At 41.6% G+C, this 72,089-nt stretch overlaps 1 protein-coding gene across 1 annotated transcript; it reads right to left on the bottom strand.

Moving 5' to 3' along the window:
- Positions 1-5,409: 5,409 nt before the first annotated feature.
- On the bottom strand, positions 5,410-34,736 carry SYNM (synemin). The gene is made up of 4 exons (XM_063448855.1): positions 33,814-34,736; positions 15,867-15,991; positions 11,141-11,214; positions 5,410-9,706 (listed from the first exon to the last, which is right to left on the bottom strand). The coding sequence occupies exons 1-4, from the start codon at positions 34,603-34,605 to the stop codon at positions 5,424-5,426; spliced, it is 5,274 nt and encodes a 1,757-aa protein (XP_063304925.1). The 5' UTR covers positions 34,606-34,736; the 3' UTR covers positions 5,410-5,423.
- Positions 34,737-72,089: the final 37,353 nt, after the last annotated feature.

Here is a 72,089-nt window from a genome sequence, read left to right on the forward strand (position 1 = left end):
TGTATACATGTATGTGTGTCTGTGTGTGTGTCTGCGTGTGTATCTGTTTGTCTGCATGTGTGGGGGGGCGTGGACGTATGGGGTGGGGGTAGATGCATGGGGGGCAGGGACGTATGGGGTGTGGGAAGACGTATGGGGGGAGTGGATTTATGCACCGGGGCACTGTGGTTTCTATTTACGCCTCTGTGTACAGCGCTGCATAATTTCTTGATAAATGCCAGTAAAAAATATAACTACTTGTGTTGACCTTAATAAATTTAAATACCAGACTGCACACAAATCAATGCTTGCCACAACCTGCTAGAATATTATTGGTTTATTTTTGCCATTTTGCACTGATATTAGAAAGACAAAGCTGGTTAGCAGACCTAGATTATACATCATAGAACATTAGATTGATTACGAAATGATAGCCCCTTCGTTTTTGGAAATATAGACTTAGTAATGGCCAAAAGCTGGCAGTCAGCTGCTGTAGACCCAAAGGGACACACTACTGCCCAAATAAATAAAAAATCACTGATTAGTAAATATACCCACAATGAAAGCATGCATGCATTTAATTATGACGATATATCTAAAGAGAGACTTCAAAAGCTGCAGATCTCTTGTTTAAAATCCGCTGCAAGCCCTCCCCTTTTAACCTATTCCAGATTTCTTGGGACAAAAAACATATACATAGGCTCCGCTACACGTGAGTGGCCTGGTTACATTGTTATATATTGCAATACCATTACCTTCTGCACTATATTTAGTATTCTCTTTTTTTCTTTTTATGTACTGAATTATTTCTGTAAATGTCAATATAAATGTGGGGTAAGTCATTCCCCTTATTTTTGCACTTCAGCGCTCCACTATAGGTACAAGTATACCTTGTACCGTTAGAAGGCGTATATATATTGTGTTGTGTGGGGAAGAGGGTATCCCAGAATAGTGTGTAGAGCTGCTATTTTATATGTAAAGCACTTTTGTGATATAACACACTTTCTCCGTAGAGGAGTTTTTTTTTCTGGTTATACTATGGGAACCAGGACTGCTCTGCACGTTAGATTTTTTCATATTCAGATTAAATATTTTTGACAATAATTAGGAACATTTTAATTTAAAGCAGGTATCCTAGCTTTCTTGTAACCACATATTTTGATAATTGCTAACAAATAATTGAAAAAGCTATGCATCACTTTTTATTCTGTAAAAATTTGTAGCAAGAAGCATTTTCTCATTAACACCTAAATTGGATTACTGCAATCAGAAACCATACAGATTTTCCATTATAAATAAGACCAGCGTCTAGACACTAGTTAAAGGAACACTAACGGCACCATAACCACTACAGGACGCTGTAGTAGTTAAGTAGTTATGGTGCTATAAGTGTCCTGGCACCCCCTCATATAAGTGGCTAAAACGGTTTTGAAGCTGACCCTGCATATCAGGGGCTAGTTCCAGAGAACTTATGGAAGCTCCATGAAGGAACTTCCAGCTCTGAATCGAGTAAGTGACCAATGCCCTGCGAAGGACAATTTATCAAATAGTTTGACTACTAACACTGGGAGGGTGCCAGTGCACTCCTTGCACCATAACTACTACAGTGGAGTTTTCCTTTAAAGTATCTAGCTGTTTCAACAATGAGATGAAAAAATAACCACAAGGTCAAAAAAGCATGCAAAATATAACAATATTCAATAGAGGTCTACTTACAAAACAGCAAGTTCTTGTGACTATTGCCTGAAAACCACATTTCTAAATTTATCTGAAATATATGAGTTGGAAGAAAAATCAGATTTAGCATTATTGGATGCCTGTGTCCCACACTACTGCCGAGTCAAGCCAACCTTGTTCACAGATTACATAACTGCTGTAAGTATTCATACATACCATAACATCAATTTAAACAAGAATTGTTTTTTATTGTTCAATAGTGACAGAAAAAGTGCAAACACAAAAACAGTACGCCAAAATGTAAAGAACACAGTACAAAGTCAGCGCTGAAACATGCAGTTTCGTCATTTCAGATGATTGCTTTTAATGTGTTTAACCAATTATCATGTTTTACAATTAGAATATTCACCGCATCCCCCCAGGGACAGGAACATTGTTCAATGTACAAAAATAAATGGCATATTGTTATACAATAGATATTTTACTTAAGAAAAAACAAACAAAAAAACACTCCAGAGTTTCTATAACATTTGTAAGAAATGCCTAAGGCTGTCACAAATCAGAAGAGCAATATTTTCCTTTCCTTTGAAAAGACACAACAGATTTATTCTTCCATAAAGTAATATATCAAACCTGCTGCACAGAAATAAACACAACCCTTTGTTACAATCATTCATATTAATGGAGGTTAAATGTGTAGTGAAGAGCCTTTGTGAGCACCCTATTCCAGGGGCTGGTAGCAGAGCATGTTTTACCAGTGGATCATCAGTTCTCATTAATTCTTCTTTGTATCCCTATTCTCTGCATCCCAAGTTTTATCCCCCTAGGATCCACTCAGTTGCTCCATAGAAGCAGAGCAGCACTATGAAAGACATGCCCCTCATTCTCATGCACTGTACAAGAGCCTACATGCCTCACACAAGACAGTTCTGCCAAACAGCAGCCTGAGAAGATGGGTGTGGGAGGGACTATCAGCCTTCAAGGTACTGTCAAACAGATGCTTTGCTTTACTTTGGATTCATTTAAATAGGGATTAGTCCAATGCAGACCTCAAGTGTTTTAAACTACATTTCCCATAATACTCCATAAATCACTTAAAGGACCACTATAGTGCCAGGAAAACATACTCGGGCTGGATGGAGAGGAAGGGGTTAAACTTACCTCTTTCTTCAGCGCCGGGCAGGGAGCTCTCCTCCTTCTCTCCGCTTCCTCTCCTCCTCTTTGGCTGAATGCGCATGCACGGCAAGACACTCCAGAGGACACTCCATCTCTATGAGGAAAATTCAGCGTCTCCATGCAGAGCGCTGCTTTTTCAGCAGCACTGACCCAGGAAGCACCTCCAGTGGCCATCTAAGGAGTGGCCACTTGGAGGTGTCTCTAGAGGCAATGTAACACTGCCTTTTCTCTGAAAAGCCACTGTTTGCATGAAAAACTCTGAAGGGAGCTATTATACTCATCAGACCAACTACAATAAGCTGTAGTTGTTCTGGTGACTATAGTGTCCCTTTAAAATATACTTTTCACACCATGGCTTGAGTACTTTTTTGTCCAGCTGGCAGCCTGCGCTAAGAGCTAATCTCTGCATGGTGTTTTATGTCTAGTACTAAGCTTTCAAACAAATAAATCCCTGCATTCGTCTTGTAGGTTGACTTATTTCAGTAATTTCACTCAGATGCCTAAATTAATTGAAGCAGCATAAAAGATTAAAAGAATGTAGTGTAATAAAAACAAACACATTACGCAAGTGTGTACCACAACGGCAACAGTGGGATTAGTGAACACCAGATTACAGCTACTAGAAAAAAAATCAGCACAGCGGGAGAGATGTACTAAAGGGTGATAAGTGGTTAGGTTTTAACCATAGTGAAAAATGCCTCTCCAGTTCTCAAGTTATCTAATACGGCCTAAGTACTGAGTACACAATGCTGCCCTCCAGTTAATGAGCTAAAACCTTTACATATAATTATTGCCTTCATTTATTTGGAATATAGTCCACTGTTTTTCATGAGAGAGCCGAAGTTAAGAGAGTGCCACAAATTAACACTGCTTATTTCTCATTTTCAAGATGTTTTAGTGCAATTATTGAAGCATTCCAATCGTATTGTTTTGGGGGATCAGTGCTAATAAGATTGAATATATTTTGATCAGTATATATTATTTTGTGTTTTCGTTAAATATACTTCAGTTGCCTGTGTATAATGCATTCTGGTGCCAGGAGGATAGGTGCCTGAAACAGTGTAATCCCTTAAGGTAAGACACTGCCCAGGACCTCCAGGCACCATAACAACTTCACAAAAATAAAATCATTATGGTGAGCGGAGTGGTTCTTTAAAAAATGTGACATACGTGTGCCTTCTGTTTGCTAAAAGGAGGATATATAAAACTGTAGAGGGTCTCAACCTACAAAACGCAGGTGTCTGAGCCTGTTTTACCCTGCTGGGTTTCTAATAATGTTTTGATAAGCAGTGACGCCTTTAAGATATCTCTCTGTTTCTCCATGGGTGCCAGTTCTTCAATGTCTCACTGCTAAAAACAACAAATTGTAAAAAAGATAACATTCTAAATCAGTTAAATCAGGTGACAATTCCAATCTGATTCTAAACTATTCTTCATCTTGTGTTATTGTTGTTTGTCTGTCACTTGTGTTATTATTCTTCATCTGCGTCTCTCTTACAGTATAAAAATATATATTACAGCTCTGAAAAGGTCCACAGCAATTTGATTATGTTCAAAGGCTGCCAAGATTTGGAGTTGCCAGTACGTTAGATGCTCAGAGAAAGCAACATCACAAGGGGATTATCCACTAAACAAAATAGTCTCCAAGTACTGGAGAAGCACAGGATTTAGCTGCCCTTAATCTTCGAAGCCTTGTGCATGCAATCAAAGCACTGTTGACTCTTCCATCATTGCTAAACTGACACAGGGATGCTGGTTCAAATTGGTGTCCATAAAAGGGCAATGGATGCCCTAATATTTCTGGACAAATGCTTAGGATGTAAAAAAAAAAAAAACATATTTCATGTCAGGCAGAATGGGTAGAGTTGTGGTTCTAAAGAAACATGTGGTTTCTGTCAAATCACTTGAAAACAGGGTGCTTATATGCTGCAGGTGATATTAATATTTGCATTCGCTATGCACTGCATCTCCGTCATAGTTTTAGAATAACAGATACACAATATCTTATATTCTAGATCATTTTCCTATTTATTTGTCCTATTACAATATTTTCATATATGTGACGGGAATTTGTTGTGACACTAGCGAAAGAAATTTGTGTACGGTAAAATTTCATCCAAGGGACCATTATATTATTGACCTACTGAGATATTTTCAATGTACTTGGGATAATTATGAAAGCTGATGTTTTAAAAATGTATACATCGTATCCAAGTAAATGATTGCAGGTCTGGAAATAGCTTTTGCTCTCTATTTAGATCCAGGAACTGCCCTGTAATAATTTAATTTAAACATGTTTATTATTGACTGGGAGACCATCTGCCTCCTCTTATTCTAAAAACAGACACACTAATCTCAGCGTGAGTACAGTGATAAGTAAGTATATTGCTCACTAAATTCTACAGGTGTTGGTGTAAAGCCTCTTTAAATGCCAGATTGACTTACTGAAAGTAGATACGAGGTGAGGTACTACGTTTTAAACTGGTGGCAAGCCCTGTGTGTGCAGATATGACAAAAATGGTCTGTTAAATATGGACTACAACCTAAATTCTCAGTGAAACTGCTTTTTATTAAATGCAGTAAACTTAATTTTAAAATGAACGCCGTAAGTAATCTTGATCCGGTTCTTCTTCCTCTTCAAGGTAAACAACAGCAACTTTGTTCTCGTCAGAAATTCCAGAGCTTTGATGGACTATTCTGTGGACTTGAACAGTTTTATCAAATTCGGAGGTATCAATGATGCCTTGGGATTGAGGATTGATTTCAACCTCATAAGGGTATTGAAAGATACCAGCGATTTCTTCTTCACCATATCCACTTTCAGCCACCTCCAGATCATCTGTCAGTCCCCTGTATGACTCACTTTTCATTGGCTGCCTGTCAATACTGCTGGAAGCAAACATTGTTTCACTTTCTTTAACTGCACCTTCATCTTCATATTTTGTAGAAACTTTGGTAATGTCCATCTGAAAAGTAAATGATTTTTCTGTTGGACCAAGTTTAATATGTTTAATTGATCTCTCACTCTCCGTGGAATCCCCAGAGGGGGATGAAACAAGGAAGTCTGATGATTCATACGATTCTGTAATTGGTCCTTCAAATACAACATGTTCAGAAGATGGCATTTCCTTGCCACCCAGATGGATATGTGCAATAGACCTGTTTGAGTCTTTCGAATAGGAGCTATCCTTTCCACCATCAAAGGCTAAATTTATAGAATGAGGGCCTTCAAATATAATTTGCTGTTCTTTGTTTGGGCTTAATTTGATGTGATGGACAGACGTATTGACGTTTGACTGGCCTTCTACTGCAGCAAAGCCCTCTGGATCTCCCATTTTTTTAGGTTCAGAAATGAAGCCTTGATATTTTATTTGTTTTGCAGTGTGAATCTTCTGAGTACCAAGACTGTGTTCAACAGGCATGTTATTGTCTTCTGGTGTACTAGCTTCTTGGCCATCAGTTTTGATATGTGTTAGAATGTTAGGGATTGAACCCTCAAAAATGATTTCTCGTGTCATATGTGCTTCACCTGAATTCGTTTTAAAATGAGTAACTGTATTATTTGTACCTGTTGCACCTTCTGATTGAATAATATTTTGGTCCCAATTCACTTTTGCGCCTCTCTGTTGTCCCTCAAAGTGTAAACTGATATCTTTTGTACTTGGATTGACCTTGTCTCTATACTGTTCATTTCTGACAGTATCACTGCCAACTGCCTCTGATTTGAAGATGGGCCCCTGAAATATAATATGCTCTGTAGGATGCAATTCTGTAGGACTTATTGTGATATGACGTATTGACCGGTTTTGATCTGAGGAATTTTCTGTATTGTTTTCTATATCCAGTTTGAGGGTTTGAGGGATTGAACCTTCAAAGATTATCTGTTCTTTAGAGTATATTTCCCTAGGTCCTAATTTAATATGGTGAGTTGATCTATTCATTTCCACAGATTGCTCTTCAACTAAACTTTGCTTTTCTGAGTCAGTTATCTGTCCCCCTTGTGAGAAACCATCATCTTGGTCACCCACTGGTATATGTTTTATGAGTCTGCTCTTATCAGTGATGACTTGTGATCGAGATATGTCTCCTTCTGGACTTTTAGTGTCCTGATATCGACTGTAGGACTCAGCACCTTTATTTGTTCTCATTGTAATTGAACTATAAGATTCATTATTTATTCCAGATTCGGTGTTAAATGACCATTTATGACCTTCTGTTTTGTCTAGAAATATTGCTTTCTCTTCAGAGGTTTCCATAGCAGAGTATGGTGTTGGTGCATCTCCACCCTTAGCCTTCTCAATTAAATGCAGTGTTTCAAGATCATCGGCATCCACTGTCTGTGACACATTTATTTCTGCTACAATCGTAACCAAACCACTTTCTCTAGTTTGGTCAACTTTTTTGATATCCACTGCTAAACTGCTGGCTTGAGTTTTATCTGCATCAGCCAAGGTTGCCAATTCCACAGCTAGGTCTTGTGGAAGACTGCCCTGGAGACAGTCCAATGCACCTTTCAACTGTTGCTGAGGGTCTTTGTTTTCTTTAGACAACAGATCCATGATTGATGACTGGAATTCATGAGGGATTTTAATTTCTTTTTCTATCACGACAGTCTCAAAATGTGACTCTGTTTCTTTTGGAATTTGTGTTTCTAAACCCTCATGATGAGTTGTGTCTGGTTCATTACTGCTAGCATATTTTACAAACTCACTTAACATTTTCCGACCCTGTGAACTTTGCAAGAATTCATCTTGCCAGGAATATTTAACTTGGGATTCCTCCTCTATGTGAATTTGCCCTTTTATTGTCTCCTCATCTTCGTCTTCTAAAATGGGAATGTCATCTGGAATTGAAACAAAATAATTTGTCTCTTCATCTATATCTTCCCCCTCTGCTACTTCCTGAACATTGGTGGGCCCTTCAATGGGTTGTTCTTTGTCTTCTTGTTTTTTGGTGGATAAATTAAGTTCTTCATCAGCACTTACCACGTGTTTTTCATGATAACTATCCTCTGCTTCCTCAACATGAAATGGGGTGGAAAATTCAGTTCTTCCAAATGTTCCAATGGACTCCTCAATTATTTCAACCTTAACAGACAATCCTGGTTTCCCTTTTAGACCGGTGTGAATTATATCTTCTATCCAATCTTTTGCTTCTGCACCTTTTGTTTCTCCAAATATTGTTTTTGTAAACTCTCCTTGCTGTTGGTTGTATACTAAGCCTTTTTTATCTCCTGTCTCAGTGTGTTGGACTTCTTCGTATGTTTTTCTGTTCCATAGATCAACAAGATCAGGTTCATCGAAAAGGTCCACATCCTCCTCTGTCTTTGACTGTACAGTAAACTCAGTTTTTACTGATCCATCACTGCCCACTTGTTTTCTTTCTATAAAGGTCACGCTGGGATCATCCAATGCAGATGGTTGACCAAAGTGTTTAAGAATATCTGTTACCATTTCTTTTTCTCTCAAGTTCTGAGATGAAGTTATGAATACCTCTGATTCCTTGGTAGTGGAGGTGTTTACTCCTTTATTTTGTGAATGGCCTTCTTCATTTCCTAGAAAACTCATTTTTTCATCAGTATACATTTCTTCTAAGTTTCTAACTAGACTTTCCTCAGATTTAACATGTGCTCTATTGTTCCGTGCTTCTACAATGTCATGTTCATCAAAAAAGTCATATTTTTTCTCCATCTCAGACTGCACAGTAATGTCAGTTTTGACAGATCCATCACTGGCAAATAATTTCTTCTTTACAGAAGCCTCACTATCATCCCATGCAGATGGTTGGCCAAAGTGTTCAGATGAGGTTATTACCACCTCCGTTTCTTTAGTCGGTTTGCTTTTGCTACCTTCTATTTCTTTATTTTGTGTACGTGCTTCTACATCTTTTAGAAAAGTATTTTGTTCATTGGTTTGTTTTGAACTTCTGGTTATTTGAATCTCCCTGACATTTTCTACATGAATTTTCTGTGAACTATCCTCATTCTTGCTTATTTCAAATTGTATTGGTATGTTTGTAAACACTTGCTCTTCTCCTGGCTTTTCTCCAAGTGTAATAGACTTGGCTGACTCATTTTCTGTAAACTTGTCTCTTGTCATAAAAGTTATTTCACTTGATTCTACTTTCTCCAGTTCCTCTCTCTTCTTCTTAGCTTGTTCTCTTTTCTTCCTTTCCTTTTTGACTGGTAGTTCCTGTACTTTAGGTTCTGTTATTGTATTTTCCTCTTCTCTCTGTGTTACACTTACTGTATCTTCTTTTCTAATTTCCTCCTCATTTAGGCTACTTTTTCTGTGTTCCAAATCATGCGTCTGATCCTCAGTGCCCTTAGTTATCACATTCATTTCCTCCACTACCTTAGATTCAAAGTGCTTTGTCACATTTGTTTCCTTTATTTTATCATCTACCCTGGTTTCTCTTTGAGCGTTACTGACCACATCAGGCTGTGACTTAATGATGACACTTGATTTTGTATTACTCACCTGTTCTTGTTTTGCCTTGTGAGTGTATGGTGTAGAAAGTCTTGATGAATATGGTTGTGACACAATACGAGACACTGTTTCATTCACATTTTGGCGAAGGTGTCTGTTTTTCAGTAAATCATGTTTTTGGAGGAAGCTTGTGCCAAACCTATCATCCTTTTTTTGTGTAGACATCTCACGAACATGAGACACATTTGAGCTATTTAGCCTTCCTAAGTCTGTAGACAATGGTCTAATGTGTATTTCTGGCACTGTTCTTGACTGGAATCTGTGGATATCTGAAGTTCTTTTTGCCACTGCTTCTTGGCTTCTGAATCCTGGAAAGTCCCTTCTCTCAGCTTCCCTCTTGACCCCAGAATATCTTGATGACTGTTGAAAACTTGAAATTACACGACCTATGATTGATACAAATATAAAAAGACATAGAAATCAATAACACACCAAATGCAGAACCTACTGTTGCTCATAAATTCACACTTGTACTAGAGGATATTAAATAAATTATGAATTTACTAATACATGACAGGAATCATATTGTTAACTTGGGCAACAGTAGGTGAAAAAAAGAAAAAAAAGTCACAGGCATTTTAATGAAAAATTAGAATGTAAATCTATTTCTCATTTATAGATGAAACGTAGAGGTTTTTCTCAATTCAATTTACATAGGTTCTCCACTAATCCTCTCTCATCCTCTCCACTTGCATAATCTTCATCAATGTTCCACTGGTGAAATTATCTCATGGGCCTATTGACAAACAACCGATGAATGTGCAAATGTAGGTGGTGCCAAAACAACAAAGGTGTAAGAGTTCTACAAGATTTTACTATCTTTAACCCCTTAAGGACCAAACTTCTGGAATAAAATGGAATCATGACGTGTCAGACATGTCATGTGTCCTTAAGGGGTTAAAGGGACACTATAGTCACCAAAACAACGTTAGCTTAATGGAGCCGTTTGGATGTATAGATCATGCCTCTGTCGTTTTAATGCTCAATTCACTGCCATTTAGGAGTTGTCACCTTTGTTTCTGTTTATGCAGCCCTAGCCAATGTAATGTCAATCCAATGTAACTAACTTTAAATGTTTTTATCATCTCCTGCTTTTGTAAATTGAACTTTAATTACATACATGCTATTAACAGAGCAGTTTAAAAAGTAAAACAGAATTTAAAATAAAGTATAAACATTAGATGACTCCTTACAGGAAGTATTTTTTTTAGGAAGGCTGTGCAAGTCACATGCAGGAAGGTGTGACTAGGATTGTATAAACAAAGTGATTTAACTCCTAAATGGCAGGGAATTGAGCAGGGAGACTGCATGGCTATGATCTATACACCAAAACTGATTCATTAAGATAATGTTGTTCTTCTGACTATAGTGTCCCTTTAATGTCCCGATGGGAGACAAAACCTGACTTTAGTTCATGTAGCATTGTTGCTTTCTCTGGACCTAACCACTACATAAAAGTCCCATGCATCTAAAAACTGAACTAAATTGAATCTTTTTATATTGTGCTTTTTATCATATATTTTGTATTCTAATATACTGTATATTTTAGTGTAGACAGATACATTTCCCAGACCTCGTAAATTATTTTCATATCTTGCACTTTCTGAAATCTTTATCATTATGCCACTAGTTATATATGGTGAAATATCCTTAACTGAACATGCGATATTTGCCATGGAAACTTCATTTTCACTTGCAATACAAACAGTAAAAGTTTTAAATAAAATATTAACAAAGTGAATTAATCATATGTAATAATGATATTGTCATTGTGTTACATGCAATTTAATTGACATCTTCATGTTTATTAATTGTTCCACCTGTAGGTCTTTCTTTCACTGTGCGATCTGTCCATATTACTGTGCCCTTTTGGCTTTCTCCTTCTAGAAGAGCCCTGTTAGGAATGAAAGACAGAAAAAGGTGGGAAGAGAATCATTATGTAGAAATTTGAACATATACCACATTTTTTTTTAGCTGAGTAGACCTACAGTTGACGTATAATCCTGAAAAATATCTGCAGCCATATAATCTGTTATTTCTGTGACTACTTATTCCTGACTAGAACAAGAACGAGTTTGCAAAACACCCTCTAAGCAAGTTTGTAATGGCATTCCAGACTTGAGGTGAAGATCACTCCCCAACATCTGGCAGTAGATTACTCATCATTGGTTGATGTTGCATTGACCTTCAGAACATTCTTAACTATGTTTTTGTTGTTACATGCTGATAACCCATCATATCTAACATCTTGGCTATGTCAATACTTTTCTCCAATTCCCTGGCTCCATTCTGTACTTCAAGGTGCTGGTCCATGCTCTTGTTCTCTCTTGCCTGGACTATTGCAATACTCCTCTCAGGGTTCTTACGTGTTTCCATATTGCACCGTTGCAATCTATAATGAATGCAGCGGCAAGGATAATTTTCCTGTCCGCTTGCACCTCCCACGCCTCCCCGCTCTGTCAGTCCCTGCATTGGCTTCCAGTTAGATATATGGCTCAATTTTAAATTCTGGTGCTTGCTTACAAGTCCCTACATAATGCTGCTCCAACCTACCTATCCTCCTTAATACACAAGTATGTCCCGTTGAGGCCCCTATGCTCTGCCAAAGACCTACGTATATCCTCTGTCCGTACTCCCACCTCTAACGCTGCACCTCTTCTGTGGAACTCCCTTCCTGTCTCCGTAAGATTTTCACCCAGTCTCCACTCATTCAAAAAATTAATTAAAAACTCTCTTCTTCAAGAAAGCATATCAATTAAACTGTTAGCAGTTTTTTATCCCCCACCCCCATGACTCCTATCCTGCAACTGTCAAAAATTACCTACTAAGCCCTCAATAAATACTTTTCTAACAACCTACCTCGTACCCCTACTTTTACCCTTTGTGTCACTATACCCCACTCCCTCTAGAATGCAAGCTCATTGAGCAGGGCCCTCCACCTCTCTGTTCCAGTACGTCCAGTTGTCTGGTTACAATTACATGTCTGTTAGTCCACCCATTGTACAGCGCTACGGAATCTGATGGCGCTATATAAATAATAAAACAATAATAATAATAAGAATAAATTTCAAAATGCAAGCTTCCACCTAAACTGCCATGGAGAGGATTATTAACTAAGTGATTACTTTGTGGTAGCAGATTTAGAAAAGCTATTGGCATAGATTGGCATCTGCTATATTCTAAACTGATCAAACTAATGTTTAACTCTTCTGAAAGTGTCTAAATCTGAATTTACCAATATTAGACCATGTATAGAGATGGGGGTTAGTTCAAATAACTCAGCAATTACTCGGAAATTAATTCCCAAACTGAAAGTCTGGCTATTCAATCAGGCCACAGACAGTAAACAAACCGGAAGTAACTCCAACCTTTAAATTGCTATGTTACAAGAAAATAGGATTAAGTGATTCTTTTAATATGTATATTATTCTAATGCTTTAGTGTCCCTGTGCCATAAAATATGTGTGCCATATGAATAATTAAATAAAGAATCTTACCACCTTTTTTTCTAAGCCGAGGATCCCTCAGCACTGCTTATTTCTCCTTCTCCTGAGACGTAATGGAGGAGGCATGGCATCCTCTGCAATGGTCTAATCCAATGCTCCTGATAGAGGAGTAGTGAGGACATGATGGGCATGTACACCAAGTGCTGTACCCACATCCAAGCTTTAAATCAATACTTTCCTAAGGAGGCTGCAACATCTGACTGAATGCAGTGGAAGCCACTAGCGCCTCCAGTGGCTGTTAGTATGACAGGTAGTTGACATGGCTGTTGCAGTGGAAGAGCCTCCATTGATTGTCAGTATGACAGCCACTGGAGGTGTATCTAACTCTTTAAAGTAAACATGGCTGTTTCTGAAAAACTGACATTTTTTTTTTTACCATTAATGGTTAAAATGACAAGACCAAAGCACCCTGGACAATCATGTCTTCGCCCATTCCTTGCTGTGGAATGGGGGATGATTCAACTAATGCAAGGGTCTCCAGAGCTCTATTAACCTACTAATTTGTTAACTCCTTAGCCACATCCGGTGAACAGCCAGTTGTAGATTAGTGAAATATTGTTTGTGGGCTTTTATGAGCTCACTGCCAAAGCCTGGCTGGACATCTCCTTATATTTAATTTAAAGGTGAGGTGGTACATATATTTAGGAGGATTAGAACATTGTCGCACACAAGCCCATTAGTAGTTTAGAAGATAATCACATACAAGTCCATTTGCTTCATGTATCTTGCAATTGGAAGGATCCCAGGGCAGGTTTTTATTGAGTTATTTAAAGATGTATATTTAAATCCGAGTCTGCTTATACAGTCAGAAGCTCAATTATAAATATGGGACTTGAGTTAGGCAGGAATAAAATAAGCAATTTGAAATCCCTCAATTTGGATGTAATACGATGCTTTATAAGTATCCAATGTCATCTACTTTGAAAAGACTTTACACTTACTTATTTGCAGACACCAAATTGCTGTGAAATGAGACTGCACTTTCAAGGCCAATCTCAAAATGTGGCATTTAATGGATTTAGTAAACATCCAAATTTGAATATCAGGTCCTTTTAGGATATTTACAAATTTTAGCTATTAAATATTCATTTGGTGACTAATAGATAACTCCACAATCTTCCCATCCTACTGTTACCCAAGTCTCATTATTTTCTTAGTATCTGTATATTCTTGATTGTTGATGTAAACAATTCATCACTATGTAGGGGAACTGTTTCTGCAAATTCCTGTGGATTATAGAATTGAAATGTACTTTCTTAGATAGACTCACATTTTCTCCAGTTTAATTTATTGTGTGCGATCACGCAAGGTGTTACTAATAGCCAATACAGGCAAGACATCAGAAATTACCTAGTAACTGGGCAGATAGCTCAGAATATCTGGCTCTTGTTGTCACTTGTGTTTCTAAAGCAATTGAAAACACTACACATAATATCAAATAGCACACACATAGAGCAGCTGAGCAACGGGAGCCGGATTAATCGAGTACTATAACTCATGACAACGGAGGACAACCAAAATAAAAGCAAAATTAATACTGTACCCCACCCTGCGAGGTGCCAGGAAACTGACTCACTGCCTCATTCCTCTTGTAGAATAATTTATTTTCAGTATGTTAGGTTAGGATATAAATGATGTGCTAGATTAACGAACGTGCCCGACAGGAAAATGAGCTATAATGTAGAAATGTGACCACGCAAAATACATGTAACAGGTGGACGCAGAGATGGCATCTATCTGGCTTAACAGATCACTTTCTGTGTCACTAACGGTAATTTCATTTATTCCAAACCAGAAGAAAAAAATCCAGAAACTAAAAGATAAAAAAGTATTCATCAAATAAATGGTAGAATCAAATTACAGAGCTACTTAAAGATTCAACTTTTGCTTCTATCTTTAGAACTAAATGTTATATTAAAAATGCATTTTTAATTTTGAAATAATGTGCATCAATTGAGATTATTAATGTAATAAAGAATTTTTTTTAGTAATGATCCATCAAGTAAGTTTTTTATTTTTTTATTTGCTACTCCTTTATAGTAATAATATAAACTAGATTCAGTTTGACCAAAATCATAAAACGTCCAAAGAACTTTGCAAAGTTAAAGTAGCTTAGAACTGGAATGGATGGAAATGGCAAAATGTATGACCAAAATAAAAAAATATTGTCTCTACTAAAATATAAATTAGCTTGTTATTAAAGGAACACTATAGTATCTGAAGTAAAAACATGTATTCCTGACACTATACATTACAAAAAAGAGAATAAAGTGATTTTTAAATTTATTTATTTATTTATTATTATTACTGGTATTTAGATAGCATATTCCGTAGCGCTTTACAACATTACAATATTATAGGTCAGCTGTTTAAGACTTTAGGTCTAAATAGCTGTTTAGTCCTCCCTTGTCCACCCTTGTCCACGGTTAAAAGGGTTATTTACTTTTTAACCGCCTCTTTGGCTGAGATCATCAAACTTGGGCATAGGAAAGCATTGGGAGACTATCGCGCATGCGTGGCGAAATGCCGCTCTGCACCAATCAGCTTCTCCTCATTGAGATACATTCACTCAAGCCATCTCTACATGGAAAGTTCAGTGCCTCCGTGAAGTGTGGAGACGCTGAACGTCAGTGCGGCAAATTATACAGCACTGACCCAAGGAGCACCTCTAGTGGCTGACTGAGTTACTGCTACTATGGGTGTTAAAAGTCAGTAATATACACATTACCTTTTCTCTGAAAAGGCAGTGATTACTTTAAAATGCCAGCAGGGACATGCTATACACACGAGAACCACTACATAAAGATGTAGTTGTTCTGGTGACTATAGTGTCCCTTTAAGTTTGTTAAAATAGTCAGTCATCAAAACCATATTCAGGTCACATGTTTTTTCTAATCTAATTTATGCAAAAGTTTCTGGTTTGTAGACAACCATTGGAAAGCATTTCTTGCTGCAGAAGCAGGGATGATCTTTCACAGATGTAATACAACTGGCCTGTATCTGCTGTCATTGTACAGGTGTCATGCACTGAATATCTTACCTGTAAGCTGCCACTTCCAGGCTGAGTCCAGTCTTGACTTGCATCAGTTCATGATACTCTTTAAGGCGTTCAGTAATGGTTATAGTTATATCATTTCTCTCAACCTCTAACTCTTCTATTATGATCTGTGGGGAATAAAAGAGACAGTCAAAACAATGTGCCATAAGAATGTGTAATGTCAAAATAATATGACTAATAAACTACTGCTGAACTGCTCCATACATGGTCCTAATATTCGCAGCTTGAGTGTGTCCAGATGTGGGACACCAAGAAATTAAAGCGGGTCGGCAGACAGCACCCCAAAATTGGGACTGTCCTTCCAAAAGCAGGACAGATGGGAGGCATGTGATATTATATGCTATACACATTACATTATATCAATGGATTTAAAGGAGCACTATAGGGTTAGGAACACAAACATGTATTCCTGACCCTGTAGTGTTAAAACCACTATCTAGCCCCCTTGGCTCCCTGAAAATAGTAAAATCTTACTTGTATTCAAGTCTGAAGCTGCTGCATCTGCCTGACCTTTGATAAACTTCCACTGACCTCAGAAGTGGTGGCCTGATACAATCACAATGCTTCCCCATAGGATTGGCTGAGACTGACAAAGAGGCAGATCAGGGGCAGAGCCAGTATGATTCAAACACAGCCCTGGCCAATCAGCATCTCCTCATAGAGATGAATTGAATCAATTAATCTTTACGAGGATAGTTCAGTGTCTGCATACAGTGGGAGGAGACAATGAATGTTTGGATGCATTTTAGGCAGCCATGACCCAGGAAGGATCTCTAACAGCCATCTGAGGAGTGGCCAGTGAAGTTATCACTAGGCTGTAATGTAAACACTGCATTTTCTCTGAAGGCAATGAAGGTAATGATTCTACTCACCTGAACAAATTCAATAAGCTGTTGTTGTTCTGGTGACTATAGTGTCCCTTTAAAGGGACACTATAGTCACCAAAACAACTGGCTTAATGAAGCAGTTTTGGTGTATAGATCATGTCACTGCAGTCTCACTGCTCAATTCTCTGTCATAAAGGAGTTAAAACACTTTGTTTATGCAGCCACAGTCACATCTCCCTGCATGTGACCTACACAGCCTTCCTAAACACTTCCTGTAAAGATTCATCTAATGTTTAAACTTCCTTTATTGCCAATTCTGTCGAATTTATTACTTTTTGCCAAAAACAACAGCCATGTTTGCCAGGTGCCTCCTGTATGTACTTAAAGTTCAATTGAAAGAACAGGAGATAAAACTTTTAAAGTAAGTAGTGTCTGATTGAAAATAGAACCATTTAGTTTGCATGCAGGCTCTGTCAATCATAGCCAGGGGAGGTGTGACTAGGGCTGCATAAACAGAAACAAAAGTGATTTAACTCCTAAATGGCAGTGAATTGAGCTGTGAGACTTCATAGGCATGATCTATACACCAAAACTGCTTCATTAAGCTAAAGTTGTGTGACTGTAGTGTCCCTTTAAGTCCTTGTAGTGCACTTCTTCATGTAATAATTTCCAAAAAAAACACCTGTATAACTGCACACTATGTGACAAAATGCAATATATGGCTGATATAAAAAAAATCCAGGGCTGCTTTTTATTCTCAGTCCAACCTCGATAGGAGATTGGTGCGGTACACAAGGGCCATGACTTCTGATACTGATCAAGCAAATTAGAGTGGAAGAAAAAAAGAGAAGTGAAATGGAACATGTTTCCAACGCAACAGAGATATTGATAAATCTGTTGTGTTAGAAAGGTGATCTACTTACCTTTTTCCAGTGCAGTGCAGTGCTCCTCATGTCTGGCCCGTCCCCAATCCGTCTCCTTTGCTAACATTGTTAGAATTGATGATCTCATCCCATAGGAAAAACCTCTTTCTTCAATTAAGGTAAGCAAACAGAAGTGAAAGCTTTCTCCCTGACTTCTAGAATTGAGGTTATCATTGAGGTTATCGGCCTTCAAAAACAACAGCCATGTTCGTGTAGTGGTATTACTGGTATTTCTTTTTCACAAAACATGGCAACTTTGCCTGAGACTTAATTAAGTTGCTGGCACATAGCCGAACTTTTCGGCTGCAATGGGCAGAGTTCCACATTCCCCACTTAAACCGGTTGTCAGCTTGGAAGGATCCCCCTAGTTTTTCAAAACCACTGTAGTCATATAATACCTAGCATGACATATCCGTCTAAGTGTATCTCAGTGATAGATATTGAGATATGAATATTTGCAATGGATTGTCATATGCCAATACAGAGAAATGTGCAAAATTATATTAAAGGGAAATTGCAGATAAATTGCAAAATTGGGCTTTACAAAACTCTTTTCCTGAACAGTTTTCTTAAAGATGAAAAGCACCACTCATCTTATATTAATTAAAGGGTTACTCCAAGCATTATAACCGCTGGAGCCCGCTGTAGTGGTTATGATACCAGGATTAGCTCGGCTCCATTTCCCATTTACGTGGCAAATGGTTTTGCAACGGATTGCCTTCTTACCTGGATCCCAGCGGATCAACCAGTGACAACGTTCGGTTTCTGCAGATATGCAGATGCTGTACGTTGATCCTGCTGACCATTCACTGGCTGAGAGTGTCAGCTGGCTCATGAATGCCAATGAATGCAATTATTTATATAGAAATATGCACATATTTGACATTAGCCAGCTTGGAACTCTTGTTCTGGGATAGGTACTGATATCTCAATAATGAAGTGCCTATAGTCCCTGAAATAATTTTGTTGTCTGGAGTAGCCCATTAAGTTTTTAATATAAATCAATGATATGAATTACATTTTTAGCAAACTGCAGTCAAGGTAACTGCGGCTAAGAAAGTTAAATCATTCAGGAGAGAGCGGAGGGTCTTATGATAGTCTGAGATAAATAAACAATCAACTGGACTACACATAAAATGATAGTAGCCACTGCTGCTATATTTTTTTGAAGCAATTACACTTTTCCTACTACTTAATTTAAAAATGTATATATATATATATATATATATATATATATATATATATATTTCCACAAATTTAATAGTTCACGTTGATCTTTGTCAAAAAATATTATAGAGATTACACACCTCTTTTTTATTTTTTTAACACAAGATCGGAAATAATAGAACATAAGCAGAAATGCATTACAGTATACGTAACAAAAACAAAAACAAATAAAAACGCTAAACAAAAGACTAAAATGGTCATACAACTTGTATATGTACGTAATGTATGGTCCATATGCAGCAAGTGCAATTTTAACAGATGTCTATTCTAGCCCCCCATCCACCCAGTTACTACTAAATTGCAGCCATTTGTCCTTCAAAACTTGCTGTAGACTATGAAATGACAAGTGGTTGTTTATGTCCCTCTGCAGAGATACAGAGGAGCAGAATTTGGCAAAGGATATGTTTCTCTTAGCGAGGGCCGAGGGGGGAAGGTAAATTAGGCTTTCTAGGCTACATTTTGCAGTCCTGTACTATGCAAAATAAAAGTTAGCCCAAGCATGCATGGTTTTGGGTGAACGCAGTTAATTAGATATAATGGATTTTTTTTAGAACTGGCTCTTGCTAACAAATAGAATAGTAACATTGTGTGTAGGCACTGTGAATATGCTCAATGGCCTGGCTGAGGAGGAACATGTATGTACATGAGGATTAAGTTGTGTCATATGAGAGTGGCAGGGTAAGTCCCATGCCAATTGTGAACTAAGGACTCATGTCCAATGTTGTAACAGCTGAAATTTGGGGCCCAAAAAATATTGACTAGTATCCAACTCCTATATTTTGCAGCCTTCCACAATTAATCTCTCCACCCCCTGCTAATACTGTCTGTGTTTTCGCATTCAGCTATTAGTCCCCCAAATGTAAAACACTAAAAGTTGCACTTTCTAAGTCATCATGATATCCACCATAACTGGGTGGTAAGGGCTGTGGAATAGTTGGCACCATATAAATGCTATTAATAATAAACCGGTGATCCTGTGCATATTAGTTGCTTGTCTTTTTGACACAGCACTTTTGTATAAATAATATAATATAACGTAACATTTAACGTTAACAACCAGTTATGGAAGTATACAAAGTAATTTGGGCATAACTTATTTGGATATAATTTTTTTTTTTTATAAACACAAAGTACATGATACAATGTTTTCTAGTTGGATTACTCAAACACCCTCCATCCCCACCCCAGTAGAGTCCACACCCCCTGTAAACAAGGATGGACAATGTCCAAGTACATTGGCACTTTCAGAAGTTACACAATTTCCTAAGCTTAACATTCTAAACTTGGAGTATGATGAAATGGGTATGGCATTGAATGTGTCATAATCCCGCTCAGTACACGATATGAATATTCTTTATATAGGACTTGCTGTCTGAGTCATTGAAGAGCTGCCTTTGCACTGCCTTTGGCTGCGATTTTTCAGCAGCTCTTAAACACTAATGCTTAATCAATTACCAATAATAAATCTAAATGGATTCTAAAGTTGTTCTATGACCCAGAAAGAGAAATACTTATTACTGACACTTAAAGAAATACCACCAAAAGGATTTAGAATGTTAGCTGTAAGACAGACAGGGAGATTGGTAGTGGTAGATACATGCCTCCCAACTCTCCCATTTTTGGTGGTACAGTCTCAATTTTAGGGTCATGATTTCCAGCATGCAGTGTGAACAGATGACAAATGTCATTTTTGCACAGAATTTATAAAGGGCAGTCTGGAACAGACTTCTTATGTCACGCTGGTGCACCTAGCCCCTGGCACAATAGTGAAGATATCTTAGTATGTGCAGTGTGGCAACTGGCAAGCAGAAACACTGCACATACAGTTTCCTACCACTATGCCCACTTCTAAAAGCAAAAATGGTCATGGTGGTTAGAGTAACACTTTCATACATTGGAACTAAAAACTGCTAAGTCTTATCATCAGAAACATTCCATTGATTCACGACAGTGCCCTCTACCTTTTGTATTAGTCGGTTTATATTGTATTGTCTTTTTCCAAATTGTACAGTGCCGTGGATCTCAATGAAGTGGTCTGGGTGCCATGCCCCTTATGTTTTAACTTTGCAACTAAAAACATTGCCACTTTGATGAAACAGCGATGTTTTGATTGCTGGGTTAACCTATTGATCCGAAAAAGTCTGGGAGGTAGGAAGGAGAAAGGCACGGCGAGGGCTGAGAAGTAAGTATATCTCACCTTTCAAACTCTCACATGACGGAGGACACCTTAATAGGTATTTAATAACTGCAACGTTAGGGAATTCATGTCTGTGTTCCTAGTGCTATAGTGTTCCTTTAACCTTTTATTTGACAGGGCCCTAAAAAATGTACATGGCATTAACTTAGTAACCCATTATTCAATTAGAAAATTAACTCAATTACTCATTTTACAAGTGTAATAAAGTTAACTTATTCCCATTATCAAAGCGGTCCCTTCTGGATGGAGAATAATATAGAATGCATTAAAAAATATGCAAAAGGTCACTTGACACATTCTGACGCAGCTCCTTAATAGCAAGGCTAGTCTCTCTTACAGTGACATTTTTTTAAATGCAATCCTCATGTACTCACTACTGATTATTGGTGGACATCCTCTAACACATTTTGACTACTTATGGTGAGCTCAAAACAGCCACTGTTTACAAAGCTGGATAAATAAAAAAGAAGAGTCTGATTACTCAGAGTAGCATGCCCAGTGTCAATCACAGAAACACACTGCAGTGAATGATTGGACCAGGAAGCACAGAAAGTAAATCTATCTGGCCATGGTTTTTTTCCAACCCAGAGGGTCTTCTTCACATCTGTGGAGTATCCAGTTACATCATTGGTGAATCATTGTGGAAGTTCATCCATGGACATTTAAAGGGCTTTGTATAGTGCTTCTTTTTACCTAATTAGTAAGTATGTGGTCACTCATTTTGGCCCTAACTGGGAAACGGGTTCTACTGGTGCAAATTAAGTAATTATTTAATCATGGTACTTTTGTGCTCAGGAGACCATGATGAAAGAGCTCCGTTACTTAGATAGTAAAAGGTTACATCTGTCACTTTGCAACAAATTCATTTTTTTTCTTGAGAAATAAAGAGCTATATGCTAACTAGGTCAGCAGAATAGAGAAAGGGTTAAGAATATATTGGCATAACATTTGTTTATCAAGAAAAAAAAAATGTGTGAATGCAGGTCACATGACCAGCTGGAACAGGTTTCTGTGACAGATAAGAAATGTAATAAAAATACTTGATGCTATAAATTGGGCAGAAGTTGTAAAGCTGCAGATATTGGGTAAAATACAAACATTGTCAGCTCTTGCAATATATTAATTAGCAGTATAAATGATAACTCTTTGTTTTGTTAGATTATAACTTTTTATTGTGTTAGATTATAGGCAGGTCCCTCTGTGTGTATGTCTCTGTATTTCAGTTATTGAATGTATGGGGCTCTGTGGAATATGTTAGTGTTCTATTACTGAATTATCACAAATAAATATATAATATGGTGTTCTACAATATGAGAACTCCTAAATCATCATTTTAGCATTTGTCAATAAAAGGGTAAATATATATATATAGTTATTTAGGATCCATGTAATAAATATATATATGATCCATTTAATATATATATATATATATATATATATATATATTTATATATATATATATATATATATATATATATATATATATTACAGAAATGGACAGAAATGTCTTTCTTCAAGTATCCTATATGTATACATAACACAACATTAGGGACTCAATTTAATTTGTTTAGATCAGCATCAGAAATTATCACAATCTGTTATAAAAAAAACTCTAGATCAAGGGTTCCCAGTTAATTTTTCCCATGGAACCCTTTGACATAGTGTATCAACATTTGTGTATCTGTGTGTATGTGTATCTGTGTGTCAAGGTGTGTGTATCTGTGTGTCAAGGTGTGTGTATCTGTGTGTCAAAGTGTGTGTATCTGTGTTTGTATGTGCCGGTGTGTCTATGTGTGTTTGTATGTGCCAGTGTGTGTATCTGTGTGTGTGTGTATATGTATCTGACACACAGATTCACACACACTGGCAAAAAATTGTCTTCCTTCAGTGCTGCAGGCTGAGGATGGTGTGCCAGGTCAACAGCTACTCACTCCCCTGCTGTCACTTGCGCCTGACCGGACCCCTGTTTAGCGATATCCATGGGGCAAATCGCTTCAGAACCCCAATTTTGTTCTTGCGGAACACTAATTGGGAAACCGTGCTCTAGATTATTCACTTGGTTTATCTAACAGATTGTGACCATTTATAATGCTAAGTTAAATGAAATATATCAAAGCATAAGTATTAATAAATTGTTAAAAAGGGAAAAATGGTAACAATGTATACACATCAAATGCACTTCTCTACTCACAAGAGCCCTATTAGACAAGATCAAAATAAATCATACATTTGAGAAGAGTCTCTGAAAGTAGTCTAAGTAGTACATATTGCAGTTAGCATGTTTATCTGCCATGTTACGATTAGAGCAGGGCCCATTCATATCGGGAAATTAGTCACAATAAACATATAACAATTCTCATTCCTACTGAACTGCATGACCTTCCACAGTCTGAATTCTATTTTTCCAAGCAGCTGCTTCGCTATGTCCTGGCCCACCTCACCACTCAAATGCAGTAACCAGCCATTGAAATACAGAAGATCCTAGATATCTCAGGACACCATTTCCATTTTGTACCCCTCCATGATTGACATTTTATTTGAGCTTTGCCAGCCTATACCACTAAATAGAAGCCTGACCTAGGCAACACTTAGTAGGGACTACTGGACTGATATCTTCACTTCTGTCTATTTTGTGGTGACACATGTAATGATTAAAATAAACCGGTATTGTAGAATAAGTAGGCATGTGGTATCATATTATTGTACAGCAACACCTCATGTACCTGATGGTTTTGTACTAGAGTTTGTTCCAAAATTGGTACATAGTGATAGTGATGTCCCGAACAGTTCGCCGGGATGTTCGGTCCGCCCCCTATTCGTCATCATTGAGTAAACTTTGACCCTGTACCTCACAGTCAGCAGACACATTCCAGCCAATCAGCAGCAGACCCTCCCTCCCAGACCCTCCCACCTCCATGACGAATAGAGGGCGGACTGAACATCGCGCGTGTTCGCCGGTGAACGGTTCCTGGCGAACTGTTCGGGACATCACTACATAGTGACATATATGGTGGTTTTTAAAATGTCGAGGAATTGGTGAGAATCTAAATATTAATAGGTCACCGTAACTCACCAATTCAACCACCTAAAAAATGAATTAGTCTTTTGGGTCGGCAAGGCAGCTAAGACAGTAATTGGAAAACTTTCAAAACACCCACAAATGCATGGGCCAAGGCAACGTCTGGTTTCGTATCTCTAGAAGGTTACTGCTGCCATTAGTGTCAAGATTAAGTATTTTCTTAAAGTTTAGGCTCCACGGCTGGAGGAGAATTAGTCAAATTAATCCACCACCTCTCTGCTCACTGAGCATTGGCTCTTTCTTACCCGACCCACGGTTCTGGTGGTTTTGAGCCCTTGCGTATTTTTCTCTATTGTTCCAGTCCTCCCCTTTCTCTCACCTTCATTACTCCTTCTCTTCAGTTTTACCTCTTCCCTTGCACCGAACCTTATATAAAGATTTTATTGCTCCACATGCATTACTGCTTCTTGACAGATTCCAGCTACTTTCCAAATTCATAGTGACACTAATTGAGTCATTTTTGTTTTTATAAAAGTAGCTGACCCTGCATTAGGTGTTATCTCACAAAAAATGGGATACTTCATTGCCACATATGATGTAAAAACAACACTCTGACTTTTCAATTTATGGTAAAGTTACTGAAACTGGAGAGGATATAATCTGTTTTCTTCATTTTCCATCCTCCTCTAAATGTTCCACATGACATCGGCTCACCAATTATTTATGTGGATTATCTTATTCCCTATGGAAATTATGTCACTAAAACTCACAAAGCACGGCAAGAAAATTAGAATTTTTAATCAGGTATCATCTCAAAAATGCTTGCTGGGAAAAATTTAGAGAATTTGTTACTTCCAGAAACACACTCGTGAATTCTGAAAGTTAACATCTGGACAAATGCAGGATAGAGGAATCTGGAGCCAAACCAAACATTTTTGCTACTGACTGAGAACTCTGTGTCATAAACTCAGTTAATTGCTTTTAAAATATATGATGCTTATTAACTAAAAAGTGTAGAAGCTGAGCTGCAAGGCAGACACATTCTGCAGGGGTCTCTTTCATATCTTGGAGAAATCCTACAGCGTCTATTCACTAACCGGAATGCTTTCATTTAGCTCAACAGAGCTAAACTTTGAAAGTCAGCTGTGAATTTTTCAAACTTATATTGGTCTTTATCCGCTGTACCAAATTCACTTTCTGTAGTGTCACCTCTCTGGTGGACAGAAGCAATTACAATGATCACTTCTTCATGTCCCGGCAGGTTCTTGTGTCTAAAGATTTCCTGCACACCTTTGAAGGAACAGTCCAGCTACTGTTACCACTAGAGTCCTCTACTGTGGTTATGGTGTCAGGAATGACCTGTGCCCTCCTCTGTAAGCAGTCAAATGTTTTGAGAACTTACCTGGGGTCTGCAAAGAGCCAGTCACTGCCTGCTCTAGAGCTCTCTTGCAAAGAGCTTCTGTAAACTCCACTGAGCTAATCCCTATAGTGCAGTGGTTTCGAACTCAGTCCATTTAGGGACTACCTAGTTGTGTTTAAGGTGTTTTTAGAAAAAGAAAAGAAAAACACTTTAGACACAACAGGGTAATCCCTAAATCCTGGACTGGTAGGGGGTACTTTAGGACTAGGTTGGGAACCCCTGCTACAGTGCATGGCTGACTCATTAGCTTAGAGTGGAAGATAAGATAAATATCCAAGCATACCAGAGGTTTCTTCTAAAAGGCAGTCTTTTATTAGGAACAGCAAGTGGAGACAACATTTCGGCTCCTTTCTGAGCCTTTATCAAGTCTCTTGGCTTAGGCTTTGGCTTTGAGTGTCAGCTGAGTGCTCTCTGCCAATGAGCTCTGTGTAGGAGATTCTGGGACAGAAGACATAGCGGACACATGGTAGACAAGTAATCAAACTGCTCAAACAGTTTGACAATGTACCCTGGGTGAGCATCAAGGCTGTCCTGGAATCAAAACCACTTTGGAATCTTCAGGAGACTGGTAATACTTGCAACAAATACATCACTTCATTCAGGCTGCTTTCTACAAGCAACGAATATAATGGTGAAATTGACAGCTCTGAGCACATTACATAACTTCTTTGCAGGCTGCAAATTTAGGGCTCCTGAGAAAACTCTTAGGGTCTAGTCAACCCAATCTCATGGCAACTTAGAACTGACTGAAATTTAGAATTTACAGCTCATTCAGCCAATTTCACAGGTGTCAATGTCATTGGTGTTCTGCTCATTGACCTGAGCCTCTGACTAAGGTGCAACTGCATATATACTGCACCAAAACGCGCGTCAGGTTCTTTCCTATGGGTCAATTTTATCTTGCACACACATGGGCACTTCACTGCACTGTGTAAAACACGTTTTTGTTATGATTTGAGTTTTTCCTTTCAGTTTTTTTCTTCTATGCCTATTTAGTAAGTTTAACAGGGAGAGAGGCTTTCTCTACTTTACTTTACTTTATCTGTCCTACTTTTGATCATTAGCGCTGCTGATCCTTTAGACAGTAACTTTTCTCCCTTTAGCATTAGCTCTGGAATTAGGGGAAAACTACTAACACCCTGTGCATTAAAAGGCCAGGCCTAATTAAGCCTATATGTATAATGCAGATTTAGGTGTTTAGCAACTTCATCTCCTCACTTACTTAGGCATGGGAGTTTGTTATAGTTTATGATTTAAATTTTTTCTTCTATGCTTATATAGTAAGTCTCACAAGGAGAGAGGCTTTCTTTACTTTATCCATCTGTCTACTTTTGATTATTAGGGCTGCCAATATCTTAGACAGTGACCTTTCTCCCTTTAGCACTTTTTTTTGGTGCTTAGGTACTAAGGGGAGATTTACTAACACCCTATGCATTAAAGGGCCAGGACTAATAAAGCCTATATGAATATTGCAGACTAAGGTGTTTAGTAACTTTATCTCCTCACTTACTTAGGCATGGGAGTAGCCTTATAAGGCTAGTTCGGTATTTATTATTATAATTTGGAGTGACAATTTATTTCTGCGTTGATACTTTTTGTTACTTAAGATATTTAGTGGTCTCCCTCTGGTTACATTGTTCCATACCACTGGATGTTTTGGTGCCTACGTCTTTATCACCAGTCAGCATTATTTTCAGTTTGTGAATTTTTGCTTCTTTGTTTCTGTTGCCAGTATCTAGGGTTAAGCCCTTGGGCATTGCTGGAGTGCCCTCTTGGTGCATGGGATCAGTGTGGAGGTGGTGTTTACACCCACCCATTGTACAGCGCTACGGAATTTGATGGCGCTATATAAATAATAAAATAATAATAATTTTCACACGGATCCCTTTTCTTTCTATTTTTTCTGTGTTCTGCTCTTTCACTCAGTCTTGGCTGCACCCCCTTGAAAACTTAAAAAAAAAAAGAGGACACACTTTTCAAACATAAATCACTTCAGCAAGTTGAAGTACCTTATGGGTCTAGAGTGTCCCTTTAACTTTAAGAAAGACTATTGAAGATGTGTTTGTGCTACTGTTGTATCGTCATAAAGAAACAGAAGTGCTATGCAGGGGACTAAATGTCTGCTCAGTGCAATGTGACACCATGCACATACGTTACTTTGGTCGGGCAGAACAGTAAGAACACTATTAGTGTCAGCGGTAACATTTTATGAGACATGCTGAGACATGTGGTATTCTAAAGGATTGATTTAAAAGGCTAGATTATAAGAAACTAAATCCAGCATAAGACCTATGATCTTTCTGTGTCGACCCATTAAAGACTCCAAATATTTATGTTGTGCAACAAATGATGGGCCTTGACACATCAATGTATGGCATGAAATGACTGCGGTACTTTGCTATTTTGTAGCCAAACAGAGCTAATCCATGTGTTACTGTGTTGTATCTTGATTTATTAAGAATTTGCATTAGGGTGGTATGGGATGTATACATTACTAAACTAAAGGTTCATATACTAAACACTTTAACCTCAAAGGCAAATCTGAGTGCATCTGTCATGGGAGGCATTGTTTTTGATGGACAATTTGCACCAGCCAATAAGGATGGCATACCTCCCAACTGTCCCTTTTTAGAAGGGACAGTCCCCATTTTAGGTAGACATTGCTATTCTATTTTATATTAATGCCCCGCTTTTCTAGAAGCTCAATATTATGGGTGTTTCTGAGTTTATACTAGAGCTCCACAGCAATAATACTCACATTAATGTGTCTTTAAACTACAATACATGTGTTTAGAAGTCAGTCTGTGCAAAAAGGATACATTGTTCCTGCTCTAAATTACATTTTAGTTGCATACATTGTTATTAGTAATTCTCAAAATGTCTTAGGATATCTTCAGCCCTGGACATCACCCACTCACACCAGCTAAAACTAAAGCATCTCCTTTGTACATTTGAAATGTTAAGGGCAGGGCTCGAGTCCTGCAGGAACGCGTGGGAACGGCGTTCCTGCACTTTTTCCACAGCAGGAACGCCGTTCCCATTACTAGTCCTGCAGGACCCAGGGCTGGCACAAGCGGCTGCCAGAGCAGGGGGAGCACAAATCCGAATCCCCTGCCTCTGACTGGGGACTCGGATTTTTAAACTCACCTCTCCCCCTGCAGTCAGTGGAGTCGTCCGGCCTCTCCTGATAATGTCAGTAGGAGGGGGCGTGACTTTCTCTGCTCTTCTCACAGGACCGCTGGGGAGCAGAGGAAGCCACGCCCCCTCCTCCTGACATCATCAGGAGAGGCCGGACGACTCCACTGACTGCAGGCTGCAGGTTCCAGATCCTGTCCCACCCCTCCTGGCCCAAGGTAAGCCTCAGGGAGGGGGGAAGGCACTTTAGGTTTTTTTTGTTTGTTTTTTATCCCTTTCCTCAGGCCCTGCCCCCCTATTTAAGGCCCTGTCCCCCCTCCTCAGTTCCTGCCCCCCTCCTTAGTCCCTTTCCCCAGTCCCTGTCCCCCTCCTCAAGCCCTATCCCCTTACTCAGTCCCTGTCCCCCTCCTCAAGCCCTATCCCTCCTCAGTCCCTGTCCCCCTCCTCAGGCCTGTCCCTTTCCTGAGTCCCTGTCCCCCTATTTAAGGCCCTGTCCCCCTTCCTCAGGCCTGTCCCTGTCCCCCTCCTCAGTCCCTGTCCCCCTCCTCAGTCCCTGTCCCCCCTCCTCAGTCCCTGCCCCCCCTCCTCAGTCCCTGTCCCCCTATTTAAGGCCCTGTCCCCCCTCCTCAGTCCCTGTCTCCCTCCTCAGTTCCTGTCTCCCTCCCCAGTCCCTGCCCCCCTCCTCAGTCCCTGTCTCCCTCCTCAGTCCCTGTCTCCCTCCTCAATTCCTGTCTCCCTCCTAAGTCCCTGTCCTTTTACCGAGTCCCTGTCCCCCTAGTTAAGGCCCTGTCCCCCTCCTCAAGCCCTGTCCCATTACTCAGTCCCTGTCTCCCTTCTCAGTCCCTGTCTCCCTCCTCAGTCCCTGTCTCCCTCCTCAGTCCCTGTCCTCCTCCTTAGTCCCTGTCTCCCTCCTCAGTCCCTGTCTCCCTCCTCAGTCCCTGTCCTCCTCCTCAGTCCCTGTCCTCCTCCTCAGTCCCTGTCCCTTTCCACCTCCCTGCATGTGACTTACACAGCCTTCCATAAACACTTCCTGTAAAGAAAGCCATATTTAGGCTTTCTCTATTGCAAGTTCTGTTTAATTAAGATTTTCTTATCCCCTGCTATGTTAATAGCTTGCTAGACCCTGCAAGAGCCTCCTGTATGTGATTAAAGTTCAATTTAGAGATTGAGATACAATTATTTAAGGTAAATTACATCAGTTTGAAAGTGAAACCAGTTTTTTTTTTCATGCAGGCTCTGTCAATCATAGCCAGGGGAGGTGTGGCTAGGGCTGCATAAACAGAAACAAAGTGATTTAACTCCTAAATGACAGTGAATTGAGCAGTGCAATTGCAAGGGAATGATCTATACACTAAAACTGCTTTATTTAGCTAAAGTAATTAAGGTGACTATAGTGTTCCTTTAACTCTAAAATAGCAGAGAATTGAGCAGTGAGACTACAGGGGCATGAGCTATGCATCAAAACTGCTTCATTAAGCTAAAGTTGTTTTGTGACTATAGTGTCCCTTGAAAGGGTTATTTCAACCACTTCTGCTTTAAGTGGTAGGAGTCTATATGTGCATTATTTCTGCTTGATAAAACTGTAAAAGTTAACAATAACCAAGATGAAACAGGAAATGGTAACATCATTTTTCAGATAAGAAAACTCTGGTAAACATGAACATAGAGGTTAGAAGTTTGAGAAGGAGGGTTAATTCACACTAATTAGGAGATCAATAATTAGGAGATAACCATAGTACTCTGTGTAGATGTGCATAGTGTGAAAGCATGACCCCATATGATAATTGCTCTATCAAATGTTACCAGAGGTGGATTAACTGCCGAATTCTTAGAAAAGTAAACATGGCATGTAAATATAATAATAAACATTCCAAAAAAAACAATAGAGAGCACCATGAAAGACATTGATCTCGGTTTAATGTAGAAGAAGATGGGGAGAAAATGGGTCTTGGGTGAAGATTCAGGGGTTTAATAAAGTGTAGGAAAAGGAAAAGAGGAAGCGGTCAGAATAGGAGTAGAGGAGTCAGGTGACGAGACTATAACACTCTATGGCTAGGTTTGATCTGTTCAGCAATTGATTGTCTTGTGAAAAGTTGCAATTTTGGCAACTAGTTTGTCCTGAGCTCTAGTGAGTTCTTTCTATGGTAGTGCGAGTAGTCAGATACAAGGGATAAGAAGAGGGCAGTGATTGGTATGGATGAAATCAAGTCAACATCTCAGTTCACACTTATCTGTTATTGGCTTAACTGTACTGTTTATCTTCCAATCAGGAATATGTGTTGTGAATATGAGAGTTGTGGCCCTTAAAGGGTTTCTCCAAACTCCAATGCCAGTTCTACGTTAAGAAGGGGTCTCGGTGAAAGCATTCCGTATGTGCAACGTTTCAGCTTGAAACACTGTCTATACAGAGAAATCTGTCTATTTGTGCCACAGTGTAGTTACACATCGAGTACACATGACTTTGTCACCCAGAATTCAGTTCCAGACTGACTCTTGTGAGTTCTGTGCAAAAAACAGTCAGTAATTAGCACACACTGCTTGCTGGCGACAGTCACAATGAGATTCTTCCCTTGTAAGCAGCACGCACAAAGTATTTATAACTGGCTTAATCTAATATTCTCCCCTATCTTCTTTATGCCAGCCCTCGTAGCCTTCCTCTTTCCCTATGTTATATTTTATAGCTTTTCCCCATTACTTGTGCACCTCCCACCACCTTCTGTACATCCCTCGCACCTTGCCCTCCTTGACGAATTGTGCAATAGCAGGTTTTAAAGGTGAGATGTGCTGTTACTCAGCTCATCTAGCTGCTTGTGAATGCACACACCACATGCAAGTGTGGTGTTGTATTCACTGCTTTTGGATTGAATGCTTCTCTATCAGAAGAAACTGATTGGCAGGTCACGGCGCTTGGCGTGCATGTGCCCAAGGTCCAACAATGCTTCTCTGTGACGTTGGAGAATGTGATTTGATAAGAAAATGATAATGATAATAAAATGATTTGATAAGAAAATGGAGGGAGGAGGCATACGTGTATTTGTGTACAGTTAAAACTAAAATAGAGAAACATTTGAAACTTTTAAATACGTTTGGAGTAACCATTTCAGTTCTGTTAGTGTGCAGAGTCTTCCTTTAAAAGAAACTGTCACTTCAACATTAAGAATTGTAAAGGATGCATCTAGTTATGCATTCTACAATTTTGTAAGAAAAGGTACAACAACTCACTCAGAGGCGGCTCTAAACTTGGTGAGGCTGAGGGTGGTGGGGAGGGTGGTGAGGCTAAGGGTATTGGGAGAGTGATGAGGCTGAGAGTGGTGGGGAGGGTGGTGAGGCTGAGGGTGGTAGGGAGGGTGATGAGGCTGAGGGTGGTAGGGAAGGTGAGGAGGCTGAGGGTGGTAGGGAAGGTGCGGAGGCTGAGGGTGATGAGGCTGAGGGTGGTGGGGAGGGTGATGAGGCTGGCTGAAGGTGGTAGGGAGGGTGATGAGGCTGAGGGTGGTGGGGAGGGCGGTAGGGAGGCTGAGTGTGGTGGGGGGTGAGAGAGCCTACCTTTAGTCCCTGGTGGTCCAGTGGACTCCCTGGTGGTCCGGTGGCCACTGCTCCCGGTCTGCAGCTCCGCAGAGCTGCAGACCATGTAATCTCGCGAGACCATCAGAGCGTTTCCGTGGTAACCCGCGGCAACACTCTGATTGGCTGGTTCTCGCAAGACACATGGTCTGCAGCTCTGCTCACTGCGGAGCTGCAGACCGGTGTCTGCGGTGGCTGGCCGGGCAGCCAGGAGGGGCCTCGCACCCGGCGGCATACTGGGCAAGCCGCCGGGCCCCCTCCTGGTGTCAGGTCCTCGGTCAGTGACCGAGGACCTGACACAGTCTACCCACAGGCGGTTTAGGCAGCCGCGAGGCCCCAGCCAGCGCGAGGCCTTTGGCGGTCGCCTGAACCACCTAATTAGAGAGCCGCCCCTGAACTCACTGAAACTAAACAGAAATATGGCTATAAAAGGTGACCTTGTATTCCTTTCAAACATGATGATTGAAAGTGGTAGAATTGCAGTTCAAGATGAACTGGAGAACTCAAAAGGAATTTCAAATATAGTCTAAAAAAGCAAAACAAAAACATAACTGACAATTTTTTGATTTCAGATATTTTGGGCTAAAATTTTAATTGAATTCTTGGGAATTGACACCTTACTGAATAACTGTTTATGTCTGCACTAGATCCACAAGGGAGAAACCCGTTTCCTAAGCATTTACATGAAATATCACACATGTTTCTTAACAGGAAACTATTAATATGGGGACCTCCATATAGCACCCCAAGGTATAATCAAGAGGTTTGAACTTTTTTTAACTTACTTTCCTTGTGTTCAATGCTGGTTAGAGTAGACTATTTAAACTTACTGAACGCCAGAGGATGTGGACCACATAGCAGTTTGTAATGCAAAAATAAGGTTGAAGACCTAAAACTGGACAATGCAACCACTCTACTAACATAGGCCTCATGTAATTCTATTGCTATAAGCTTTTTAAATAATCACAATCTACAAGAAAAACGTTTCAGATCATTTGCCTACAAAGATTTGCATAGGTTTAATTGTGACTAGTCTAGATATATCATTATAAAGCATTTTATTTTCTAGCAGACTGTGATCATTTGTAAAGCTCATCCAAAATAATTAAATCAAGGCCATACAGTTAATTACATAAACTATATAAAGTCATTGGACAAAGTGATGGTGCTTTGTGGTTGATTCTCACAGTTCATTAAAGAGAACAGAGTTCTAGGAAGTAAACAAAATGAGGAGAGGAATACAATCCAGTCAAGGAATGAGATAAAACAGCAGAAAATAAATACAATATACATGATGGAGTAGCCTATGTCAGGTCATGTGTCTTTTTTTAAGACTTTGAAACAGGAAGATCCGAACCCCTCATTTAGTGGTGCATCCTTTACACCAGGAATCCCCACCTGCATCGTTATTAGATAAGTACTGAATGTTTATAGAGTGTATCTGACCTTAAACAATGGTCAAAACCAAAATGGTTACCTGTGCAAAAGCAGAGAGAATATCCTTGCTTATCACATTAAACACCCTTGCCAATCACATGGTTCAAGCTTGCACAGTTCTAAACTTAAGTTAAATAAAATTCATGTTTAGTTTCCCTGTACCACTGGTGACAGCACACTGACCTGATATTCTTGTACATCTAGTCTGTACTTCTCCTTCATCCTCAGCAGCTCTTCTTGCAACATCTTTTGGATCCCCATCAGCTCCTCATACTCTCTGCGCAACTCCACCACCTGAAGGCTGTAGACCCTGGTCTCCTCTTCCACCCCCAGCCTTTCCTCCTCACCCAGCCTCAGATTATTCTCCATTTCCTCAATCTTCTTCTGATAGAGCAGAAATGAATCTTTCCAGGACTGCGAGAGCTCCAGAGAGATACTTTGTATATCCTGCAAGCTGAGTCTGGGGCTCCCTTTTTCATGCATAGCAATATGCAGTGGGACCTTCAGTGCCTGTTCCCTCAGCTCCAGGAGCTCCTGGTAGTTTGAGCCTTGGAGCACCTGGCATTCCTGCTGGAGACGGATATAAAGTTCTTCCAGGGCAGCCTGGCTATTTCTTGCCTGCTGCAGATCCTGCTTGTAAAGTGCCAATTGCTTGTCAATGCCAATTCTCATGGCCCTCACTTGTTCCCATAGCTCCTGGAGGGTCTGCAGCTCCTGCCACAGATTTTCTTTCTGAATTTCTGCCTCACACTTCTCCACAGTCAGCTGCTCCACTTTTGTCCTCAGCTGGCATATTTCAGCATGGTACCCTTGTGCCCACTCTACCCCCCTTTCCAGGCGAAGTCTGTGTATCTCTTCCACCAGCAACTGGTTCTCTTCCTCCAGCTGTCTAACCCTGGAGAGGTACTGACCCAATCGGTTGTTCAATTCATGTAGCTGGGATTTCTCATCCCCAAACCCTCTGACATGTATCATTTTTGGAGGGAAAAAAAATCTTAGCCCTCCTCTCTGATAAAAGTTTGATGTGAACTATTTGTCCTATGCAGCCGTTGCTGTGTGAGTCCCTCAGTGAAGTGACACAGAATGAGCCTATCTGGGCTGTGGGTAATGACAATTAAGGAGGAGCTGTTTATTGGCAAAGAGCTCATGGACTGACCTACCCAAAAAGGGATGCAGCCCAAACACAAGAGAAAGGATGGCATTCCTTTGCTACGAGGATGCAGAGCCCTCTGCTGGAGACTTTACAGTCCAACAAAGTAAAACAAAACAAAACCTGACAGCAGGATTAAACTACAGTCACACTGGAACAAGTATAATAGTAACTTTAGGGTTTAGTCATTTAACTGTGAATTGAGGAGAATTCACAATACGTTCTACAGTAAGTACATTTTATTCCAAAAAAACCATACTGGAGGAACCACACACAACTATTTTAATGTAATGTTTACAGTGACCATGTCAATGCATAACATGTCAATGCATAACAATTTCTTAATAAAGGAACACTCCAAGTACCATAATCACTATAGTTCGCTGTAGTAGTTAATGTGCTCGGAGTGCCCTGGCACACTCTTGTAAGACGTCAAACCGTTTTAGAACCGTTTGACTTCTTACCTATGGTCATCTGGGTGCGTTCCACCTCACCTACAGGCCAATGATAGCTAGAAAGTCCTATTCAGCAAGAGCATAAATTGATCACTATGAGCCAATGAGCTAAACCCTGCACAACAATGTAGTGGTTATAGTGCTTGGATTGTTCTTGCAGTTAATTACCTCCATCTGTTTATGATAGATAAAGCGTGTTCTTAACATGAACATTCACAGTTCTATTGCTCTATGTGTGTTGACATTATTGAGATAATAATTATTCATATTTGTTATATTACTTTCGATTAAAGAGTTACTCCAACCAAAAGCATTGGGGATAGGGGGGTGGGGGGAGTTGTCGGCATATTAGAGGCATTTTGCACATATGCCATCAAAATTAAAATTTCATCTGCCTTTTGTAAATACATCTCTATAAACCACTGTTTGAATGTGACAACATTAAAGGGACACTTCAAGCACCCAGACCACTTCTGCTCATTGGAGTGGTCTGGGTGCCAACTCCCACTACTCTTAACCCTGCAAGTGTAATTATTGCCGTTTTTTATAAACTGCAATAATTACATTACAGGGTTAACTCCACCTCTAGTGGCTGTCTACTAGACAGCCACAAGAGATCACTTCCTCCTTCATAGCACAGATTATCTGTGCTAGAGCGTTGCTGGACGTCCTCACGCTGTGTGAGGACCTCCAGCGTAGCTCATTTCCTCATAGGAAAGCATTGAAAATATTTTTCAATGCTTTCCTATGGGGAGCGCTAATGCGCATGCGCGCCACTGCTGCGCATGCGCATTAGGTCTCCCCGGCCGGTGGGCGGGATCAGTCTCGCCCACCAGCCGACGGAGACAGTAGGAGGAGCGACGCTGAGGAGGAGACAGTGACGAGGCACATCGTCACTGCCTCAGGTTAGTGACTGAAGGTGTTTTCACCCCTTCAGTAACCGGGGATTGGGGGGTGGGAGGGAGAGGGTACCTCCAGTGCCAGGAAAACGGATTGTTTTCCTGGCACTGGAGATTCCCTTTAAGGCTGGATTCTTCTTTAGCTATTTTCTTATTCACAGATCTATTAATAATTCAAAACAAAGATCTATGAATCACATACCTGTGTATTGCATTTCTGACGGGCACAAAGATTACAGTTTGCCAACCTTACGGGAACACTATAGGATCAGGAATACAAATGTGTATTCCTGACCCTATAGTGCTAAAAACCACCATTTAGGTGGCTTGCTCCCCTTAAAAAGTTAGAAAACTTACCTTATTTCCAGCACCCAGCAAGTCTGCCGGCACTGGGCCTGCCCCTAATCCGCCTCCTTGGCTCCTAAGAATTCACGTGTGGTGTTCCCCAAGGTTCCATTCTCGGCCCCCTACTATTCACATTATTTATAAATGATCTGCCTAATGTCTGCAAATCCTCACATGTACACATGTACGCAGAGGTAGAAAAGTGGATCATAAAAAACAAACTCTTACTAACTGACAAAACTGTCACAATAATCTTTGGAACAGTACCTAAATTACACAAATTACAAAATTCCCATCTATGGATCAAAACAAAATCAAATGGCACACTGACCGCAGTCTGCTCTTTCAAATACCTTGGTATGTTGTTAGACCCCAATCTATCTTTTGGCCTGCACATAGAAAAGCTTGCATCTAAACTTTATCCAAAACTAGGTGCCCTGTACAGAAACAAATGCTGCCTAAGCCCTACAGTAAAGGAAAAGATTGTACAGCAAATGCTGATGCCAATCATTGATTATGGGGATGTAGTATATGCACCTGCACCGCAATCCCACATTAATAAACTAAATACATTGTATAAAGTGTTCTGCCGCTTTGTGCTACAATGTAATTACATGACCAACCATTGTGACATGCTAAAAGAACTAAACTGGCTGTTGCTGTAATCCAGACGCACCCTTCATCTTTCCAGCCTTGTGTTTAAGAGCTTTTCTAGGAAGTTCCCACCCTACCTGAGCAGAATGCTCTCCTCGGCTGTTCCCACTTCCTATAACCTCCGATCCAGTACCAGCACTTCATTTAGTCTACCTCAATACAAAAAGAAAGCGGCCCAATCCTCCTTCTCCTACAGAGCGCCGCAATTATGGAACAGCTTCCTGCACACTTTAAAATCTTCCCCAGGTCTAAAATACTTTAAAAGATCCCTCTCTACATACCTCAAAACAGAATGCACGTGCCATGGTTGATTATATATTTCTTATGTGTTATGTTACATTTTGTTTACATTGTGTATTAACTCTTTAAGACCGGAGGGCGTACTATTACGCCCTATTTTAAGCGTCTCTAAATAGTACGCCCTCCGGTCTTTTGTTACTTACCCGGTCGCCGGCAATCCCACGCCGGCGATCGCGGTTGGGGGGACTCCCAGGGAGCCCCCCGCGGCACGTCCTTCCTCCTGGGGGGCTTCCCGGCCATGTGAGAGTAAGGTTCTTGCGAGGACCTCACAATCACATGGCCGGGTTAGCTGGCTGATGCATTGCCAGCAGGGGGACTGCCTGTAATGACAGGTAGTCCCCCTGCTGGCGGGAAATAAAATAAAAATAATTAAAATAAGTGTAAAAAAAAAAATTATATACTTACCGGTAGATCATATATATATATATATCATATATATATGATCTAAGTATATATATACACATATACATACACACACATACACTGTCTAGGTGTATTTTACTATTAATATATATAATTATATATATGTATTTTAATATCAAATTACACGTAGACTGATACTGATTAAATAGATATATAATTATTGTTATATATATATTTATATATAATATAAAAAAATATGTAAATACTTTAAAAAATAAAATTACTAAAATAATTAAAAATAAATAATTAAAAAATATATAGATGTGTGTTATTTCGTTCTAACTGTATTGTGATATTAATATATATATATTTATATCAAAATACATATAGAACGAAATAATATATATATCTATATACATAAATATATACGTATATATCACTATATATATACCTATATATAAATAGAAATATAAAAAAAAAAAAAAAAAAAAATATATATATACATATATATACACATATGTATATATATATACATATATTAATTCTACACATATATTTATGTAATATTTTTACATAATTAGGTATCTTAATTAATTACAATTAGCGGGACCTGCCTGACAACCCATGCCGAAAGTAAAGGGAATTTAATTTGCTAGCACTATATTTAACCCTATACCTTTCCAAGACACCATAAAACCTGTACATGGGGGGTACTGTTCTACTCGGGAGCCTTCGCTGAACACAAGTATTAGTGTTTCAAAACAGTAAAATGTATTACAACCATGATATCGCCAGTAAAAGTGAAGTTTTTTGCATTTTTCACGCACAAACAGCACTTACACGGACGATATTATTGCTGCAATACTTTTTACTGTTTTGAAACACAAATATTTGTGTTCAGCAAAGTCTCCCGAGTACAACAGTACCCCTCATGTACAGGTTTTATGGTGTTTTCAAAAGTTACAGCGTTAAATATAAGGCTTGTGTTTCATTTTTTTCACATTAAAATTCGCCAGATTGGTTACGTTGCCTTTGAGACCCTATGGTAGCCCAAGAATGAAAATTACCCCTATGATGGCATACCATTTGCAATAGTAGACAACCCAAGGTATTGCAAATGGGGTATGTCCAGTCTTTTTAATAGCCACTTAGTCACAAACACTGGCCAAAATTGGCATTTTTTGCATTTTTCACACACAAACAAATACTAACGCTAACTTTGGCCAGTGTTTGTGACCAAATGACTACTAAAAAAGACTGGACATACCCCATTTGCAATACCTTGGGTTGTCTACTATTGCAAATGATATGCCATTATGGGTGTAAATTTTATTCCTGGGGTACTATACAGTCCCAAAGGCAACGTAACCAATCTGGCGAATTTCAATTTCAAATGTAACACGCTAAGGAAGATACCCAGATGCTGTAGAACTACAACTCCCATGTAGCTTTGCATTACTTTAGAATGACAAAGCATCATTGAAGTTATAGTTTAAAACATATGGGGATCTACATTTGGACATCTCTGCTCTAGATGGTTATATAACATTTTGCAGTTTGAAATTAGACCACGCTCACCTTTCCTGTAGCCGTCTCGATGTTCATCCCCAGTGGGAACTTTTCATGCTCACTCAATTATTACAGCTCTGCAGTTAAGATAGGTGGAACACTCCTGCAGCCAAGAGAATAAAATGTATTGGAATATTTAATTTAAATGATTATTTCAATACACTATACTGAGTGGACAGACATTATAGCTTTCTAATTTAACCTGAATCCTGTAATTATATACAAGTGACATTTTCTGATTGCTTTGTGTATGGGGGAATTTATGATCAGTTTTGGGAATAACGCGTCCTAGTCTCTAGACTCTAGTTCTCAATCTTAAAATGATATCTCTCCCACAACCACACCACCACCACCCCGTCTCTCCTTTAGGGTATAGTATAATTCTAGAGGTACATACCTTTATTGCAGCTTGAAATCCCTAATTATTTCAGCTCTGCAGTTGGGATAGGTGACAATCTCCTCGAGTCATATCGGTATGAACTGAGAATGGAACAACATATGATATTTAATTAGGAGTAATTTTTGAATAAACTAAACTGTGTGTACAGACACTATACCTTTTAACCTGTAATATAGTAACCTATATAAAATATTGACATATTTATTTCAATAACTCTCTCTATTTCTTCTCTAGGGTAAATAGGATATAAGTATAATTCTAGAAGGTCCATACCTTTTATTGCAGGTTGAAGTCAGATCCGGCAGCCATTTTGCTGAACTTTGTTCACTTAGATTATAACTACTGCCCTGCACATGGGACAGGTGCAATGCCTCTGCAGCCACATCTGTATGCACTCAATATGGAATCTGTGACTACAGTGCAGCAGCATGATTTCCTCACCAGAGTCAAACGCACTCAAGCAAATGCTGCATTCATCCTGTTCATCATCTCCCTGAGCTTCCTGTGGAATAGCTCGGGGAGGGTCCTCATTTTGTGCAAGAGGAGGCTCATTGTTATCCACATGTTGGGCATTAACAGGTTGTGAAGGCTCGTGAACAGGCACTGGCTGGCGATTTCCTTCATTGTTCTCAGACTGGTGGTTTTCTAAATTTTCCAGTTCACCAGCATTATTTACGTTAGGAGGAGGTGGCACACTATTGCGATTTAAGGGGGATCTGCTTCTCCCTGGTCTCTGCCTATCTCTCCCTCCTTCACTTTCAGATCCGTCTCTGCGCCTGCCAGTCCTCATATTCCTTCTTCCTGCTCTGTCCCTTACTCTTTCTGTTCCCCGTCTTGGGGAATTGTCTTGCCTTCCTCTGCGTTCCCTTCCTATTCCTTGGCTTTGTCCGCCATTTCTGGTGGGGTGTCTTTCAGGGACAAGAGGACTCCGACTTCTCCCACCCCTCCTTGTTTCTTGCCTTGCAGATGGTGTTCGGGATCTGTTTGCTCTGGAATTAGCATGCCTTCCCCGAGACCCTAATCAAAAAAGTATGGATAAAGAGTAACTGCGAAACCATGACCCCCTAAGTGTTTTGAAGTGTTCATGGTGCAATGAGTCTGTATGTGCAGTGTTTTAGTGTGAAATTTCGCTTATATCGAGATACCTGATACCATTTTCAAAAGTATAGGTCCACCTGCGCCAGCAACATTAGCCAGCGGCAACAAGTGGTTGCTGATATTAAAACTGTGCATGAATAATGTTTGTTGTCAGCATGCTGGAGACGGATGTACAAAAGATACAGGGTTTGTGTAAGAATAGTGCAAATGTGGAGCTATCACTTACTTGTTTGGGAAGCTGCTTCTTCCTGTCTATTACGGACTCTTTGGCTTCTCCTTCTTTGCCTACCATCCATAATCAGTCAATAAATCAATAAATGTTCACTTCAGTTAGGACCAGTGACAAGCACAGTTCACTATTACAAGCCTATCTGCGCTCTGTGCAGATGGTAACATGCATGGGGTTTGTATAGGCAACAATGATGATGTCACTGGCTGACATCACAGTGAGATAAGTCAGACTGTTACACTGTGTGTTTGAATATGGCAGGTAGCTCTTGAAAATGGAAATAAGAAGTCATAATCTTATAATATTGTTCAACTTTCCTATTTCCAGTATAGAGGTTTCCACAAAATTATGGACTATCAGACTTTATATCAAAATAGCCAGATTGGAAAAAATCTCAAATTCATGGTTCCATCTTGGTTTATTTGGCTTGGTATTTTTACTTCCTTGGTGCATTAAATTATCCTGTAGCTTAGAGAATAACCCTGGATATTTCCATTTTTAGGTTCACTATCGGACATAACCTGTGATGTTATCAACATATGTTTAATAAAACACTGTGTATAAAAGGGCTCACTGACGGCTGTGCTTTAATATACATCCCTATGCCGTCCTACAATAGGAGGGCCTAACAATGTTAGGGCGGCTGAGCAAGTCATAATGATCTGGCCCTCCCTCCCGTCCTCCTACTAATCCAGCAACCAGATTGCGGTCTGGGGGTCTGCCTGGCAACCCCACAGTTCTCTGCCACTCTCTTTCTTCACTTTGATGAGAGGCAGAGAGATTATTGATAAAAAGTGTGGGGGAATCTATTGTGTTTTTGAACTCTTTCAGTGCTGATCACAGTGATTAGTAAGTGTGTACTGTTATTTTTATAAATTTTGCCCCTTTTTATTAACTACAGCAGTTAAAAAAACAACAACAACTTTTTAAAACCCCTTGTCTGCTGTCTGATCATTGTACTGTCCAGTTTCTGTGCTGATTGGTACTATATCAGTAATCAGTGTAATCAGAGGGCTCTCTGATCAAGCTGACATTTTTTTTTTACTTCTATTCTATTCTAAAACCCTTTTGATGCTGGTTGTAGCTGTAATTTTATAATAATTTTTGGGTTGGGTGTAGGGCAGAGCCAAACGCCAACCTGGCCAATCAGTATCTCCTCATATCGATGCATTGGATGATTGCATCACTATGGGAAAATTTCTGAATGGAGACGGTGAATGTCAGTGCTGCAAACTGTGCAGCGCTGACCCAAGAAGCACCTCTAGTAGCCATCCGAGGAGTGGCCTCTGGAGGTGTCCCTAGGCTTAAATATAAGCACTGCCTTTTGTCTGAAAAGGGAGTGTTTACAGCAAAAAGCCTGCATGGACTGACCTTACTCACCAGTACAACTACATTAAGCTGTAGTTGTTCTGGTGACTATAGTGTCCCTTTAAATATGATTATATTTTAAATAAATCTTTTATTTAATTCAACATATGAAATCTTAATTTTCTTCTGTGCACATCTGTCAAGCTGAATGGTTTCAGATTTTCAAATAAAATGAAATATAAGACATAGAGTCCTAAAATAAAGAATAAAGAAAATGCTAAATTTGTTTGTAAACTTGCATTTTTATTTATTTAAAGAAAAAAAAAAGTTATATAACACCAGCCAGTTATATGTGAAAAAGCAATTGTCCTCCTTAGTAATTCAAACAAACCAGTAAGCAAATGTGGAGCTTGGCTTTGGTTATTTACATGAATGTTTATTTTTTTTGGTCTGTACTAATTACTAATTTTATTGTTTATGTTTCTGTTGTTCATTTGTAATAAATTGGTTGTGAGCAGTCATGGGTGGTGAGGTTTAAAGGATCACTATAGTGTCAGGAAAACAAACCTGTTTTCCTGACACTAAACAATCCTCAGGTCCCCCCCCCCACCCTCAGGGCCCTCCTCCCGCTGGACTGAAGGGGTTAAAACCCCTTCAGCCACTTACCTTAATCCAGCGCTGGGCTCCCTCGGCGCTGGTGACCTCTCCTCCCCTCCCGACGTCAGCTCCCGAGTGGAGCCGAATGCGAATGCACGGCCAGAGCCGCACGCGCATTCAAACCGCCCATAGGAAAGCATTTCTCAATGCTTTCCTATGGACGTTCTGCACGCTGAATGCGATTTTTGTGAAGACAGCCACTAGAGGCTGGATTAACCCTGCAATGTAAACATAGCAGTTTCTCTGAAACTATGTTTACATCTGAAGGGTTAAAACCTGAGGGACCTGGCACCCAGACCACTTCATTGAGCTAAAGTGGTCTGGGTGACTATAGTGGTCCTTTAAAGATGATAGAGAGCCTTACTGTACCTCAGAATTTGCTCTGCCCCCTGCTTTATTAAACTCTGCCCGTTTATTCAACCCCTGATCCAATGAGAGGTCATGCCTTGATTAATATTATAAACCTATAGATCCATTTAAGAAAAAACAACTTCTTAATAGAGGTCTGACTGTTACCCAATGAAAGCCCAATAAGACAGGGCAATAGCTAGGCCTGTCTTTTAGCATGTCCAGGATTTCACAACCTAGTGAGTAACATAAGTTTCTATTAGAGCCAGCTAAGCACGTCTGAGGAGTCTATACTGAGAAAAAGGGCATTTTTGCAAAAATGTCTTATAATATTGAAAAAGTTAGTTGTTGAATACCTCAGCAGCATCACCCGCCATCAATGGTCGGGGTGGGGTTGTGGTGAGGAAATGGCAGAACTAATCAAGGCAGACCCAAAGGGGAAATGTATCAAAGTGTCACTGAATTTTTCATTCATATCAAGCACAGTTGATCAAATGTGCTAATTTTCTTTTTCATCTGTTGCCTTTTCTTTTGCGCCCTAGCTGTTATTTTTGAAGATGGGCTACTTTTTTTTCATTGACACAATCTTTTCAGTACTTTTTCCAATCAAAAAGTGTTCTGTTTCACTTCACTTTTTTCCACCCCACTAAAAATGTCAGTTTTCTGAAATGCTAATTTCTGCAAAAACTGGAGGCATCTACTATCAAAAAAATTAAAATCACTTTTTAGATCAATTCTAGAACACTTCATTAAATACAATCAAAATAATGCCTGAATTTAAATATCACTTTTCATAACACATCAATAAATATCCCTCATCATGTTTTTTTTTTATATATAATACACACTTCTCACTTGCTTTTTATTAGTGCCATTATAATAAAGATTGTTTACATTTTTCTACTGCAACAAAAAATAGGAGACACTGCCCAACTTGCCTCTATGGACCACGCTCTCTGGTTTTGGGCAGGTTTAACAAAGGTTTTCACATCTTTCTTTCCCCTAGTTTAGACTTCACTCCGCTCACTGCGTCATGGATCTTGTCATCATAGTATTTGAAAGAGGTATATATGCCATTGCTTTGTTTCTTGGCACACTCTGATCTCCCACTGGCCATGCCAAACAGAGAAAATATCTTATTGCTTTTTCTTTTACACTTCAAACGTCTTCCACTATCTCCGTGGGTGGATACAAGGAAATCAATTATTCTAGAGTTTAAATATAAATACATAAAAAGGGAAGAACAATCTGCCATAATCAACAAAATTTGATGAAACAAAACCACAATAATTCACCAAGTTATGTGCACACATTTTGAACAACATTCAAAACATGACCAAATTAAAGGAACACACTCTCTGTATATATATATATACATGTAGTGTCCCACTTCTAAAATAAAGTTCAAACTAAAAATCGCCATTAAACTGACTTTGAGTACAGCATCACAATGTCTCCTTACTGCAGATTGATTCCGTGAGGTCATCAATTCTGTCCTAATAAGTAGCTAACTTAAGCTTATTTAGTAAATATACCATTTATATTAAGAATGTACAGTGTGCTACTACTGTCACACATATGTGAGCCTAGCGTTCACTTTAATTTAGAATTATTGTTGCAGTATTATTACCAATCAAAGTCAATGCATCTCTATAGAGAGCGTTCAGCGTCACACTGTGCAGCGCTAACCCAGGAAGCACATCTACTGGCCGTCTGAGTGACTGCCACTAGTGTAGAGAAAAGGCAGTGTTTACATTACAAATCCTCCAGGGACAGACTATACTAGACACTAGAACAACAACATTAAACTGTAGATGTTCTGGTGACTACAATGTGCCTTTAATATTTTTAAAACATATATTTAAAGAACAAGTTTAAAGGGACACTATAGCTTATTGCAGTTCATGGATTTCAGGATAAAACTTACCAGGAAAGGTTAAAGGAACTTAACATGTATAGCTTGGAGGAAAGACGAGACAGGGGAGATATGATAGAAACATTTAAATACATAAAGGGAATCAACACAGTAAAGGAGGAGACTGTATTTAAAAGAAGAAAAACTACCACAACAAGAGGACATAGTCTTAAATTAGAGGGGTAAAGGTTTATTACTTTACTGAGAGGATAGTGGATGCATAAAATAGCCTTCCAGCTGACGTGGTAGAGGTTAACAAAGTGAAGGAGTTTAAGCATGCATGGGATAGGCATAAGGCTATCCTAGCTATAAGATAAGGCCAGGGACTAGTGAAGGTATTTAGAAAATTGGGCAGACTAAATGGGCCGAATGGTTCTTATCTGCTGCATAGGCGTGTGCAGCCCATTGCATAAGGGTGTGCACCCTAAAGCACAAACACACATGCCACATATATATATATATATATATACACACACACACACACACTACTGTGTGTGTGTGTGTGTGTGTGTGTGTAGGTGCTGTGTGTGTGTGTGCAAGGGTGCTGTGTGTGTAAGGATGATGTGTGTGTTTGTTTGTGATGGTGGTGTGTGTGTGTGAGGGCACTGTGTGTGTGTGTGAGGGTGCTGTTAGTGTGTGTGTGTGTATGTGTAAGGGTGCTGTGTGTGAGGTTGATGTGTGTGTTTGTGAGGGTGGTGTGTGTGTGTGTGTAAGGGTGCTGTGTGTGTGAGGGGGCTGTGTTTGTGAGGGTGCTGTTAGCGTGAGGGTGCTGTTAGTGTGTAAGGGTGCTGTGTATGTGTAAGGGTGCTGTGTGTGTAAGGGTTCTGTTAGTGTGTGTGTGTGTGTGCTGTGTGTGTATGTGTAAAGGTGCTGTGTGTAAGGGTGATGTGTGGGAGTGGTTTGTGTGTATTGTGTGGGGTAGGGGTGGGGGGACTGTTTAGTTAATATACCCCCTCCCTTCTTATCTTTTTATAGGGAGGGGGACCCTGCTGCTGCCATCCCTGGTGGTCCAGTGGTGAGTGAACTCTAGCCTGTGGGGCTAGAGTTCACTCTACTCTCGCGAGATCTGAGCGTTGCCACGGTAATGCTCCGACCTCGCGAGAGGAACCCGGCGGAGCTGCTGACAAGAGCTCCCCGGGCCCTCTCCTGCCTCCCTCCCTGCCTGTGGGTCGATCTCCCTCACCCCAGAGGGAGGCACATCGCGCGGGCCACGGGGATTAGAGTGTGCCCAGCCACACTTCGGGTGCACGCAGGGCCGGCCTTAGGGGTGTGCGAGCTGTGCGGCCGCACAGGGCGCCATGGAGCAGGGGGCGCCGTGCGGCCGCACAGCCGTTTAAAAAAAAAAAAAAAAAAAAAATTTTTTTTTTTTTTTTTTTTTACATTTGCAGCGGGGGCGGAGCTTACCGTGCGGCGGGGGCGGAGCTAAAAGCGCCGGAAAACGGCTGCAGGGGAAGCAGGAAGGAGTCCCTGCTTCCCCACCAAACAGTCACCAGGAGCTGCACTGCCTCAACAATGAACTCCACAGGTAACTGTGTGATTGTCAGGTGAGTGTGACTCTCTGCCTGTGTGTATGACTGTCTGCCTCTGTGTGTCTGTGTGTATGACTGTCTGCCTCTGTGTGTCTGTGTGTATGACTGTCTGCCTCTGTGTGTCTGTGTGTATGACTGTCTGCCTCTGTGTGTGTGTATGACTGTCTGCCTCTGTATGTCTGTGTGTATGACTGTCTGCCTGTGTGTGTCTCTGTGTGTGTGTGTATGTATGACTGTCTGCCTGTGTGTGTGTGTATGACTGTCTGCCTGTGTGTGTGTATATGACTGTCTGCCACTGTGTCTGTGTGTATTACTGTCTGCCTCTGTGTGTGTCTGTGTGTATGACTGCCTCTGTGTGTCTGTGTGTGTGTGTGTGTGTATATGACTGTCTGCCACTGTGTGTCTGTGTGTATTACTGTCTGCCACTGTGTGTCTGTGTGTATTACTGTCTGCCTCTGTGTGTTTGTCTGTGTGTATTACTGTCTGCCCTCTGTGTGTGTGACTGTGTATGACTGCCTTTGTGTGTATGACTGTCTGCCTCTGTGTGTATGACTGTCTGCCTCTGTGTGTCTGTGTGTATGACTGTCTGCGTGTGTGTGTGTGTGTATATGACTGTCTGCCACTGTGTGTCTGTGTGTGTTACTGTCTGCATCTGTGTGTTTGTCTGTGTGTATTACTGTCTGCCTCTGTGTGTGTGACTGTGTATGACTGCCTCTGTGTGTATGACTGTCTGCCTCTGTGTGTATGACTGTCTGCCTCTGTGTGTAAGACTGTCTGCCTGTGTGTGTCTGTGTGTATGACTGTCTGCCTGTGTGTGTCTGTGTGTATGACTGTCTGCCTGTGTGTGTCTGTGTGTATGACTTTCTGCCTGTGTGTGTCTGTGTGTATGACTGTCTGCGTGTGTGTGTGTATGACTGTCTGCCTCTGTGCGTGTCTGTGTGTATTACTGTCTGTGTGTGTCTGTGTGTATGACTGACTGTCTGCCTGTGTGTGTCTGTGTGTGTGTGACTGTCTGCCTGTGTGTGTGTGTGTGTGTGTGTGTGTGTATGACTGTCTGCTTGTGTGTGTGTGTGGATGTCTTCCTGTGTGTGTATGGCCGTCTGACTCTGTGTGTGTGTCTGTGTGTGTGTGTCACATACAACCAATACACGCATATCACACACTGTTAATATACCCATTACAATTATCACACATAGCATACATATCACACACAGTCATCACACGTACTATTACATACACAGACAACACAAACATAACAGCATACATGGATGACGGGGGGGGGGGGGGGGGGGCGCTGTGAAGATTTTTCGCACAGGGCGTCTAAATGCCTAAGGCCGGCCCTGGGTGCACGCCTATGATCTGCTGTCACATTCTATGTTTCTATATTGTATTTGCTGTGGTGAGCATAATCATTTCCATCAGGCTTTTTTCAGTAAACCCTGTCTTTTCAAAGACAGTGTTTACATTACAGCCTAGGGATAACTCCACTGGGCACTCCTCAGATGGCTACTAGAGGTGCTTCCTAGGGTAGTGCTGCACACTGTGCAGCACTGCCACTCAGCATCTCCACCCTGTGCATGGAGACTCTGACAGTTCCTCATAGAGATGCATTGATTCAATGTATCTCTATGAGGAGATGCTGCTTGGACAGGGCTGTGTTTGGATTGTGCTGGCTCTGCCCCTGATCTGCCTCCTTGATAGTCTCAGCCAATTCTATGAGAAAGCATTGTGGTTGGCTCAGACCACCACTTCTGATTATGTCAGATCAGGGGCAGAGCTAACAGCAGCTGACTGGAATAAAGATAATATTTTATTATATTTAGGAGGGCAAGCAGGGATCAGGGGGGCTAGATGGTGGCTTTAACACTATAGGGTCAGGAATACATGTTTGTGTTCCTGACCCTATAGTGTTCCTTTAATGAACAGATGGAAGGTCTTTGCTCTGTATAGTGTTTGTTGCTGACTTCTTCCTCTCTAGATTATTGCTGTCTTGGTGTAGCCTGTGTTGCCATGATAATAAGGTATGGCTCCACAGCTGCTAGTAATACAGGATCTTCAAGGCGAAGGCATTCCATATTCAGGTATCGGTCACTAGTCACATTGCATGCGCTCAACTATGCTCATTAGTCGGCTTCACTTGTGTACACTTGTGGACTACATATCCCATGATTCTCAGCAAGTCAAATTTGTTTGTCGAGCTTATGGGAAAAGTAGTACTTTAGGTTTGCTATCTTTGCTGAACTGTAAATATGATGTGTGCGTCTCTCTCGCTAGTAACACCCTGGGCTGTATTTAGTGTGAGGCTAACAAGACATTTGCCTTCGGCAGCACTTTCAAACACTTAGCAGATGCCTTGTTAGCCTCTTTCATGGGGGGGTGCAAGAGCTGCTCGGCTGGCCACTTTAGGACCCCACCAAGGTGGGCGGTTGCACATATTCTAGCCGGGTGGCGAGGGATCGCTGATCTGTGTGCACTCATTGCTGTGCTTCTTTGCGCGCCCTGTGGTGATGCTGGGAGCTGAAATATGACATCACTCCAGCCTCTGCATCGCAAAGCAGCGTGTAAGGGAACAGAGCAAGGAAATTAAAGCTTCCTCGATGCCTCCACTATGCTTCTGCCTGCCTTCCTGGACATCAGCCCCACTGGACCCGAGGGACATCAGCCCCACTGTACCCTACTGTACCCCAGGCAAAAATAATCCACTCAAGCTCTCCCAAAGTAAGGGGTAAATTTAAATAAAAAAACAAAACAAAAGTGAGTGTGAGTATGTCAGTATCAGTGTGTGTGTGTGTCTGTGAGTGTGTCTGTCAGTGAATGTGTGTGTGTGCTTGTCTTAGTGTGTGTCTGTCAGTGAATGTGTGTCTGTCTGAGTTTCTGTGTCTCAGTGAGTGTATGTGTGTCTGTCAGTGAGTGAATGTGGGTGTTTGTTAGTGAGTGTGTGTGCACCTGTCAGTGAGTGTTTTTGTGTCTTTCAGTGAGTGTGTGTCTGTCAGTGAATGTGTATCTGTCAGTGTGTGTCTGTCAGTAAATGTGTGTGCAGTGGTGTATCCTGGTTTTGTGGACAAAACTCAGGCGTCCCCCCCCCACCCGCACCACCCCACCCTTCCCCCTGCCCCGCCTTCTAAATACACACACATTCACTGACAGACACGCATACACTAGCTAACAGACATACACACTCACTAACAGGCACATACAGTCACTGGCAGACACACACATTCACTAACAGACACGCATACACTCTCACTAACAGACACACTCCCTGACAGACACACTCCCTGACAGACACACTCCCTGACAGACACACTCCCTGACAGACACACTCCCTCACAAACTGACACACTCCCTCACAAACTGACACACTCCCTCACAAACTGACACACTCCCTCACAAACTGACACACTCCCTCACAAACTGACACACTCCCTCACAAACTGACACACTCCCTCACAAACTGACACACTCCCTCACAAACTGACACACTCCCTCACAAACTGACACACTCCCTCACAAACTGACACACTCCCTCACAAACTGACACACTCCCTCACAAACTGACACACTCCCTCACAAACTGACACACTCCCTCACAAACTGACACACTCCCTCACAAACTGACACACTCCCTCACAAACTGACACACTCCCTCACAAACTGGCACACTCCCTCACAAACTGACACACTCCCTCACAAACTGACACACTCCCTCACAAACTGACACACTCCCTCACAAACTGACACAAACCCACACAAACTGACACACTCCCTCACAAACTGACACACTCCCTCACAAACTGACACACTCCCTCACAAACTGACACACTCCCTCACAAACTGACACACTCCCTCACAAACTGACACACTCCCTCACAAACTGACACACACACACAGACAAACTAACACACTCACTCACTAACACACTCACTTGTGTTTTTTTTTTTTTATTCAACCCCCCAGCCTCCTTACCTTTGGGAATGCTGGGGGGGAGGGGTTCTCCCTTTCCCGGGGGTCCAGTGGCTGCTGGGTGGGCGTGCGGCGCTGGTGAGAGAGCACTTTCTCCTGAGCTCTCTGCTCAGCTCCCTCGCGCGCCGCAGAGTGATGCCGGGAGCCGGAATATTCCGGCTCCCTGCATCACTCTGCGGCGCGTGAGGGAGCTGAGCAGAGAGCTCAGGGGAAAGTGCTCACTTGCCAGTGCCGCCCGCATGGATTTTTACTTAGCCGCCCGCTTGCCTGGACTGTTAGCCTCAAGGCTAACAAGACATTTGCCCTGGGTATTTGGGGGCGGCTTTTTTTCCCCACCCCCTGGAAAATGCCGCCCAAGGCAAATGCCTTGTTTGCCTCGCGGCTAATAAGTCCCTGTGTGTGTCTGCAGTGGTGTATTTAGGACGGTGCTCGGGCACCCCTGAAATTTACATTTTCCCCACCCCTTCCTGTCAAGGCCGCACTTTGACTGACAGACGCTCACTCACTGACAGACGCTCACTCACTGACAGACGCTCACTCACTGACAGACGCTCACTCACTGACAGACGCTCACTCACTGACAGACGCTCACTCACTGACAGACGCTCACTCACTGACAGACGCTCACTCACTGACAGACGCTCACTCACTGACAGACACATACACTCACTGACAGACGCTCACTCACTGACAGACGCTCACTCACTGACAGACGCTCACTCTCATATACACTGACAAACAATGACATACACACACTCTCAATGACAGATGCACGCACTCACTGACTGACACATACACGCTCACTGACTGACACATACACGCTCACTGACTGACACATACACGCTCACTCACAGACACATACACGCTCACTCACAGACACACACATACACGCTCACTCACAGACACACACATACACGCTCACTCACAGACACACACATACATGCTCACTCACAGACACATTCACTTACACATGCACACACACACACACACATTCACTTACAGACGCACACACACACATATTCACTTACAGACGCACACACACACACACATTCACTTACAGACGCACACACGCACACACACACACACACATTCACTTACAGACGCACACACGCACACACACACACACACATTCACTTACAGACGCACACACGCACACACACACACACATTCACTTACAGACGCATACACGCACACACACACACACATTCACTTACAGACGCACACACGCACACACACACACACACATTCACTTACAGACGCATACACACACACACACATTCACTTACAGACACATACACGCACACACACACACACATTCACTTACAGACACATACACGCACACACACACACACATTCACTTACAGACACATACACGCACACGCACACACACACACATTCACTTACAGACACATACACGCACACACACACACACATTCACTTACAGACACATACACGCACACACACACACACATTCACTTACAGACACATACACGCACACACACACACACACATTCACTTACAGACACATACACATTTCTCCCAACACCCACATTTTATTTTAAATCCACCCAGCCTCCCTGGGAGAGCTGGAGTGGATTACTTATCTGCGGTCCAGTGGGGCTGCTGGTCGGGCAGGCAGGGGGTGGACAGGCTGAGTAGACGGCGAGGGAACTTTAATCTTCCTTCTCAGCTTGCGCGCCCGCTTAGTGATGCCGGGAGCCGGAGGGACGTTATATTCCGGCTCCCGCCTTCATTAAGTGGCACGGAGGGAGCTGAGCAGGAAGAGCTCAGATGAGTATGCTCCCTCGCTGCCCACTGCCCACCGCCCTCCTAGGGGAGCTGAAAAGTGGCCAGTCGGCTTGCTGTTGACCCCCCCAGGACACGAGACAAACAAGAGATCTGCCTGGGCATTTGGGGCGGCTTTTTTTGCCGCCCCCTGCAAAGTGCTGCCCAAAGATACCTTGTTTGCCTCGCAATAGACACGTCCCTGTGTCAGAGTGTGCCAAATCAGTGAGGATGTGTGTTTGTGTCAAATCAGGAAGTATATGAGTGAGTAGGTAAAAAACATTTATTTTATTTCTTATGGGATTCATAAGCCTTTAGAGCTCACACAACCCCAAAACATCAGTGAGTCACCACCATGCTTCACAGTCAGGATGGTATTCTTTTCACCAGAAGTTTCTTTGACCCCTCTCCAAACATAGCGCTTATGGTTATGACCATAAAACTCTATTTTTGTCTCGTCACTCCAAATTACAGTGTGCCAGAAGCTGTGAGGCATGTCAAGGTGTTATAACTTAGAGAAATAGAATTTGGGGTGGAACAGCGCTACAGTACTGATCACAGAGGTGAAAGGAGCTGCACACCTGAGGGGAAGGGCAACCCTCAAACCCTTCAATAAATCTGGGAGCAGGAAACAACAAAAATACAGGGTGCGCTAGGTGGAATGGGAGGTAGTAAAAAGACAAGTCTCTGAAAATACACAAGGGGGTCTTGGGTAGGTCTTCTTAGGTTCTTGATGAGGTCCTCAGTGGTATGAAAAACAAAATTAGACAAAAAGGAAGACCAATAGTGCACAACCGTTAAGGATAGTGTCACGGACAACACAGAAGAGAAAAATGCCAACTCACAATCAGTAGAGCTATGCCCAGCTCTAGGTAAAATAGCATACAGTGGTATTTGAAACTCCCTACATGTAGGATATAGCTGGACAATAGGTGATTCTTCAATACTTTGTACAACGACTCAAATGCATGTCAGCATATAAAAAACATAAAGGAAAAAAGCGGACCAATGGTACAATAACGTATGACACCTGCAGCTACAGACAAACACTGAAGTCCTGAGAGTGCTAACTTACAATAAAAAGAGCTTTAACCAGCTCTGAGTAAAACAGAATACAGTGGTATTTAAACTCCCCACATGTAGGATATCCTTCTGGTGATGTATGGAGTGCAGGATTTATGAAAGACAAAAGCACAAAAGAGGGCCCATAGTGTCCTCAGTGAATAAAATAGTGCAAAAGGTAAAAATGGAACGTACTTACAATAAATAGAGCAGCCACACTGCTCTATGAACCAGGTGTGAGTGGAATAATTACCACCTAAGGATTTCTTTGTAGTACTGGCTCAGTACTTTGCTCAAGTCTGAGCTTATATGGTAAAGCAGATGTAGTAGCTATGGTGGAGTCACTGGCAATGGCACTGTCCGACGATATACTATTTTTCTTTTATTGCTGTAGCCGGTTTGAGGGAAACATGTTATTCATGTCAAGGTGTTGTTGGGCATATTGTACCTGGGCTTTTTGGTGGCATTGGCGCAGTAAAGGCTTCTTTCTGGCAACTCGACCATGCAGCTTATTTTTGTTCAAGTATCGTTGTATTGTGCTTCTTGAAACAATCACACTGTCTTTTTCCAGAGCAGCCTGTATTTCTCCTGAGGTTACCTGTGGGTTTTTCTTTGTATCCCGAACAATTCTTCTGGCAGTTGTGGCTGAAATCTTTCTTGGTCTTCCTTACCTTGGCTTGGTATGAAGAAATTCCCCAATTTTCCACTTCTTAATAAGCGATTGAACAGTTCTGACTCGCATTTTTAAGGTTTTGGATATCTTTTTATATCCTTTTCCATCTTTATAAAGTTTCTTTACCTTTTGACAGTTCTTTTCTGCTCCCCATGGCTCAGTATCTAGCCTGCTCAGTGCATCCACATGAGAGCTAACAAACTCATTGACTATTTATATTCAGACACCAATTGCAATTTAAAAAGCCACAGGTGTGGGAAATTACCTTTACTTGCCATTTTAACCTGTGTTTGTCAGCTTGTGTGTCTGTAACAAGGTCAAACATTCAAGATTAGGTAAACTTTTGATCAGGGCCATTTGGGTGCTTTCTATTATTTAAAAAGGATCCAAACAACTAGGTGATAATAAATGGCTTCATATGATCACTATACTTCAATAAAAGACATGTGTTTGCATTATTAGTCATGTTTTCAAAATCAATGCCAAAATTTGACAATATTATCATTAATATATATATAATTATTCTTAAAGTGATATTCCAAGCTATTTTTATGCATTCTATAGATAATGCATTACAATACATGCAAAGATAATAAAAGTAAAAATTTGACACATTACACATATGAAGAATACACACATTTATGGGTTTATTCACTAAGCAAAATAAATTGTAATCTGAATTGCATAACATGCCAAAATAGCTGATTAGAAAAAAAATCTCCAATTCTCACTAGATTGGTATTTTTTCAGAATGTTGCTGTTAATTTCGGTTTGCAGTAATTCATAGTTTAGTGAATAAATGCCATTTGCTGAAGATTCACAGAGAGAAAGATACACAATGTCAGAGTTATATACATACTCACACAGACCAAAACACACTGTCAGACACATACACACATATAAATTTTGAAAGGCACACACTGTCACACAGACATTTACTGCAAGTAACATACACTGTCAGACACATACACAGATATACATGGTGTCAGATACCCCCCACTGACACACACACACACACTGTCAGGATTACAAGTTGATCCAGCACGTAGAACTGTAACACACCTAGGACTAACAGGTAATGTCTTACCAGGCCTTAGAATGGCCAGACTTAACGTACCAAAGAATAGCCAGAATACTTGCCGAGGTCGGGGACACAGAATGAGACACAATGATTTGGGAAAGCCAAAAGTCAAGGATACCAGAATACAGGGAAGTCAAACGAAGTCAAAGTCAATAACCAGAAATAAACGCTCAGAAATACACTCTCGGACAACCATTAGAGAAACCACGACAGGGCAATGAGGGAAAGTAAAAGTGCATTTAAATATGCCTTTTACACTTCTGATTGGCACAAAATCGGCCTTTGACCCCAGAATGTGAGCGCGCATCTCCCGCGTGACGTCACATGCACGCCGACGTCATCATCACCGTGGGCGGACATGGGGCTATAATTTGGCGTGGATCCACAGCTGCCGGCGTCCACCAACATGATGCAGGAGTCAGGTACACTGACGCATGGCCGCTGAGTGCAGATACCGCTGAATATCGATTATGAAAGAGACTTCATGCTCCTCCTGGCCAGAAACAACCAACGGGGCCAGCGGAACACTTGGAACAGTATACTTATTGCAAATAAGTGGTTTGAGCAAAGAAACATGAAACGTGTTAGGAATGTGTAATGAGGAAGGGAGAGCCAGAGAATACAAAACAAGATTAATTCTATGAAGGATACGAAATGGACTAAGGAATCTGGGAGCAAACTTCATGCTAGGAACTTTAAGTTTAATGTTGCATGATGATAACCACACCCTCTCATCCACTTGGTAAACAGGGTTGGCACCCCGCCGTTTGTCCACATGAAATTTGAAACGATCAGCTGCAGTTTCGAGAGCGGAGTGAACTTTGGTCCACGTATCACGAATAGAAGCAAGGTGCTCATCCAAAGCAGGGATAGCTGTGTCAGAGAACACAGATAGCAGAACAGTAGGATGGCGACCGTTATTAACAAAGAATGGGCTATGACCAGAAGAGTCATGATTAGCATTGTTCCTAGCAAACTCAACCCAGGATAGTAATTCGGACCAATTATCTTGAATGCTATTAACAAAACAACGCAAATACAATTCTAATGACTGGTTAGCCCTCTCTGCCGTGCCATTGGTTTGGAAATGGTAAGAAAATGATAATTCAATGCCCAACTGTTTATTGAAAGCCCTCCAACATCGAGACACAAACTGAGAACCTCTGTCAGATAAAATATTGTAAGGAATGCCATGTAGTCGGACAATTTTTTACGTATAAATATAAGAACCAGGTCTTGAAATGATGGCAATTTTTTGAGTGAAAAAAAATGAGCCATCTTGGAAAAGCAGTCAATCCCATAAGGATGGTGGTATAGCCATTAGAACTAAGAAGTTCCACGATGAAGTCCATGGACAAGAGGGACCATGGGATACTGGGTACGGGAAGTGGATGTAACAATCGACATGGAAGCTTATGAGGTACCTTAGAAACTGCACAAACAGAACATGCCTGCACATATTCTTTAACGTCTTTCCTGAGAGAATCCCACCAAAATGATCTTATGATCGCGGATATGGATTTATTAATGCCTGGGTGTCCAGCAGTCACGTTGTTGTGGAACACCCTCATGACATTTTCCGTTTCACCCAATGGAACAAATAATTTATCCAATGGTTTATTGCATGGCCCCTGAGACTAAGCTTCCATGATAGGGCCAAGCAGAGGAGAGAACAAGGAAAGGACAGTGGAAGCGATGATACACTCTGGTGGAATAATAGGGGATGACTCTTGTTCTTGTATAGATTAAGTATCAAACTGTCTAGATAAGGCACCCGCCTTCACGTTTTTGGGACCAGGTCTGTAAGTTATGAGAAAGTCAATGTGAGACAGGAACAAAGAACATCTAGCCTGTCTAGGAGATAGTCGTTTAGCATTCCCCTATATAAACCAAATTCTTGTGATCAGTAATGATCAAAAGGGGGTCCTTGAAACCCTCTAAAAGATGTTGCCACTCTTTAGGCGCTAGTCCAATGGCCAAACATCTCTGTTGCCAATATCATAATTACGCTCCGCAGGAGACAACTTTCTCTCTGAGGGAGAGTCAGGATACCCCACATGGATGCAAATGGGTATCCTGACTCTCCCTCTGAGAGAGAACAGCCCCTACCCCAGTTTCGGATAGACATGTGCAATTCGTTTCGGTCCCAATTCGGACATTTGGGTACTTCCGAATGTCCGAATTGCCGAGGTTCCGAAATTACCGAATTTCCGAAGTGTCGAAATGCCGAAGTGTCGAAATGCCGAAGTGTCGAAATGCCGAAGTGTCGAAATGCCAAAGTTCTGAAGTTGCCAAAGTTCTGAAGTTGCCAAAGTTCTGAAGTTGCCAAAGTTCTGAAGTTGCCGAAGCACAGTATTGCCTAAGTACCAATATACTTACCCAGTGAAAGAAGAAGAATGTTACATTGCATACAATTTTAAATAAAAAGTATACAAACATAGCCAGGATTCAGCTGTAAGCATTTGCAACACTTACAACAATCAAGTAACATACATTCATATAAAATGTAAGTTACTTGGCCAGTCAGTGTAATGACAGGAATGAATAAGTAGATAACTCCCTAATTCCCACGGTATTAGGGAGCTATCTACTAAAAGGCTGAAAGACCTAAATTGGTCTTTCAGCCAAATTTACTAATACTAAGTAAAGATTACTTAGTATTAGTAAATTATGCCCCTACTCGCTATACCGTGAGTAGGGGCATGTCTATTAAACAGTGAGCAACCTTTGCCCCACCCTGCAATTAGGCTCAGAGCACTCTGATTGGTAGGTTTAAGCCATCCAATCAGAGTGCTCTGACAGGTATATGAAGAGACTGACAGGTAAGTCTCTACATTTAACTGTCACAGCAATCTGATTGGTTGGTTTGAAATATTTTTTTTTGCGCTCGTTTTTTTTTTTTTTTTATAATTGCGTCGGTTATGGTTTTTTTTATTTGGCCTTTTTTGGGGCTGAAAAAAGATTTTAGAAGAAAGAAAACATCGAATGGTAAGTTTTTTTTTGTTTTTGTTTTTTTTACAGGTACTTAGTTAAAGGTCCCTCCCTCATTAGTTTTTAGGGTGAGGGGGGTAGGTAGGGGGATAAGTTGTATTGGGGGGAGGGGGTGACTAGGGGTTTGGGGACCCCTAGTCACCTCGGGGGAAACATTTTTTTTAGGGCCCCCACCGCTGCTCAGGGGTGGGGGCCAGGGGGGAGGACCTTAGGTCCCCCCCTTATAAGTATTTAGGGCCCCCACCCGCCGCTGAGGGGTGGGGGCCATGGGGGAGGACACTAGGTCCCCCCCCTTACTACAATTTAGGGCCCCCACCCGCCGCTCAGGGGGGAGGGCATTAGGTCCCCCCCCTTATTAGTGTTTAGGGCCCCCACCCACCGCTGAGGGGTGGGGGCCAGGGGGGAGGACACTAGGTCCCCCCCCCTTATTACAATTTAGGGTCCCCACCCGCCGCTCAGGGGTGGGGGCCAGGGGGGAGGACATTAGGTCCCCCCTTATTAGTATTTAGGGCCCCCATCTGCCACTCAGGGGTGGGGGCCAGGGGGAGGACACTAGGTCCCCCCCTTATTCTTGTTTAGGGCCCCCACCCACCGCTCAGGGGTGAGGGCACTATTTTTTTTTTTTAAACAGTGAGCAGTCACAGGCTTCTCACTGTTTACTAGACATGCCCCTACTCGCGGTATAGCGAGTAGGGGCAAAATTTACTAATACTAAGTAATTTTTACTTATTATTAGTACATTTGGCTGAAAGACCAATTTAGGTCTTTCAGCCTTTTGGTAGATAACTCCCTGAAACCGTGGAAGACGAATTTCCGAAGTGGCTGAAGTGGCTGAAGTGGCTGAAGTGGCTGAAGTGGCTGAAGTGGCTGAAGTGGCTGAATCCAGAATTTCAGAATGCTGAACCGAACCGAAATTTTTTCCCATGCACATGCCTAGTTTCGGAGGCATCAACCTCCAGTATGAGGGTTTGCTGGTGTCAGGATGTATAAATATGTCACCAGAAGCAAACCTTTGTTTGAGGAGTTCAAACGCTTCTTTAGCCTCCTTAGACCATATCATACTGCTTGCTTGTCATATTGGTGATGGGGGCTATCACAAATGAGAATCCTTTGATAAATCTCCTGTAATAATTGGCAAACCCAATAAACCTTTGAATGGCTTTTAGTCCATTTGAGCAATGGCCAATGTAGAACAGCTTAGAGTTTATGAGGGTCCATCTGAAAAGCAGAGGCAATAATGTTATACCCTAAAAACTGTACTTCAGTCTGATCAAAGATGCATTTTCCCAGTTTACAATAAAGTTGTTTTTTTAAGTAAAGTTTGCAATACTTGTTTGACCCATTTGTGGTGAGTCTGAAGGTTAGGGGAATAAATAAGGATGTCATCCAGATAGACTAGGACAAATTAATAAATATAGTCCCTGAGTGCATCATTAATATAGTCCTGGAACACGGCCGGAGCATTGCATAACCCGAAGGGCATCACAAGGTACTCATAGTGCCCACTTTTAGTATTAAATGCTGTTTTCCACTCATGATCCTTACCAAATTGTACGCATTCCTGAGGACAAGTTTGGTAAAGACTTTAGCACCCTGGAGTCTGTCAAACTATTCTGATATAAGGGGAATGGGATAGGCATTTTTAATGGTGATTTTGTTTAATTCCCTGTAGTCAATGCATGGACGTAATTCACCATCTTTTTTAGATACAAAAAAGAACCCTGCACCAGCAGGCAAGGATGATTTACGTATGTGGCCTTTACTTAGTTAGTCTTTGATGTACTCTTCCATTATTCTACTCTCCTGTGGAGTTAAGGCATATACTGCTCCCTTGGGTGGCATAGTGCCAGGTAGCTGATTTATGGAACAGTCATATGATCTGTGAGGAGGTAGAATATTGGTCTGACTCTTACTGAATACCTCATTAACCTCCCAGTATTGTATAGGAACTTCGGAGGCCTGAGGTGTAGTGGTGGGTGGGTAATGGTGGGTAATGTTATGATGCCCACTCTTTTGGTAATGAGCAACATAAATCTCTCAGTACAGTCCTTGCCCCACTCCAATATTTCCCCTCTTGCCCAGTCAATATGAGGATTGTGCTTAGTAAGCCAAGGAAAGCCTAATATGATGGGGCAAGAAGGAGAAGCAATTATTGGGAATGTTATGTCTTCCTTGTGTGAGGCACCAATTGAAATGTTAATGGGCAAGATTTCGTGGGTAATTAAGGGTTGAGAGAGAGGTCTCCCATCAATAGCTTCAACGGGCAGAGGTGATAATCTCTCCTTGATAGGTATAGCATTTTATTTAACAAAATGTACAGCAATGAAGTTTCCTGCCGCACCTGTGTCCATCAGGGCTTTGCATGAAAAGTTATTTATGTTACATTTGACCATAATATCAAGGAGGAATCTATTTTTGTTATTCTCAGAGGACGTATCCATCACACCTAAGACCTGTCCCCTTAAGGTTCTTAGGTGTGGATGTTTTTCAGACGTATGGGACAAGCACTCCTCCTATGTCCTTTTCTACTGCAGTATAGGCATAGACCCTCTTTTCTCCTATATTGTCTTTCTGCCTCTGACAGTCTAGTGACCCCCAACTGCATAGATTTGGGTTTGTACTGTACAGGGAGGTCAGGGACAAATGGTCTGGAAAAACTAGGTGCTAATGACATAGCCATACGTCTTGTTCTATTTTTGGTAGTTTCTCTGGTTCTAAGTCTATTATCAATTTGCATGACAAATGTGATAAATTCATTAAATTTTTTAGGTAGATCTTTGGCAGCAATCTCATCCAGAATTTCTTCGAATAACCCTTTTTTAAATGCAGAGATTAACCCGCTATTAGTCCAGTCTACCTCAGAAGCCAAAGTGCAAAATTCTATGTCATTATCTGAGATAGACCTGTTCCCATGTCTGATATTCATTAGGGGAGTGGAGGCGTCAACCTCCCTGCCTAATTGTTCAAATGTTAATTTGAATTCCGCAAGGAATTCCTGGTAATTTTGTGCAATACTCCTGTTACTCCCCCAAAATGGATTGGCCCAAGCTAAGGCTTTACCTTTAAGTTGGTTCATTAGGTAACCAATCTTAGCTCTATCTGAGGGAAAAGATCCTGGTGAGGCCTTAAAATGATACTCAATTTGATTCAAAAATACCCGGCATTCTTGAACATTACCATCAAAATGCGGGGGAGAAGATAGGGAGTTGGTAGGTGCCTTATGTACTGTAGGTGGAGGTACATTAGGCGGAGGTGACATAGTTAGAGAAACCTCAGGCTGTAGATGCGCTGTTCGAATAAGAAGCGCACTGAAAGCCTGAGCAATTTGATCCATATGGTGATAATTCTCCTCTAGCTTTCTCTCGCAAGCTGCTATGTGCTGACACAATTCTACAGGATCTATGGCTATGTCGTAATGTCAGGATTAATGTCAGTTGATCCAGTACGTAGAACTGTAACACGCCTAGGACTAACGGCTAACGTCTTACCGGGTCTTAGAATGGCCAGACTTAACGTACCAAAGAATAGTCAGAACACTTGTCGAGGTCGGGGACACAGAATGACATACAACGATGAGGGAAAGCCAAAAGTCAAGGGTACCAGAATACAGGGAAGTCAAACGAAGCCAAAGTCAATAACCAGAAATAAACGCTTTTAGAAATACAATCTCGGACAACCACTAGGGAAACAACGACAGGGCAATGAGGAGAAGTAAAAATGCGTTTAAATAAGCCTTTTACACTTCTGATTGTCCGAAATCGGCCTTTGACCCCAGACATCATCACCGTGGGCGGACGTGGGGCTATAATTTGACGTGGGTCCGCAGCAGTCCACCAACATGTTGCAGGAGTCAGGTACACTGACGCATGGCCGCTGAGCGCAGATACCGCAAGGTGAGGATGAATTTGTTACACACACACACACACACTGTTAGAATCACACATTTACCCTGGTTGTGCAGTGTCAATCGTGTGCTTTAACCCCTGACAGCAGTCACCATTATGCTGTGTAGTGTAACATCACATAGTATGGAACAGGGAAAAGTGTGCTGCATGCTTCCAGGAGTTACAGCACACTATCACTCTGCAGCCCCAACCAGCCTCAGCAACCCTCCAATTAGCTTCCCCTCCAGCTGGGTGGCTGGCTGTCATTTTATTGTATCCAGCAGCTCCCTGTGAATAAAGGGAGAGAGCAGATGAGCAATGACAGACCCCCTCCCTCTTCCCCACACCTTTGGACTGTAGCCAAATAAGAATAAAAATGGAGTGGCTACAGCACCCTTCACTTTTCCCAGCATCCTTATCTAATGGGGGAAAATTTTTTAAAGAATACAGGCTACAGCTATCTCATTAGGGGCAGCAGCCATTCAAGGTCAGTGTGTAACTGGAAAAGAGAGGTTGCAGCCCTCTCCCCCTCTCATCAGACAGGAACTGTAGCAGCTGTGAAGAGAAGAGCTGCTATAGACAGGGCCGGCGCGTCCATAAGGCGGCACAGGCGGCCGCCTTAGGGCGCACCGGCTCTGGGGGCGCAAAATTCCAGTGACCGGCAGGAGGGAAGTGCTCCCTCCTGCCTGGTCACCTCCTGGATCCCCGGAGCTGCTGCGCGGCGTGCGGCTGAAGTTGATTAGGAGGCGGCGAGGGAGCTCTCTGATCTCTCTGACCGGCTCCCTCGCGCGCCTTTTGCTGATGCCGCGGGAGCCGGAATATGACGTCATATTCCGGCTCCCGCGGCATCAGAAAACAGCCTGCGAGGGAGCCGGTCAGAGAGATCAGAGAGCTCCCTCGCCGCCTCCTAATCAACTTCAGCCGCACGCCGCGCAGCAGCCTCACTGGACCACCAATGAGAGACCCACGCCAGCACTCCAGGTAGGGAGGCTGGGTGGGACATTTAAATGTAATTTATTAGTAATTACTTTAATAATTACTGTGTGTGTGCATGTGAGTGTGAGTGTCTGTCAGTGTGTGTGTAAGTGTGTCTATGAGTTTGTGTGTGAGTGTGTATGTCAGTGTGTATGTGTGTGAGTGAGTGTGTGTGTGTGTCTGTCAGTGTGTGTGTGTCTGTCAGTGTGTGTGTAAGTGTGTCTATGAGTTTGTGTGTGAGTGAGTGTGTCTGTCGGTGTGTGTGAGTGTGTATGTCAGTGTGTATGTGTGTCTGTGAGTTTGTGTGTGTCTGTCAGTGTGTGTGTGTGAGTGAGTGTGTGTGTGTCTGTCAGTATGTGTGTCTGTCAGTGTGTGTGTAAGTGTGTCTATGAGTTTGTGTGTGAGTGAGTGTGTCTGTCGGTGTGTGTGAGTATGTATTTTTCTGTATGCCTGTCTGTATGTATGTATGTATCTGTATGATGGTATGCCTCTGTATGTATGTATGTGTCTGTATGCCTGTTTGTCTTGTACGTATGTTTCTGTATGTCTCTGTATGCATGTATGTAACTGGATGTATGTTTGTCTCTGAATGTCTGTATATATGTCTCTGTAGGCATGTATGTAACTGTATGCCTTTATGTCTCTGTATGTACGTATGTGTGTGTCTGTGTGTCTCTGTATGCCTGTATGTCTTTGTATGCATGTTTCTGTATGTATGTATGTGTCTGTATGACGGTATGCCTCTGTATGTATGTATGTGTCTGTATGCCTGTCTATATGAATGTGTCTGTATGACGTTATGTCTCTGTATGCATGCATGTATCTGTATGTGTGTATGTCTTTGTATGCCTGTATGTCTCTGTATGTATGTTTCTTTATGCCTGTATGTCTGTATGTATGTGCCTGAATGTCTTTGTATGTATGTTTCTGTATGCATGTATGCATGTATGTCTCTGCTTGTATGTCTCTGACTGTATGTGTCTGTATGTCTCTGTATGATTATTGCTGTCTTTGTATGACAGTGTACCTGTATGACTTTGACTGTGTGACTAAAAAATGATGCCTGTGTGCCTGTGGCTTGGGAGGAAAGACACACAGGTGAAGATGCATTTTTTTTTTTTAATGAGGGTTGGGGGCGCCAAAATGCATCTTCGCCTGTGTAACTAAAAATCCTAGCACCGGCCCTGGCTATAGAGAGCTGAACACAGACAGTCAGTCTGTGTTCAGCACTATGAAGTTCACAGCTTGGTTGCTTTCAATGTTGCCATGCTGTAATTTTTAGAAGTTACAATAGGCATAATACGCAAACAAAATTGTGTATACCAGATTGTGGGGTATGAATGCATACTCTGGCAATCGTACACAGGTGTGCTGAGGTGAAGGGGTTAATATGTTGGCACTATTTAATTAATAATAGTAACTGGCATGCTGAGAAGAATAATGAGTGGGTGTTTGACCTGTAGTGGTTGTTTGCTTAGAGTGTCTCTTTAAAGGGAACCTGTAGTCAGGGCCAGATTAAGAGCCCAGTGGGCCTGGTGCTGACAATTATAATGGGCCTAATTACAAAATCTTATTGACCAAAAACACTAAAACAGTCCCACCTCCTAAGCGTCATGTATCTGATGGAGATGGTGCTGGAGGGAAACTCATAGGATGCAGCTATGAGAAAACACATACCCTATGCTAATCTCACGCTTTCATCTTTCAAATAAACCCATACCCCTAACAGCAGTGTCCAGTGAAGCAGGAAGTCTATGGGCAGGGTAAAAGGGTGGGCCACTGACACAAATCACATAACCAGAACTACCGAAAGGGGCGAACATACACAAAAAGGGGGCATGTCTGTGTCCCCATGTCTCCCAGTCCCTTAGTGTTTGTGTCCCCATGTCTCCCAGTGTCCCCATGTCACTAGGGGACATTGGGACACTGGGAGATATAGGGACACTGAAATACTAGGAAACACTGGGAGACCTGGGGAGACTGAGACTCTTGGGGAAACTGGGACACATGGGGACACTGGGTGACTTTGGGACACAAGGGGACACTGGGAGACATGGGGCACTGAGGCACTGTGATACATAGGGGACACTAGAGACTTGATAAAGACCTGGGTACAGGTAAAAACATTGTGGTGTCCAATAAACCTGCTTAAATCTATCACAGCAAGTGCCTGAGATTTTTTCTTTTATACTAGGGGACACTGAGACACTAGGAGACATGAAGACACTGGGAGACATTGGGACACTGAGACACTGGGAGACTAGGGGACTTTGGGAGACTAGGAAACACTGAAACACTACGGACACTGGAACACTATGGACAGTGTCCTCATGTCTCTCGGTGTCCCCATGTCGCCCAGTGTCCCCTAGTGTTTGTATCCCCATGTCTCCCAGTGTCCCTTAGAGTCTGTGTCCCCATGTCTCCCAGTGTCCCGATGTCACTAGGACACTAGGGGACACTTAGAGACATTGGGACACTGAGAGACTAGGGGACACTGAGAGACTAGGGGCACAGACAATAGGGACACTGAGAGACACCAGGGACACATGGGGACACTGAGAGACATCAGGGGCACTGGGAGACATGGGGCCACTGTGTCCCTAGTGTTTTAGGATCCCCATGTACCCCAGTGTCCCAAGTCTCTCACCATCCCCATGTCTCGCAGGCTCGGAGCTGCTGTCTGGACTCTCTGTGCAGAGCTGCTCCCCGCAGATCAGTGAGTAGAGAGAGGCAGGGAGGGAGATGCTGTAACTTCTTATCCCTGCCTCTCTCCACACAAACAGCAAAAACCTACTGGCTGGCGCTGGTATTGCAGAATAATCTCTGCTTATACTGAGATAGACATTTCTATTGCCGGTATTACTGCAATACCGGCACCAGCTAGACAGGCTCAAATACCTGAGAAATACCTGGCAACCATAAGAAATACATGAGAAATACCTGGCAAACCTAAGAGTAGTGTGTAAAAAAAAAATTTAAAAAAATCTTTTTTTTTTTTTTTTTTAAATCAATGGGCCTAATCCATGGGCCTGGGCCTGGAGCTGCAGCTCCATCAGCCCCTATGTTAATCCGGCCCTGCCTGTAGTCACAATAATAAAGATTTTTTTGGGTGGACTATAACTTCCCTTCTATCACTGTGAACACTGTCCACCCCCCACCATCCCCCTTTTTAGTAAAGATGAAAGCTAACTAAAGCTTACTCGCCTTTTTTTCCAGTGTCGAGACTCCTACGCTATAGCCACCAGCTCTTCCTCCATTATTGGTTAGCATGCCTGCAGATATCTTCCAATACTTCTCATAGAGAAGCACAGATGGGCAAGATACACATGTAGAGCCCAACGCCGCACTTCTCCAATCAGATGCTTCTATGAGCATTACTTGATTGCAGGACCAAGTTTGACTCAGTTTTGGAGGTAAAAGCGGTCTCTAGTGGTTGTCACGATGACCCTGTTTAACCCTTCAATATAAGCATTACTGTTTTACATTGAAGGGTTAAAGTGACAGGATCACTGTACCCAGATCACATCATTGAGATGAAATGGTCTGGATGACTTTAGTGGTTATTTAAATTGCAATTGCATCTCCTTTTTACAATAAACCAAGTACATTTATAATTAGCTTTCTGTAAAATAAAGGCCTTTTTCATAAGTGGGGGTTTTGCAGCCTTTACAGCGACAGCTCCCAAGCGTCCACATATCTGCATTCCTTCACACCATCCGCGTTACACTGTGATGTTCCTGTGAAAACACTTTTTATTGTCATCTTCCTCCTTTAATTTCAGGCCTCCCAGTTGATGCTGAGGTGATAACCTGTAAGTCCCGAGGAACTAGGAGAACACACGCTATGAACTCTAAAATAACATGTCCTGATTTATACATATTCACACTCATTCAAATTAATATAGTATATGTAATCAATATATAAACTTGGAATATATATATATATATATATATATATATATATATTAATTAAAATGACTTAATTGACCAGAAAGAATCTAAAAATTAATGTTAAAAAAGACATGGTGGTTTATTTGTTAAACTGGGAACTGTGGGCAATTGACAAAGGAATTATACGCCAAAAATGACGGGTTGTAAACAAATAGCTGGAGGAATACATATATTATATTTACTTGAAGGACATCCAAGCACAGTGGCGGACTGGCCAGGGTGTCAGCTTAACCAGTGGCAAATGAGCCTTGTGGGCCACTGATGAAGTGGGCCCCTTTAAACAACAATGTTAAAAAAATTGCCTTCTTTAACTCAACTCGGCAGCGGGGCAAAAGTGACCACTGGGGGACCCAAAGCAGCTGCACCTTTAGCCCACAATAATCTCTTTACACTACGATCAGCATCACCGCATAGTGTTAGACTTGCTCCTCCACTGCCATGCACCTGTAGACTGTGACGTCTCATGCGGAGACGAAGACACGCTTGGGTAACACCACGACGGAGGAAAGACCGCGCTGACAGTCTCCTCCTAATCAGTGCAGCCGGTGCATATCTTATATCTCAAGTTCCATTTTATTGAAATTCCAATATTTTTGTTAAAGTAACCTGAGGATTTGACCATATGTAATGTAAAAATGTAAAATATAATATTCGAATGCTTCGTTATTTATGTTTCAAAAGCTTGAAATAGCAATTGTTGCACTTTTATAAAAATATCCACCATGTATTTAAAAATTTAAAAAACATTTAAAAAAAAAATTATAACAATCTGTATTTATATTTAGTATATGTACAATATATGTACACTGTAACAACAAAAAAATATATCTAATTTTTTTTCACAAAAATTTTAATAGTACCTTCTGTCCACTTAAATAAAAATTTAAAATTAAATGATAGCCTTATAACTGTGGGTGGGCCCCCTCTGCCTCCTGGCAACCAATATTTTTAGACCCAGTCTACCACTGTCCAAGCATCATGGCTATCTATGCTGCATGCATTATTTATAGTGTTAGAGAATTGCCTGTTTTGTCCATCTTCTGTCTTGTTTATTTACGGTAACTGCATTAATTTGCAATTAGCATTCCTGCAAGCCCATCCCATGCTAAATGATATTACTGCCTGTCTAAGTACTTGTGTATTTTATTCACATCTGCCTATCTTTAACAGCATTTAAAGATGCTGTGGTTGCACTTATCTACATTAATTAAAAAAAATAAAATAATACATAATATGTTATGTATGGTGCATGCAAATGTATCTGCATAAGGAATATATGTATAACGTGCGTGTAAATGTATGTGTATGAGGTCTGTCCAGAAAGTATCCAGCAATGTAATAGGAAAAACAGAGACATTTATTGAAGAAGATACAAGCAACATTGTACATAGGACAATGACGCCCCAGTCCCCTTCAAGGTAGGCACCTTGGGACCTCACACAGTTCTCCCAGCGTCTCTCCCACTGTTCAAAACAATCTGATCTGGAATCACCATCAACTGCTTCGTCGTATTTACCTGAATATCATCAATGGTTTGAAATCACTTCCATTTAAAAGGTGATTTTAGTTTTGGGAAAAGCCAAAAGTTGCAGAGCGACAAATCTGCACTCATTGGATCTTCCCCCAAAGCCTTTTGAATCACCCAAACAGTTTTTGCAGAGAAATGTTCAAGCTTAAGGCAACATTTGATGCAGGTCCTTTGCTCTACTCGTTCAGTCATTTTGAATGTGATGGCCACAAAGTACATATGCTCACTTAGTGCTGTGTAGCGCCCCCACTGACTAGTACAGTGACGTCGTCATTGTTCACGCATGCGCATTGCAGACCACTCTCCTTAGCTGCCAGATTACATCAATGTTGGTCAAACCGTTCTCGTTATCTTAACAATGACTGGATACTTCCCAGGCAGACCTCGTATTTAGTGGAAAATTACACAATGTTGCTGCAGCTATGAGTCTCCCACTTGGGTATATGTTTTTACGTCTTTCTTTGCTGTATGAGATCCATCCTTCTCTGAAGAGAGTCTAAGCCTGCTCAGGGATAACACTACAAACATGGTTTGCAAAACTGGGGACCTGATTATAAATACACTGATATCGTATGTGAATTGGCCCGGTTGTATAAACTACCTATTTCACAAACTCCTGCTAGATAGTATTTGATGGGATTTAAAAAAAAACAGAGACTCCTTACTGATTGAGGTTCCTCTGGTCAGCAAGTGATCTGCTTGACGCAGATTTTGCCTCTGCAAGTTGCTACCGTTTTATTGATCTTTATAGAAAATCAATCAGCATGGTGGTTAATTTTATTACCTTCATTCCTGTATGTACCATGAATTAAAACCTCTCCTGATTTTTTTGAGCATTAGTTTGGAGTGCAGTATCACTATTTTATTTTTTTATGGTGGTTAATTTCATGTCTGTCTTTAAAAAAGTTTTTTTTTTTTATCTGCCATATAGGTATATATTCAGTTCAGCTCTTTGCCCAAAACAGTGGCAGAGGATTATGTAACCAGTTTAATGATATCTCTTCACAGATCAGATCCATAGATATGCCCCTCCTTGGTCTCTCCGCTCTTCTCCTGTCCACTGCTTGCACCTGTACCTGCAGCTCACGCTTGCAGGGTTCAGGCGGCTCCCTTCCTATGGAATAGCCTGCCTACCGCCATCAGACTGTCCCCTAGTCTTCAATTGTCTAAGACGTGCCTTAAAACCCATCTCTTTAGAAAAGCTTATGGCCTCCCAGAGTAACCTCTACCTCACATACCTGTCTCTTGCTCTCTCCTAAAGGGCAGCGCTCTACTCTCTCCTCCAGCTCTGCTTCACTCCCACCTTATTTGATTGTATATATTGTCCTAATGTGTTTTATTTCCCACTTCCTGTAGACTATAAACTCGTTTGAACAGGGTCCTCTTATACCTATCGTTCCTGTAAGTTTTCTTGTAATTGTCCTATTTATAGTTAAATCCCCCTTTTTATAATATTGTAAAGTGCTACGGAATCTGTTGGCGCTATATAAATGACGATAAAAATAATAATAATAATATTTCAGCTATTTCATTTCCTATCCTTACCAGTAGGTGTCATGACCTGTTAACATTTGCTACAATCTTGGTGGTGGACATTCTTTTACAGAATATACACATTTAATTCATTATCCACATAATAGTGTATAAGAAGCCAAACGTGTTATGCTGTGGGCACTAATCTGCATATCATCTGCAAACTCCTGGAAACATTAAAGTGTACTGTACCAAGGGGGCTTAAAGAATACACTTATAATTAAATAAATCCAGTATGAGTCATTAACTGGTGATCAGTTAGTCTTTAGGTTCAATGTGTGTTAAAGGAACAACATGTGAACAATGTGTTCTAAAGGAGATGCAGGTCAATCAGATCACTGCATCTCATTTAAGTGGTCTGTCCTTTTAACCCTGCATGTTTAGAAACTGTAATGTTTACATTGCAGGATTAAATCCACCTCTAGTGACTGTATTCTTGTAGTTGGTGGCTGTATTTGGGGGTAGGGGCTATAGTACAATGGTTAGGGGCCGTAGTAGAAGGTATGGGCTGTAATTCGGGAGTTAGGAAATCTATTGGGGGGGGGATATGGGCTGTAGTACAATGGTTAGGGGCTGTAGTAGAGGGTATGGGCCATAATTGGGGAGTTAGGAAATATATTGGGGAGTGATAGGGGCTGTAGTAGGGGTTTAGGGGCTATGGTGAGGGATAGGTGCTGCATTTGGGGGGGTATGGACTGTAGTGAGGGATAGAGGCTACATTTGGGGGGTATTGACTGTAATGAGGGATTGAGGCTAAAGTAAAGGGATAGGGGCTAAATGTGGGGATATGGGCTGTAATAGGGGGATAGGAGCTACATTTGGGGATAAGAGGTTCAGCGTAAATAAGGGATTGTAGTGGGGGGTTGTAGTGGGGGAATAGAAGCTGATGTTGGGTTGAAAGGACATTATTAGGGGTTTAGGGACTGTAGTAGGGTTTAGGGGCTGCATTTGGGGGTTTTAGGCGCTGTAGTAGAGCTGCAATTTGGGGAAAAGGAGCTGAAGAAAAAACTTTATCCCTGTGACGAAGTGCCCTTCACCACTTGTGCCTGGAGGGGACTACTGTAGCCCCAGGTAGCCAAAGCGCAGCTAAGCGGACAAGGGCCTTGACAGGAGTTAGGAGGCGGGCATAGGAGGAGGAAAGGAAGTATGGGGTTATGGGTAAAGGGGATGGGATATTTAAATAGGCAGCCATTTTGTGTTAATTCACTTTTAATCTTCTACCTGACCGAGTTTGTGTGCACTTCTGTGGGCACCTATTTGGTCTGGTGGGGTCTCTTTTTTTCTCCTTCTGCAGGGCCATGGACGAGGTGGAGAAGATGCTGGAGGTGATCCAGTTGGCGGCGCAGGGTTGTGGAGCTGGATGGCTGCGGGCCCAACTCGGTCCGGCCCTGGCGGGGATGGCGGCCCAGGAGGGCGAACGGGACCGTCCGGTTCGTGCCAGGAGGCCGCCGCGGAGGCTGAGCCCAGGCGCGGGGCCTGGTGAAGATGGTGCTGGTGGCCGCGTGTCGGCGGCAGGAGGACGCGACGGGCCCGGTGGCCATGCGGTCGAGGCCCCGCCTCCCGCCGTGCTGCCTGGGCCGCGGGGACGTGCGGAGCGACGGGCGGCTGCCCGCGACCGTGACGGTCTGGCCCTCGGGTCGAGGAGGGCTGCACCTGGATCGGGGGTTGCGGCTTCGGCCGGGCCCTCCGGAGTGACGGTCGGCGTGGGGTCGCGGCCCAGGAGGGCGCCCCCTCCGTCCGGGACTGCTGCTGCCAAGGCCGGAGACGTGGGGCCGACACGGAGGCTGCTGGACCACCAGGCAAGTGCAGGGGGCT

This window comes from Pelobates fuscus, chromosome 3, assembly GCF_036172605.1.
Source record: "Pelobates fuscus isolate aPelFus1 chromosome 3, aPelFus1.pri, whole genome shotgun sequence".
NCBI classification, from domain to species: domain Eukaryota; kingdom Metazoa; phylum Chordata; class Amphibia; order Anura; family Pelobatidae; genus Pelobates; species Pelobates fuscus.

Bases quoted from the DNA above. Each gene is read 5' to 3' on its own strand.
- SYNM (XM_063448855.1), bottom strand. From the start codon at position 34,605: ATGATACATGTCAGAGGGTTTGGGGATGAGAAATCCCAGCTACATGAA. The intron at 11,215-15,866 runs GTAAGATATTCA...CATTCCTAACAG, and splicing joins CTGGAAGTGGCAGCTTACAG to GGCTCTTCTAGAAGGAGAAA. The intron at 9,707-11,140 runs GTGGAACAATTA...TATCAATCATAG, and splicing joins AGTGAAAGAAAGACCTACAG to GTCGTGTAATTTCAAGTTTT.